The sequence below is a fragment of the Asparagus officinalis genome, chromosome 6 (assembly GCF_001876935.1).
Source record: "Asparagus officinalis chromosome 6, Aspof.V1, whole genome shotgun sequence".
In the NCBI taxonomy this organism is placed as follows: Eukaryota; Viridiplantae; Streptophyta; class Magnoliopsida; order Asparagales; family Asparagaceae; genus Asparagus; species Asparagus officinalis.
Genome location: NC_033799.1, coordinates 39,645,411 through 39,717,499, shown reverse-complemented (window position 1 = coordinate 39,717,499; position 72,089 = coordinate 39,645,411). Strand labels below are relative to the sequence as shown.

General features: G+C 36.9%; 1 protein-coding gene, 3 long non-coding RNA genes and 1 pseudogene across 4 annotated transcripts; 2 read left to right on the top strand and 3 right to left on the bottom strand.

The window, feature by feature from the left end:
* Positions 23,527-43,843, top strand: LOC109845180. Its single transcript, XM_020414398.1, has 6 exons — positions 23,527-23,738; positions 24,968-25,307; positions 34,871-34,955; positions 41,571-41,657; positions 41,731-41,973; positions 43,403-43,843. Exons 1-6 carry the CDS (start codon positions 23,584-23,586, stop codon positions 43,474-43,476), a joined length of 984 nt encoding a protein of 327 aa, XP_020269987.1. The 5' UTR covers positions 23,527-23,583; the 3' UTR covers positions 43,477-43,843.
* LOC109845181 lies at positions 44,517-45,779 on the bottom strand. Its single transcript, XR_002248242.1, has 2 exons — positions 45,717-45,779; positions 44,517-44,866 (listed from the first exon to the last, which is right to left on the bottom strand). It is a non-coding gene; the product is annotated as an uncharacterized LOC109845181 (long non-coding RNA).
* On the bottom strand, positions 45,952-46,438 carry LOC109846425. Its single transcript, XR_002248500.1, has 2 exons — positions 46,364-46,438; positions 45,952-46,284 (listed from the first exon to the last, which is right to left on the bottom strand). It is a non-coding gene; the product is annotated as an uncharacterized LOC109846425 (long non-coding RNA).
* Positions 46,474-47,202, top strand: LOC109846423 (annotated as a pseudogene).
* On the bottom strand, positions 47,052-48,076 carry LOC109846424. Its single transcript, XR_002248499.1, has 2 exons — positions 47,899-48,076; positions 47,052-47,780 (listed from the first exon to the last, which is right to left on the bottom strand). It is a non-coding gene; the product is annotated as an uncharacterized LOC109846424 (long non-coding RNA).

Sequence of the window (72,089 nt, the reverse complement as noted above, 5' to 3'; positions counted from 1 at the left end):
GAAAGCTGTTCTCCCCTGACGTAAGATGCGGGATGAAAGCTGTTCATACAGAGCTGAAGTCTAAAGCCATTGTTGACCGAATCAAAGCAGAAGGAGGATGTCGACAACAATTTGCGCTAAACTCTGATACTGCTCTATCTCAGTCTACGATGGAATACATTTTAATAGCAAAGTTTGGGATCCAAAGTATTCTGGCAAAACATTCGTCCCAGTCACCGCAACTTTCGAAAACTTTGAGAGGGGGTTCTGTAGGCTGTCTAAAAATCACAATAGATAGCTGAGCTATCGAACACTGGATGATGGAACGTTCAATCTGACGACTTCCAAAAGCTACATTCGGAAGATTTTACAACAATGTCCAAGAGTTAAAGCAAAGATTACAAAAAGACAGTCCTTTGCAACTACTCTGACAGAAAGGGATTACAAATCACGATCTCTTAAACCCAAGAACGTGAGAAGTCCTCCGCGTACCATCATCCAAGACACTAACCGATTCAATCACCTAACGGCCGCTTTCAACAGCTTACAAACATGCGAATGCAGCTTCTTATGTGAGATGATTGATCTTGATGGCTGGGCGACAACCAAATACTAAGTATTCAAGCCAGTAGAGATGCGCTGATGCGGCAGTGTAAGATGATATTTTGACACACTAAGTGGAGATCCTGACCTGCGAGTTATAGAGCGTTATTTGAGATGCTTCATTGTCACAATGGCCTGAATAAGACCTTCTTACTGGTCATTGTGTCTATCCATCATATATAAGACAGAGAAGATTAAATACTGCAAACAATCACAGCTCGAAACGCAGCTCCAATCGCTGGCAAGCCAGCTCATACCAGCTCCATCTGCCCAACGCAGCTACAACGCGCTGCCAACGCAGCTCGTCATCACGCCTCAACGCAGCTTACACCGCTCAACTAGTTCCATCGCTGCCCCAACGCAGCTTTCATCCGCCCAACGGCAGCCCGTAGTCCGCGCGAGGAACGCAGCTATCGACCGCCAGAACGCAGGTCAAGGGTTCTGACTCATTCCAACTGATCGTAACAAACTTCGAGCTGTTCTTCACGGCCAGCGATTTGAGCGAGTGGCTTAGTGGGTTGTTAACACCCGACTAATGGGGGTAACTACACCCCATTTAGGCCGGCGATTAATGGGGGGGCAGTTACATCCAGGATCGCAACCCTAATCCCCCTATAAATAGCAACAAACTACAGAGGTTAAGATCTGGATTTGGATAGATCAGATCAAGGGCGGATTTTTGGTTTGCGGGATCTTTCAAGGCGAGGTTGGATTTTGGAGAAGATTTTCGATCAGATCTTCCAGAATCAGAAAGAGGAGGATTGACTCCTCACAGTCTGGGAAATCAAGCAGACGGGAGAACTTAAACCGTCGATATGTGGCTATTAACCGAATTATTCGGTTCAAACAACTCTATCATTAAGTTTTTTACTTGGTGTGATCACTAAAACTCGTCAAGCAGTTATCAAAGCCAGACAAGGACAGTTTGTTGCCAGTTGAGGTATAGACCTTGTGGATCGTAACGAGAGCAAACTCGGCGCAAGCATTGCGAGGGGAGGCATCTCATTCGCTACAAGGAAGAACTCAGATTAAACTAAGGAGAGGATTCCCGATCATTCTCTCTCTTTTGGTAATCGGAAATCCAATTGTAATTGAGAGTTGAGAGAGTTGTAAACATTCTTTTTCTAAACAAGTTAGAAAGAATAAAAATCAAATATAGTTCTTTCATTATCTTTTTACTACAAATTTTCCCACAAACACAAAGTCATTCCATTAGTAAAAGTTTAGTGGAACCGGCAAGGAGCCGAAGAGATTTCTTGGGAGCGCGAGGAGGATGTTCGTCGCGACTACCCGCACCTGTTTGAACAGGTAAGGTCGATATTTAAATGTGCTTATATGCGTTGATAGATTTGATTATACGTGTTGTTTAGTCACATTTAAACTTAACGCTAGAATGGGTCATTCAACCCTTAGCTCTTAATTATTTGGAACATATGGTATGGGGAGTTCCTTGTTTGGATTTTTTACCCGACGTACTAGTTCCATCTAATTAGGGTTAAGTGAGAATGTACGCATTTTAGATTGTTAAGTTTAAATGTTGCTTATATTTCAAATCAGGAGATTAATGATACTAGATGTGTACGTGAGGGTTTTCTTGTTTGGATTATCCCCTTTTTGTTCTTTTTTCTTATTATTAATCTCTGCGATGCGAGTGCGGAATTTCGAGGATGAATTTCTTTTAAGGGGGGGGGGGGGTGAATGTAAAACCCCGAAAATTTATGTTAATATAATTAATATGAGATTAATTATGATTTATGGATATTTATTTTGATAAATATAGTTAAATGGTATATGAGTAGTATACCATGTGTTTTAAGTATAAACAAGTTCATTCATGAGAAAGAAAAGAGTCGAAACATGTACAATGGCCAAAGATGTGTAACTGGAAAATTTCAGTCCGGTCGACCACCACGGTCGACTGCGAAACCTGCAGAAGTCAGATTCCTGTTTTGAGTTTGTTTTGGTTTTCTAAAGCCTATATTCGTTTTTCCTGGTTTATATATCAAACTTTCACGAATTTTCTCAGTTTTCTAAGAACCCTAACAGCCATCAAACCCCCACAAACTCTAATTTGATTCTTGGAGAATATTAGAGGCTTTCAAGTAGATTTTTCGGGTGATTTTGGCTTTTAGATTGGAGATCTGCTTTGGCTTGGCATCCTAAAACATTTTTCTACAAGTTTTAGGCGAATTCATCTCTGCTAATCTCCCTCCAAGTTTTAAAAATATTTTTTTGAAGAATTTTTAGCATGTTTCATAGAGCCAAATTGACTAGTTTATGAATAAAAGTTAATTCTTTTGTATTATATGATAAAGACTAAGTCTTTCCATGTTAAAAAGTTTGAGAACGAATTTACAGAAGTATGTAAGATCTGAAAATGATTTAAAACGTGGTTTAATCTGAAGAAAGATGATTTGTTCTTCGTTTCGAGTTTTTATGCATGACTTAGGGTTTTGAATATAAATTTTATGCAAATAATCATGCTATATATGTTGAGTTTGTTTCCAGAAGTTTTTATCTACTATAGACATACTCTCATGCAAGTTTTATGTTGTTTTAATCATGTTTGAATCACCTAAACACAACGTGAATACGACACACACAACCAGATTGAGAATCTGGAATATCAACCCACGGTCGACCGCGTCATAGCGGCGGTCGACCGTGTGCTGGACAGAGGACTGAGTAGGCTCTGGAACCCGTCGCGGTCGACCGCCGTTCTTGTGCGGTCGACCGCCGTTCTTATGCGGTCGACCGCCACACAGTCTGTGGCCCTGTGCATGTTTTGTTCGACTGTTAAGTTTTCGAGCTAGTCTCTCGACCTTATACTATTATGATAAAATGTTTATGAGCTGTTTAACATCTGAAATGTTAGTAAATACCATATATGGACACGTACACCAAGATATGTACACGTATGTTTAAAATATGATGTGTTAACATGATAAAGTACACGTATGTTTAAAATATGATGTGTTAACATGATAAATAAGAAAAATACACAAATATTATGTTTCCAGAATAGGGAGATTTAAAATATGATGTGTTAACATGATAAATAAGAAAAATACACAAATATTATGTTTCCAGAATAGGGAGATGAAACCTATTTCCTCAGGGCGATTGAGTAAGAGTATTACAAAAGTATCGTCATATTATTGTTGGCCTTCCTATTTTGATGATGATTTAACAAACAATGTACGTCTAATATTGTTTGTCTAGTGGTTATATTTTGTTATTTATTATAGACAAACAATACGTTGGAGGATGGATGGAATTACGCATTCACGATCATATCCAATGGAAGTTAGCGAAATTGTGGAGTGAAGCCTACGCAATTTAAAGTTAAACATTCAAGTTCAAGCTTCATCCGTAAATATACCAAGATAGAGCTTCGTTGAAGATCACAAGCTTTGGTATATTTAGTTTTAGGTTTTATATTATGTGTGTTTGTACCTTAAGCTCAATCATACACACACATACACGTTTTGGTTTTGTATATATATAGTTATATATATACATATATGTTTTGGTATGATAGTTTTCTAGTTTTAATATGAAACAATTGAATATAATTAGAAAACATATTTTTTGTTTCATACTTACATGCATATATATGATTTCATCAATATCAATTTTATTTAGTTCAATGAAATCATATTTACTTTTGAAATGTTTGCAAAATATGCACTTTTATGAAAATATTGTTTTCTTAGTTTATGGACTTAATAACAATCATATACATCTTTCATTAAGTCTATAAAATCATTTTGTATTATTTCAAAACATGGTTAAGCTAAAATGTCAAAACTCATATGTTTACATTTTTATGTTTTGGATTATTTTGCAAAATAATGATATTTTTTATTTGGAAGGTCCTTTAAAAACCAGTTTTTGTAGCATGTTTATTATCATGTCTACAATCATTTCCCAAAGTTTCATAATTTTTGGAATTTGTTTGATATTTTTAAATAGGGTTTCAAAATCAGAAAACTGCTTTAAAACCTGTTTTTCTCATGTATCTGTTTGCGGTCGACCGCCACGGTCGACTGCCTTGAGTCCAGAGACTCAGTATGTTCTTTTGTGGCTCGCAGTCAACCGTGGCGGTCGACCGTATGCAGTCCAGAGAATTTCGCGGTCGACCGTCACGGTCGACCATATGTGTTTCCAAAGCCCAGTTTTGTTATTTTGTTGCTCGTGGTCGACCGCGAGTTTTCCACGGTCGACCGCCGATCGCCCAACGGTTATTTTTGGTACAGAATCATATTTCTGATTCTTTGGGGGTTTTTGGTCTTTTGTTTGGGGTTTTTGCTGTTGGTTTCTCTTCCTATATAAACCCCTCAAACCCCTTCTACCAGAGCAACTCAATGGAAAGTTTTAAAGAAGTTTAAAAGAGTTTTAACAAGGGTTTTAGTTTGGTTTAAAGTTTGTTTGGTTTGTGAAGATTGTTTTACAAGTGAAGAAGATCATCTATATTGATTGAGCCTCATGTTAATCCACCTCCCCATCTTGTTTTTCAGAGAAGAATTTCTAAACTCTATTTCTAGCTATTTATTGTTTTGTTCATAATTTCCAGAGAAGAATTTCTAAACTCTATTTCTAGCTATTTATTGTTTTGTTCATAATTTCTATATGCTAGAATTTAATTGAGTTTAGTCATAATTTCTATATGCTAGAATTTAATTGAGTTTAGTTGATTGTTTTTCTCATTGCTTACACACACAACTATTGAGCTTATTCTATTTTCATACTTAGTAATAAATTGGGTTGTGGGAAGTTGTAATAATTGAGAGCGAGCCTACATTGAGTTCTCATCTATAGTAGAGAACAACCATTATTGTATTTATTATATTGTGAGATTGTAAAGTTTTCAGTTAGCTAGAAAACCGAGTGTGAGTGATTGTGTACGTTGATCGGTGAGCATTGAAAACCGACATTGTGAGTGTTTGTGAACATTGATCGGTGAGCGTTGAAAACCGACATTATGAGGTGTAAACGTTATTCGGGTGAGCGTAGAAAACCCGGTTGTGATAGTGGTTTTCTCCCCGGGAGTTGGGAGCGGAGACGTAGGACGGAAGGTCCTTGTGATAGTGGTTTTCTCCCCGGGAGTTGGGAGCGGAGACGTAGGACGGAAGGTCCGAACTCCGTGATTATATTGTGTGTTTGCATTGTTTGTTTTGCCCTATCACAATTGTATCTTTAGTTTACATTATTTACCCTTGTGTTGTTTATATATCCTTGCTCATATATTTGTAATATCTCATTGTTAGGTTGTTTATATATCCTTGCTCATATATTTGTAATATCTCATTGTTAGGATATATTCATTAGTTCATATTGCCTATCCTAGCTCATGTATCTTGTTGTATTTTATACTTGCTAGGATAACTTGTTAATTAGTTTTATTTGGCATAAAATTGGATTAGATTAGCATAAGACCCTAATCAACCCCCCCCCTCTAGGGTTTAACAATTATGTTTCCAGAATAAGGAGATTAAACATATTTTCGCAGGGCGATTGAGTAAGAGTATTACAAAAGTATCGTCATATTATGTTTACGGGATAGGAAGATAAAACCTATTACCGCAGAGCGATTGAGTAAGAATATTACAAGAGTGTCGCTAATGTATAAGAGATGCACATTTGTAAGTAATATAAATTATAAATGGGTTTCCATTTTTTTAATACCTGCGAGTATGGTGCTTTCTCTGAGACCGTGACTTACACAACATGGTTTTTGGTTGGCTTTTGTTTGGATGAGTTCCTTTTATGTTAGATCCATCTACCCGAGTGTAGATCAGGATGATATATTTATTCTACATGTTTAAGGTTTGGAGTGTTTTCCTTTTTGTTTATTGTTGTTCATTCATAAAGTTTGGAATTAGTATTTAGGGAGTCACAATTTGAGACATGGTATATACATGAGGGTTTCCTTGTTTGGATTATTTCGCTCGACGTACTAACTCTCGTGTTGTGAATTCCTAAATACTAGTCTCCAGTTAGAATTTTATGAATGATTTCATATGTATATGTACTAACTCTATTTCCTATACACTCATACCCCTTCCCCTAGGGAGAGGTGGAAATGTTCTCGCTATAGCGCTTTGACGCTCGTTGTTTTTCCCCTTTCAGGCAGCGAGTCAGGCACACAGAGAGTCACAGGTTGATGAGATTTCCTCATAGATTCCATCTAGCTATTTACTATTTAGTAGTTATTTCAGAACTCCACAGTTAGTTGTTTGTTTATGTTCAGACTCTAGACTTGTATTTTATTTGTAGAGGCTGAGAGTCATAGTGATATTTTATTTGACTCATTATACTTGAGGTTTATTTCAGACTCAGAGGTATTTCTACTCTATTTTATTTGGGCTCACTGATGATTATTCTCATGCTTCCTCTGTGTATATCTAGTTTTACTCTATTTCTTTTATTTGCCTGTCTGTACCTTCACCTATTTATTGTTTCCACTAGAGAGATAGTAATTATGATGGTGAAACATGTCGTAGCATGGTATTTGGTACTTGGTAGGTTTGACATTATGGGTTTCGCCTTGGACTGTAGACTCGCGCAAAACCTGGGGCGCACAATAGCTACCTGTCATGAATCAGCCTCAGAACTCTGCTCGGCCTCTCTGAATGTAGTAGGCACTAACTCATCGATACTCTCCATCGAAAGTACATATGCAACTACTGTGTTGGTATATCATGCTGGCATCTGTATGTCTCTCTTCTATCTCCAAACTATAATAGAATCCTAAACTTGAGCCATCGATCCCTGATCCTGCACAACTGTACCCGTATCCTCCTAGTCGTCTCCGTGTTCTCCTGGCGTCACCTCAGTCGGTACTCTAATGGATACTGTACCATCTGGATAATATGGAGCTACATCGATCTCTACTACCTACGATATCTCCTCCGTCGGGTCGCTCTCCACCTGATGAGAGCTGGGAAGCTTCAAGATAGAAGCCTCATCAAACCTGACATCTCTACTCAGCACAATTTTCCTATCAACTGGATCTCATAGCTTGTAACCCTTGACACCACGCTTGAATCCTACAAATCTAGCCTTCCTAGCTCGAGGTTCCAACTTATCAGTCTTCACATGATAGTATGTAGGGCACCCAAATACCTTGAGGTGGTCATAGTCGTGTGCTGGCTCTCCCGACCACATCTCCATAGGGGTCTTCCCCTCAATCGCAGATGAAGGTAGCCTGTTAATGAGGTGGCTCGCATATGAAAGTGTCTCAGCCCAAAAGATCTTCTCCAAATCATTATGCGGTAACAAACATCGGATCTTCTCCAGTAAAGACCAATTTAACCTCTCTGTCACCCCATTCTGCTATGGTGTATGACTAACTGTGAAGTATCTCTCTATGCCCATGTCTCGATATAGCTGCAGAAAGGGGTCTGATGTGTACTCGTCGTCATTGTCAGATTGCAACGTCTTGATATTTCTTCCAGTCTGCAGTTCCAACCTCTTCTTCCACTCCACAAATATATCTAGAATTTCACTCTTCTTTGCCATGGTGTACACCCAACAACGCCTAGAATAGTCATTAATGAACGTGACGAACCAATATCGACCATAAGGTGATGCAGTCTTTGTAGGACCCCAAACATTTGTGTGCACATAATCCAAGATGCCCATCGGATTATGAATGACAGTCCCGAACTTCACCTTCGTCTTCTTGCCAAGAATACAGTGCTCACAGAACTCAACATTTACGCTCTTAGCTCCCTTCAATAGCTTCTGCTTGCACAAAGCCTGTAGTGACTTCTCTCCTATGTGCCCTAACCTGTAGTGCTAAAGTCTGCTAATATCTGTTTGTTGAAAAAATTACAAAATGAAAATGAAAGAATTGTATGTGATTTTATTCTCTCTAACTACTTAGAAAAAGAATGTTTACAACTCTCTCAATGTCAATTATAATTTGGATTTCCTGATTACAAAAGAGAAGAGAGTTGATCTAAATTCTCCCATTTGTTTAAGTCTGGGTTCTTCACGGTGGCGATAGAGTGTCTCCCTCGAATTGTTGTATCGAGTTTACTCTCAGTTGATGACCCGCATGTCTCAATTCACTGGAACGATTGAAGGAACTCTTAACGAGTTTTAAATACTCAGAACGAGTTCAAACTCTATGCCAAGAGTTGTTTGAACCGTAAATTGGTTAATAGCTAAGCAGCAAATCCCCCATAGATTTTCTATTACTGAAGAAAGCTTCAATATCTTTGTTGATCTCTAGATCCGAAAATGTTCAAAGATCCAAAGATCCCAACTAAGCTGATTTTTCAGCTATTTATAGGCGATTAGGGGATGTAACCACCCCTAAAATCGCTACTTTGTGGGGCTAATGGGATGTAACCGCCTCTTAAATCACTCTTGAGTGGAGTTGTGATCCTCTCAAATCGTGGGAACGGTTTTGAAACCGTTCATCTCGTGTTTGAACAAGTCAAACACAAGAATTGCGTTCTAGCATGAATTATGCATTCAAAGGCAGCGTCTAGAAGCTCGTTTACAGCGTTTAGAAGCTGCATTTGTAGCGTCTGGAAGCTGCGTTGGTAGCTTGTTAGAAGTTGCGTCGGCAGGACTTAAGAGCTGCGTTTGGCAACGGATGGAAGCTGCGTTGGCAGCTTTTGGAGGCTGCGTTTGTGGCCGAACATGAGCTACGTTGGCAACTGAGTTTGAGCTGCGTTTGGATCTGAATGTGAGCTGCCTTTTTGCACTGTGTCAGCGGCTGTGAACGCGGTGCGTCTTGATGCTGGTACACGGGGAGGACTTCCGCATCTTGGTTTGAAGAGACCGTCGATTTGTAGTCTCTTTCTGTCAGAGCGTTGCAAAGATCGTCATTTTATAATCTTTACTTTAGCTCTTTGATATGTGAGAGTCGTCAGATTGTAACTCCCGATGTTGACTGTGAAGGCTGTTGATTAGAGTTTTCATCAGTTGTTATGAAAATCGTCAGATTGTAACCTTCATCGATCTACGTGAAAGTCTTCAAATTTTAGTCTTCTGAAAGCCGTCAAATTGTAGCTTCCATCATTGGTGTTTGATATGGATCAGCTATCTACAGTAATTCTTAGACAGCCTACAATATCCGCCTCTGAAATAACTGAAGCAACCTGGCCAATCTCAGTGCTCCCCTTAAGATAATATAAGTTCCGACTACGGACTCCCTTCATCTCCACCAAAGATCCCTTAGTAACATTTGCTATAGCATCCTCAAAGGTCATCTTGAATCCTTTTGCCTCCAAAGCTCCAACTGAGATAAGATTCTTCTTCAGCTGAGGAACAAATCTCACCTCCTTCAATTCACGGACTACTCCATTGTACATCCAAATCCTCACGGTACCTATCCTATAAATTTTACAGGATTGATCATTTCCCATGACAATAACACCCCCATCGAGTCTCTTAAATGATAAAAATCAATCTCGCCTAGAAGTCACATAATAAGTAGCGCCAGAATCAAGCATCTAATCTGATGCATCCAAGTGGTTCACCTCCGAAGTAATCAATAGAGAAAAGCTCGATTCATCGAAATCATCGTCTTTCGAAATATTCACCTCATTGGCCTTCGGACCCTTCTTCTTGCTATTCTTCTTCTCCTTGATCTTTGGACAGTCTCTCTTTCAATGTTCCTGCTCCCTACAGAATACACATTGGTTCTTTCCTAGCTGGTGATGGCCTCTTGACTTTGACCTGCCTCTATTGCCACCTCTCGGATATGTGCTTCTACCTCTCGTCGATAAGGCATCTCCTGAAGTACTAGCACGGGAAGTCTTCTTATCCTTCCTCCTCAAATCATAATTCGTCAAAGCGTTAGTTACTTCACTATAAGTGATAGAAGATCTTCCGTTCAACAAAATAAGCACAAATGTATCATACTCCTCATCCGGTAAGGAGCCCAACAAAATAATAGCTTTGTACTCATCCGATATCTTTTCATCAACATTTGTCAAGTCCGACAATAACTTAGTGTAGTTGTTCACATGAACTGCTAGTGAGATGTCCCTAGACATCTGAAGTCTGAATAACATGCGCAGCAAGTACAATCTGTTCTCAACACTCTTCGTAAGATACTTATTATTGAGAATTTCTCATATCTTCATTGCAGACTTAACCCCAATCACATCATATTTCATATCTTGTTCCAAACAAGACCTGATCATCCCACAAACGTTCCTATTCATTTTTTTCTCATATCGTCTCTTCATATTTTAGTGGCCTCTCATAGACCATGATGGTCTCCTCCAAATTCTGAGCATTGAGCGCATCCTGAACATCGCTCATCCACAAACCAAAATTGATCTTGCCGTCGTACTTTACCACACTAATTTTAGTGTTCTGAAAACCAACTTGAACTGTACCCTCCATCTTGTTGCTTTCACCAACTTTTTCACCCATAATCACAAACTCCAAATTACAAAGAAAGATTCAAACTTTATGGAATTTAGAAGTTACCCAACTGAACCCTAGAACGGATTCCATGGATCTCCTTACCACACGAAGAAAGAGAAATCTTCAACGACAACCCCAAACACTATCTCCACCGAAGCCTAGAACTCCAAGAACCAAGCTTCCACGACGAATCTTCCTCCACCTAATGCCAAAATCCTAGATCTGAAATCTGAGCTCTGATACCAATTGTTGCACGCCTATGCGAAAGCGTGCTCGCACACCGAACGAATCTGTGATCACGGGAGACGAGAACCAACCATACACGAGCACAATTCAATCCAAATATGACAGATCAAACCAAACACAGAGATATACGTGGTTCGGGAATTTGCCTACGTCCACGAGGAGAGGATGTGGGAGATTCCACTAAATCAATGAGAGTACAAAGGGTTACAATCTCACAAAATCACTCACACAAACCCTAAACCAAATTTCTTAACTTGCTCATAAGTTATCCCTCTCAAAGTGCTCAGAATACTCACAAATCTCTGTTAGAACTCTCCTCTCATAACCCTAGAAATGAGTGTTTCAATATATATCAAAACACAAACCCAATGCGAACAGGAAACCAAATTCAGGCCCAGCCTGACTCGCGGTCGATCGCAGAGACACGTGCGGTTGACCGGACAGAACGACAGAAACCGAAAAAACATTACTGGGGTTTGGCCGGTCGACCGCCGTGCCAATCGCCAACCGCCGCGCCAATCGCAGAGACATGTACGGAAAATCTGCTCTCGCAGATCCTCTTGTGGCCATTGCTGGAATCATCGCGCAGGGAGTTGCTGGAGATGTTAAGATGACTGATGCTCGTGCTGATGAGGTTGAGTGTGGGCATTATGATGGAATTGACATGGATTTTGCTTTACTACGAGATGTCTAACGATTCTCTGAAAGGCTACGAATGGCATGGGCTTTTTCGTTTCAAAAAAAAAAATCTTAATCCCCCAATGTCATGTTTGGATTGGGTATTATTTTGACTTAATAACTCTTTATTCCTTAAATTAAAATAGTAAAATTTTGGTTCAAAAATTTACGGGAAGGGACTATTAATTTATTCCAGTAAAATGAAATAGTCTAGAGATTTTATAAGACTAAATAATGTGTGTTGTGGTCTTTTTTTTGGTTCAAAAATTTACGGGAAGGGACTATTAATTTATTCCAGTAAAATGAAATAGTCTAGAGATTTTATAAGACTAAATAATGTGTGTTGTGGTCTTTTTATCATCACTACCCATTAATTCATTCCCAATCATCTACCTCGTCCATTTAGCTTGCATATTAATCATTCCATTTGCGTATCCCCACTTTAATTGCTTATACTCATAAGTCATCCTCATTTGCAAATTAAACCCCTTAAATCTAAATGTTTGTTGATCCTCTGATATTTGGAAAGATCTTCTGTCAAAATGGAAATCTAAAAATTATAAAACATCCCCTAAAGAAATAAAAAATTACGAAGAGCCCCATAATTTGAAAATTACAAACAACCACTTTAAAAATCCACAAACTACAAACAAAGAAGTAAAATAAAAATTTACAAATATCCTCATGTAAAATCTGAATTGCAACAACTATTTAAAAAATCTGCAAATTTGAAACAACAAATTTGAAGATTAGAAACAACCCCCTGAATTTGAAAAGTTAGAAACAAGTCTTAAGAACTTCGGAAATTACAAACAACCCCTTTAAATTTTGAAAAATCGCAAATAAATAAATAATATGTAAATTATAAACCTCCTCTTAGGAAATATGAGTACCAACAAACCCCTGAAAAATCTAAAATTTACAAACAAACTCCTAAAATAGGGCATTGTGGACATTTGTTGTTATATTCTAATCTAATATCCTTTATAATGACAAGTTCTCAAACATGAAATTTAAACTAAACATATTATCAACAATTTAACTCACTATAGTACGTTAGACTATTGTATCTGAGGACTATAGTGACTAAATTAATTTCAGGATTGAAAAAGTTCCTAATCCAAACATAGCCCAAGTGATTAATTCATGGATGGTAAAGATGGAAGCGGAGTGGATTTAGTTTAGTCCTCTTGTTGGGTATGAAGTAATCCATACTTCAAAACAGTCCAATACGGATTAAAAAAACAAACTTGGACTAAATAGGTGGATCCGGACTATTTTAAAATAATACTTGGTTATGCTTACAAAAAACATGTGCTTCATGTTAAGGCAAAATACTCCCTATATGCGAATAGTGAAAGAGATTCCTAATATGTGACTTCAATCATCTAATCTTGAACCTGATTTGGAGCAAGAGAGAGATTTTGATGTTGCTTTTCGGCACTTTCCAATTATTCAGAACTCTTATTTACAAGATGGGACAGAGAGAGAAGTGGTGTGGGGGTCGGCATAGGGGAGAGATTGATTGTATTTACTCATCAATGATTAAGCACTAACAAAACCATAGTTAAGAGATTAGCAGAGTTTGCAACGTATGCACCAAATTCGAAAAACTTATATGATTTGAGGACTTCATAGAAAATTTAATTTTTGGGGAGTAATACTAAAATATGAAGGATGCCAGGGATTAACATGCAAATAGCCCTTTTAAGAACACCGAACAGGGATATGGGGTAAAGGCTAAATTACACCTAGATACCTTATGATATCCCACTGTTTGCACTAAAATACCTCCAACTATAATTTAGAGTAACTAGATATCCTATAGGCTATAGCTTTGAAAAGTTGCACATTTATACCTTTTGCTAGTTTTTATGGACGTGCAAGGCACGTGGTTAAATATCAAAATAATTTTTTTATTTTATTACTATAAATAAGTCAGATTCATTTTAATTATTAGATTGTTATAATTTTTATTTAAACATTATAAAAAAATTGATGTAATGGATTTTGTTCTAAACTGGGATCAATATACTTAACTGGGATATCGTAATTGATTTCTGCAGAAAAAGATATCAGTTGACATAATAGTATCTTCAAGTAGAATAGTAAAATAAAATAAGTTAAATTGATACTACATGTCATATTCTAAGCTCTACTAATTCCAAGCTATAGTATGGAGTCAAGGATGAATAGCAATATCATTATGAACTATAGTTCTAGCAATAAAAAAATAGCACTTCTTATTGCATCGAGTTTCCAATCACACTGCACTTTTCAATATTATAAGCTCATGTTTTATAATAAACAATCTCAAAAGCAAACATAAAAAAAGAATAAGTACATAATATATATATATATATATATTATATATATATTATATAATATATATATATATATATATATATATATATATCATATATATAATATATATATATATTATATATATAATATATATATATATATATATATATATATATATTATTATATATATATTTATCCTACATTATTTGATAGACTTAAAATAACAAAAAGACAAAACTAAAGATTAATGGTAACAATAGTATAATTTTATGTGATAAAAGCAATCATATAAACATACAAAAATACTAAAAATTTTGCATGAAAATTCATTCTAAAAATTTCTAATTTTACTCAAAAATTAAGTTATACTATAAAATGTTCAAAAAATATTATCATTTATTCTTTTTGTTTCATATTTTAATTTGAGCCGAAATTAATCTTTGTCCATCTTTATCTTTTTATTGGCCAATTATAAAGTAGAATCTTCATCATCTACATCAATTGTGATATCATGTTAGAGTTGATTTTCTTAAAAATAATCTTTTCAAATAATAAAGTCCAACACCAAAATCAACTCATTTGTCTTCTGCTCCCCCCTAAAAAACCATAACCCTAATCCATGAAATGAGTTTGTACATAATGAAGAACAAAAGACAATGTCAAGAGAAAATAAGAAAAAAGAAGGAATTGAATAAGAATCGCTAGGTTTGTACATGATAAAGAGCAAAAGACAAGATCGCTAGGTTTGTACATGATAAAGAGCAAAAGACAAGATAAGAGTCCAGAAATATATTAGGATATACTTGGATCAATTAAATTATATTATTACTCATAATTGATATGCAAAAGAGACAAAATATATTGACAATCTTAAATTATAAAACAGACTGTATGGGCCCTCTAACATATTTTTTTAATGTAAGTAACCCCCAAGATTAATTTTGAAAATCTCTTGGTTTTATGGAAGAGTTTGGGTGTAAATTTTTTTTAAAATTATCTAATCTAATTAAAGTAGGATCATATAAGTTAACCCCATACGTAAAATTTATTTTAACCAAAACCCATATATAAGTATAATAATTGGCATTGAGATCAAAGATACGTGTGGGATTCTCTTTGACTTTTATACAAACAATATCTATTTAAATAATAATAGTATTGATACGAGTTGCCGTGCGAGCACCTTTGATCGCGGAATTATCAAAGGTGGGTTGAGGAGAAAACAATAAGAACACAAGAATAACTCAGATTTGGGCGAAGGAAAATACCTTCTCTAGATTATGAGTATGCAATTTACAATCTCTCACAATCTCACTCTAGAATTGAAGAACAAGCTCTCCAAATCTCAATTACAAGTTAATCTCTTTTGATTCAACTCTCTGATTGTTTTAAACCCTAAAATAATCCCTTATATAGGTGTATAAACAAGGGTGACAAAGTGGTAAATAACCAAACCCAACCCAAACAGGAAAACACGTAAAAAGAGTCCTTAACGAATCTGAAAATCTCCGATGAGTCGACTCATGAACAGTTATGAGTCGACTCATGACCTCATATGAGTCGACTCATAACTGATGAGTCGACTGGTCAGAAACTTTTGCTATCAGGACTTGATTTCTTGAGTCGACTCAAAATTGTGTCGTGAGTCGACTCATGACAGTCATGAGTCGACTCACCCTGATGAGTCGACTCATGTACATGTATGAGTCGACTCACAGGCTGAAATCTGGATTCTTCGAATCTTCGATTCTCTGCCTCGTTCCTCGCTCCAACCTGCGTTCCCTTGTACTGTTTGACACCTCTATTCTCATGCTATCATAAGAATCATCTATCCTCAAGCTTTCATGAGGATCGCTAAGTTCCGAAGAGAAGATACACCCGTATCATGGGTCCCCCCTTTAGGAACTTGAAGTCCCGTTTAAGTTAGAACTTCAGCTGAGGAAACTCGCGAGCCCCTCCTTCCTTGTTGAACCACTTAGCCTTGCTAGGAACTTGACCTTGACGTCCAATGAGAAACGACTCCTTCATTCCCCGTCTTGTCGTGGTCGTCTTTCGCTCCAAAATGCAGTCTTCCTTCAGCGGCTCCCCTCTCTCAAACCATAAGTCATCAACATGTGGTAAGATCACCTTGTCATCACCTTCATCATCCAGCAATGGAGGATCAAACAACTTCAAGTACTCGGCATTGATCACCGAATACATGCCTAAGTAAGGTGGTAAATCGAGCTTGAAAGCGTTGTCGCCAATCTGATCGAGAATCCAAAATGGACCATAACATATCGGTTTCAACTTCTTCCCTTCTCCCTTTAGTCTCTCCTTACTCAATTTCAGCCACACCATATCGTCCACGCCAAAGTTACAAGGAACCCGATGTTGATCATGCTTCGCCTTGTACTTTGCTTGTGACTTCTTTAATTGTGCTTCAACCGTGGCATGAATATGCACAATCTTCTCCAGAATTCGTTGAGCACGTTGTCTTTCATTCCCTTCCTTGCCGTCCGTCGTAGCTTCACTCAAAAACACGAGATCAAACGAACTTGGCGGTAAGAATCCATAACAAGTCTCAAACAGTGACTTTCCCGAAGATCCGTGAATCGCCCGATTAAAAGCAAACTGCAAATATGGTAAGCTCTCATCCCAAGTCTTGGATGCCTGGAATTATACCCCCGCAATATGTGCACCATAGTCCGGTTGACTACCTCCGTTTGTCCATCTGTTTGTGGATGAAAGGTCGTGCTCTTCTTCAATTTAGTGTCCATCAAACTCCACAAAGAATCCCAAAAATGTCCGAGAAAACGGATATCCCGATCCGAAATAATCAAGCTCGGCAACCCAAAGTGCTTCCACACATGCTCAAAGAACAATTGTGCTGCACCCGCTCCCATCACGGAACACCATCTTACTGAACCGGTCCACCACAACGTACAAATAGTCATGCCCGCGCTTCGTAGTCGGCAACCCTCCTAGAAAATCCATAGAAATGCTCTCCCACGGCCTAGAAGGAACCGGTAATGGTAGGTACAATCCCCTCTTTCTGTTAGAAGGCTTCGAAATACAGCATAACTTACACCCTCTAACATACTTGGTCATATCATCAAGCATCCGTGGTCAAAAAACATGTCGTCGTAGATTGAGAAGCGTTTTCTGAATGCCAAAATGCCCTTGCACACGCGAGGTATGTGCTTCCTGAATCCATTGTAACCTATCACCATCTTCCGGAATGCATAGTGATGTCCCACGATACAACAAGCCATCTTCTCCAAGTGCATACTCCCCCTTTGACCAGCCTTCACCTGCTCAAACACACTACCTAAGTCTCTACCGGATGCGTACAGCTGTATATACTCCAAAGGAACTAAGGGCTGAATACGAGTCGCCACCAATAAAGCCCTTACCGGCGGGCGAGATAACATATCGACCAACTTGTTTATCGCCCCCTTCTTGTACCTAATAATGATGTTGAAAGCCATCAAATAGGACATCCACTTCATGGTCGCGCCTGCTGTAGCTTTGTTTGGGCATGTAAGAACTCCAACGGCTTGTGATCCGAGTGCACAACCACCTCCTTCCCCAACAAGTACACCCTCCAATGCTTAATCGCCTGATACAGTGTATAGAACTCCTTGTCATAGGTCGGGTAGTTCGCAATAGCACCCGAAAACAACTCAGAATGATATTCCACCATAGGTCGGGTAGTTCGCAATAGCACCCGAAAACAACTCAGAATGATATTCCACCGGCTTCCCATCCTTAATTAACACCGCGCCCATCGCATAACTAGATGCGTCGGTCTCCACCTCGAAAGTCCGCTACAAATTCGGTAACGTCAACATCAGTGCCTCCGAGATCTTCCTCTTTAGCAACTGAAAAGCCTCCTCATGCGTCCTTCCTCACTCGAACTGAACCTTAGCCTTTGTGAGGCCATGTAACGGTGCCGCATAAGTCAAAAAATGTCGAATGAACTTACGCAAATACTGACAAGCGCCCATGAAGCTTCTCACCTCAGTCACTGTCTTCGGCTTCGGCCACTTCGTGACCACCGCCACCTTACCCGGATCTATCCTCTTCTGGCCCTTCCCCACGATAAAGCCGAGATACACCAACTCGTCCTTCCCAAACTTACATTTCTTTCCGTTGAGCTTCAGCTATCCGTCCTGCAACACTCTAAACACTTTCTCCACATGAACAAGATGCTCCTCCTAGGTCCTGCTGTACACCAAAATATCATTAAGGTACACAATCACAAATCCCTCTATGAAAGGTCGCAACAAATCATTCATGAGCCGCATAAAAGTCGCCGGAGCATTGCATAACCCGAACGACATCACCAACCACTCGAAGAGGCCCTGTTTGGTCTTGAACGCCGTCTTCCAAGTGTCTTCCTCCCGAATCCTCACCTGATGATAGCCAGACTTCAGATCCAACTTCGTGAAGAACCTCGCTCCCTCCAACTGGTCCATAAGATCATCGATTCGTGGTAGTGGGTAAGGATTCTTGATCGTTATCTTGTTGAGTGCCCGGTAATCCACGCACATGCGCCAGCCTCCATCCTTTTTGAGCACCAATAACACCGGCGACCCGCAAGGTGAACAACTCGAAACTATCACTCCTGTCTCCAAGAGCTCCTGAACTTGTTTCTTGATCTCTTCAGACTCCTGTACTGATGTATGGTATAGACCTATGTTTGGTAAGGAAGTCTCGCCGGTCAACATAATCTCATGCTCTACACCTCGTCGTGGTGGTAGTCCCATGATTTCCGAAAACTAGTCCGCATACTTGGTCTTCAAACTGTCAAGATCTCCCTCCTGAAGCTTCTTCAAGGTGGACAAGCATATCCTACTCAGCTGCTCTTCATAAGGCCGAATGAACAATAAAACGAACTTCCTGCCCGCATTCACCAACCTCTTAGCCTGAGTCACCGTCACCAAACTCGTCTCCTGTGGAAGAGATGCCAAACGAAAAATAAATTGCGCGCCATCTTTGGTGAACGTATACTTTTGGGCCCGCCGATCATATACCGCGTGTCTACCCATAAGTAAGGATTGCCCAAAATAACTTGGCAAACATCCAATGGAACCACGTCGCATGTGACCTCATCAATATACGACTCATGGAGTGCAAATCTGAACATACACTGATTCACCACACTCAATCCTGCTTCCTTCTGAATCCACCCTAATGGATAGGGCTTCGGATGCCTCACCGTCTTCAATCTCAGCTTCTGTACCAACGCTTCAGATATCAGGTTCTTCTGACTCCCTGTATCTACAATGGCATCCACCAAGCTAGTCTTGACCTGCAACTTCAGAACAAAGAGTTGCTCTCTCGGGTCGTTGTCTTCTTTTGTGGCCTGTTTCCCTGCCATAAGGTTGAGGCTGTTGTTAGGCTCTGTCATCCCGGGAACCTCTTTCGGACCCTATGCTATCACATACGCCTTTTTCTCCTCCTTCTTCTTCAACCCTTTCGGCTTTAGATGAGGGTACTTATCCGAGGAACGATCAGCCATGTGTCCTGTCTGCTTGCAGTGATTGCATGTCAATCATGCCTTCCCCGAATCACCCTTCTTCTTCTCTTCCTTATGTTGAGAACCACCAGACTTGCCTCCCGATTGTTTTGAATCACCCTTCATTTCGTTGCCCTTCTTCTGTTTGCCCTCAATGGCAATTGCTTTCACGCTCGCTTCTACAATTGTCTCGACCGTGAACAACTTCATCTCCTTACAGATGTAATCATTCAGCCCCGTCATGTACTTCATGAAGATGGAATACTCGTCCGTTACGATGTTTAGAACCATCGCTTGCTGCTGGAACTCCGTCGTGTACTCTTGAACGGTCTGATTGAACCTTTGGCGCAAGCCGTACCACTTGTACCAACGCTCCTCAAGGAACCCCACCGGATAGAACTGCTTCCTAAGTAGCTCCTTAAATTTGTTCCACGACGCAACGCTCCTCAAGGAACCCCACCGGATAGAACTGCTTCCTAAGTAGCTCCTTAAATTTGTTCCACGACGCTGCCTTCTTCTCCTGTTTGCAATAGGATTTCCACCACGTCAACGCGTGCCCTGACAGCTTCAATGTTGCAAACACTATCTTCTCCTTGGATAAATATCCGTAGAGGGTGAAGTACATCTCCATACGCTCAATCCAGTCATCGAGCTTCTCCACATTGACACTCCCATCATAGACAGAAATCTCTACTTTGAAATCTATCTTCAAATTTTGGTAATTATTTTTACCCCCTTGATGTCCAGCAGTCCTAACAATCTCAGTTCCCCCATCTGAATCAGACTTCTCGCTCTCTTCATCGGACTCGACGAGTTTCTTCTTACCCTTCGAAGAAGATTCCTCCCTTTTGTCCCATTTGTTAATGAGACCTACGAGCTGACTGAGCGTCGAACTGATCGTCTCGATCTGCTTGTCCATAGCATCAAGTCTTGTTAAGTTATCTGCTTCAGACATATTCTCCTTCCTTAAATCTTGGGCTTCTTCCAAGGAAGTAAGGATCTCGCCAAGCTTCTTGTATTGCGATCGAGTCAGGACCATAAACAGGATGTCCCCTTCGTAGGATCTGATCGCTCTGATACCAACTTGATACGAGTTGCCGTACGAGCACCTTTGATTACGAAATTATCAAAGGTGGGTTGAGGAGAAAATAATAAGAACATAAGAATAACTCAGGTTTGGGCGAAGGAAAATACCTTCTCTAGATTATGAGTATGCAATTTACAATCTCTCACAATCTCACTCTAGAATTGAAGAACAAGCTCTCCAAATCTCAATTACAAGTTAATCTCTTTTGATTCAACTCTCTGATTGTTTTAAACCCTAAAACAATCCCTTACATAGGTGTACAAACGAGGGTGGCAAAGTGGTAAATAACCAAACCCAACCCAAACAGGAAAACGCGTAAAAAGAGTCCTTAACGAATCTGGAAATCTCCGATGAGTCGACTCATGAACAGTTATGAGTCGACTCATGACCTCATATGAGTCGACTCATAACTGATGAGTCGACTGGTCAGAAACTTTTGCTATCAGGACTTGATTTCTTGAGTCGACTCAAAACTGTATATGAGTCGACCGAGCAGAAACTTTTGACAAAACGGCTGAGTTTCGTGAGTCGACTCTTGACAGTCATGAGTCGACTCACCCTGATGAGTCGACTCATGTACATGTATGAGTCGACTCACAGGCTGAAATCTGGATTCTTCGAATCTTTGATTCTCTGCCTCGTTCCTCGCTCCAACCTGCGTTCCCTTGTACTGTTTGACACATCTATTCTCATGCTATCATAAGAATCATCTATCCTCAAGCTCTCATGAGGATCGCTAAGTTCTGAAGAGAAGATACACCCGTATCAAGTATAATTAAACTTTGTGATCTAAAAAAATCAAAATATAATATAATTAATTATTTTAAAATAATCTAATCTAATCTTATAATAAGAAAATAAATGAAAGTACTGTGAAAGTTGTTGTAATTTTATAATTCATAATTCTTAAACAATCTAATCTATTATTTTAAGAAGAAAATAACAAAGACACATACTTGTTGAAGGAGATAAAAGTACTGTAAAAATTATTATAATTTTTTGATCTAAAAAAAGATCAAATATACAATATAATTAATTACTTTAAAATAATCTAGTCTAATCTAATAACAAAGGCACATGCCTGTAGAAGGAGATAAAAGTGCTATAGAAATTATTGTAATTTCTTGGCTTATATATTGGTATATGATGTTACATGTGAGAGGATAACAATTATAAATATAATTCTATTTAAATAATAATAGTATAATTTAATTTGAAACTAACTATGCAGTACTTTGAACTATTTTAATTTTAGTCGGTGAGAGATCTCCACTTTATGTGTAATTATTAATCATATAGCATGTGATTAATTGTTTGTAGATTGGCATTATTAATCATGTAACACGTTAATAATTATTTACAATCTGATCATTGATCACATATAAGAGCAAGGGGGTAAATTTGATATTTAATAAATCGTCTAATTAACGTAAGCGTACCGTGAACTACTTGAATTTTAGTCGGTGAGAGATCGTCATGTTGTGTGTAATTATTAATCATATAGCATGTGAATAATTGTTCTCAGTTTGGCATAATTAATCATGTAGCACATGAATAATTGTTTACAGTTTGATCATTGATCACATATAAGAGCAAGGGAGCTCTTTCATTCAGGTTTACATTTCAATTTAAACTATATCATTATCTTCATACTATGTATATCCAATAAGAATTCATCAATTTATCAACTTACTCTTACTTAATGGATTAGTATTTGAATTTCAAGGTTATTTTTGTCTACTAAAATATTTTCTCGAACTCGTGCTTTCAAAGGGAGTATGATTACTTAAAACGAGAGACTAGTCTCTGAAAGATTCTCTTGTGGAGTGTTATGTAACCATTGCAAGACATGCTTACCATTTCAATTATTCTTAATTATAGCAGAATAAATAAACTTCTATTTATCTTTTTTTTCTCTTTATTTCACCCTAGATCTATTCACTTCTCGATTCTCCTCTTGACATCAATATGGTGCCATAGAAAAATACAAGGGGAAAAAAAAAGAGAATCAACAAGGTCCATGAAAATCGATTATCATATGTTCTTATTTCTTCAAGTTTCTGAAATTTTAGAATCGAAAAGAAAGAGACTAGAATTTGTCGAAGTGATTATCAAATAGAAGATCCAAATTCAAGGTTAATTCTGTAGATTTAGCATAGATCAAACTTGAAAATTCAAAATTGAGCTTAATTGGGGACAAAATCTAATTTGGGATTCTAGGGCTTAGCAACTTTTAGGGGACAGTTAAAAGAATTTAACCATTGAGTGTTTAATTTAAGAGGGGTATTTTAGTCTTTTATTTCAAAAGTTAAAGGTATTAATGGTTTTAAACCGTGGAAACTGTAGGGTATTTTAGTGAAAAAAAATAAAATTGAAGGTATTGAAGTGCAATAAGTGAGAAAGTAAGGGGGTTTATTGACAAGCTAAATACCAGGAAACCCCGCGAACTTTGGATGATTATCAGTTAACCAGCTTAACTTTCAAAACTAGGAAACCTCTCCTAAGTTTAGGGGTCATTAGAAAACCATCTAAGTACCGTTAACCACAATTTTTAGATGAGTTGATAAGATTATGCAATAAATATTTTTGTCAGTGTTCGCACTTCACACTCATAGGGATGTTTTATGCAGACGAGGAGGGGCTTTCACTGATAACCCCTAAACTTAACGGGGGTTTGCTGATATTTAAGCCTTGTTGAAACTAGTCTCAAATAAGCCCGGAAAGAAATAGATCCAACCATAATAAACGAATAGAGGAAGCTCAGGGCCCTTCGGCCTTCTCTCTAATGGCGGGCATCGCTCTAATTCTCGATCTGTTGAAGGCAAAGCAATCCCAATCAATCCAATCTCTTCACTCCTACACTCTCTTCTCCGCCACCGTCGCCGCCTCCGCCGCCTCCGTCGCCGCAGGAAAACCTTTTCTCTCGCGAGCTCTCTTCGGGTTCGATCTCTTTCCTTTTTCCTTTCATTCTCTTGTTTTTATGTTGAAATTCGATGTTTACGGCAAAAAGATCAGATCTTTATGTATAATATCTTTTGATAGGGACAAAGGAAGTGGGAGCGGCTTTATAGAGTAACTATTTGTAATTTTTTTTTTGTTTAATGATATTTTATTTGGTTATTTGTAAAAATTCGTTATTGAATTGAGGGGGGAATCATCATGAATTCTGTTATTAGATGTTTCTGCTGATATTGTAGGTTTATCTTTGCTGATCTCTTTTTTCTGGATATTTAGTTGAATTTTCCTCGAATGTTAACAAGTTGTACATTGCCCCAGTTTCCTTTTATTTTCAACGTTTGCTAACATCATGAGTAAAAAGATGAGTGTAGCAAAACTGAGAATGTTGCAATGAACGTGTGGGTTTACACTAGGATATAAAAGATTGAAAATGAGCGCATTCGTAGGAAGTTAGAGGTTGAGCCTATTAAGGGTAAAATGAGAGGTAGCTTCAGATGGTTTGGTCATGTACAACAAAGACCGTTAAATGCGTCAATTAGGAGGAGTGATAATGTTATAACTAATGAAGAAAGATGGAGTACAGGTGGGTCTAGAAGAACTTGGTTGAAGCAGTCAAGGAGGATATGATAATGATTAAGTTAGTGGAGGAGAGAGCCCTCAGCAGAACTGAGTGGAAGAGAAGGACTTATGTTGCAAACCGTAAATATTAGGGATAAAGGCTTCGTAGTAGTAGTAATGGTATTTCTAACTCATAACTTATCCTCGAGTGTTACTGGCATGCTACAACAGTACAACCTAGACAATGAAGAACAAGTGCCTTCTTGAAAATGGAAGATAATTAAGAATTGCGTCATGAATGCTAAACATGAATGCAATGGTCAGGAAGTTTTGATAACTTGATTTTGAAAGTCAGATACCAGATGCAATATATTCATCTGTCTATAACTGTTCCTTACAAATCTCAGTTTTTTTGGGTGTTGTTCTCATATGGTTGTGAAGTTTAAAGTGTGACTAACTTCAATTTTAGTTGTATAGCTCATATAGCCACCCCCTTTTGGTGATACTTCAATTTGTTTAACGTGGGGTCCCTTGCATATGGTATATACTAGTAAAGTGTATAGCTTAAGTTCATGCATTATTGAATCATGTTGATTTACAGTTTTACACATTCATGGCCTTCCACTCTTGATGATTTTTATATGTTATTTCAGTGATGGAGGAATTCCGATTTTTTATTGTGATGCTGGCATAGCATTGGACGAGGGATATATTCCTAGTCTTCGAATAGCATCTGAAAATATACTCAACCGCGAGTCTATTAATTACAGAACGAAAGAATACCCTGTAGAGCTAAAACCTGTCTTCTCAGCCTTTGAGTTGAAGTCCCTAGCTATTACATCCCTGAGGTCCTTCTTATTGTTTTATTTACCTCTTCTGGAACCTCGTCCACCTAGGGATGACGATGATGATTTCCTGGAAGAAACTCCCAAAGATAAGCCAGTAGATTTGGCTGTTCCATTCAGAAATTCAGTCAAGCAGATCTTCCGTGAGGTGATTTTCTTTTTCTGTGCCTTGTTCTTCTATAATGCATTTTGGTCTCTGTAAAGTGCCATTGTCATTCTTGATAGAAAAGTTAGTTCATTTGGTTCTTTTACAAGTTTGAACTGCAGGTTGTAACTACAGCCTTTTGTGCTTATGGTATAGATTATAGAACTTTTTAATAGTTTGCTTATATCTCTTGCTATCAATCCTATCTTATGTCATACAATTAATTCCTTTTGTGTAGTACTGTTATCTGGAAATTGATATGTTGGTCTTTGCGTGCCTTCTTGCTTCTATCTCTATTTGTATGTGATCGCTGCCAAAGGAGTTGTTAACAGTTACTTTTAATTTTTGATCCGACCCATTAACTATAAACAATTCAGAGTACTTTCCCCTAAAAGTCACCCAACTAGAGCCTATTTTCGGAAAAATTAGTTAATTGAAATTTTATGTGTCTACCTTCTTGATATGTATACATTTTTTGATTGCATATAGGTCCCTTGAATTATAGGACTTAGGCACTTATAGTGCATCTTTGTTTATTGGCACATATCACTCATGGGCTAGGTAGACCCTAATCAGAGGCTAACAATGTAAACCGTTCATCAAAGAAATAAGATCACGTGCTAGAGAATTATTCTCTGGTAGATAATTTAAAATGGTCAAGGAGAGGGAGCAGAGAAGCAGGATCTAACACTTCGATGCTCATGGTTGGCCTAAGGAGATCATAGTCTATGTACTACCTCAAGAGATAATTAATCTTTGACATCACGGAACTCATATCAACCATCCATCCCTCCACTTTAGACCCATAATCAACAAATTGTGGGTGTAGTAGTCATGAGATACGAGGGTGTAGATGATTTTAGCAGTATATTAACTCTTGGTGGTGGCAAGACATGGAGGGGAGAGTTGTTGAACAATTAAGAATGGAGGTGAGAGAAGCCGTAATTTAAGACGGATGACATTGTTTTAGATATCGGATATTGCATAAATATCGGATGACTAAAATCCATATCGGATAAAATCGAGGATACGTCGGGGATATATTTTAAATATCAGGTCATATCGAATGATGTTAATTCATAGTATAACATTCTAATATGTTTTTTTTTTTTTGAGAATAAGGATGGAATACCCCAAAGGTATTTCAGCCAGCTAAATTAAAAAAATAAAGAGGTTGTTACAAAAAAAGCTTATACTCCCAACCAAGAGTATGCACTAAAGTTCAAAAGAAAATACTACAAGTAGCAGTACCCCATCCCCTGTATACAACTGAAAAAACGAACATAACCTCCCCCAAATACCTGATATAACAAGTTTGTACCCCATCCCCTGTATACAACTGAAAAAACGAACATAACCTCCCCCAAATACCTGATATAACAAGTTTGTCAGAAGAAACCAAAAAACAAAAGAAAAAACGAACATAACCTCCCCCAAATACCTGATATAACAAGTTTGTCAGAAGAAACCAAAAAACAAAATAGAAGAACAAAGCTTCTATCAAACAAAACCAAGAGCAAATCCAGTGAATATAAACGGATCATTCCAAATGAATCACTGAAGCCGCACCATCCTTGCTCCCAAAATCAGCAGCCTTGGCAGTATTGAATCCATCAACTCTTTTTCTTCTTCTTTCTTGTAATCTGGCAGCTCGAGCAGAGATCCCCTCAGATCCTAGCCAAAATGTTGAGAAAGTCACAATTTTGTTCAAGAGGGCAAGAGAACTCTTCTTCTTATTAGAAAACAATCTGTCATTGCGCTCTTGCCAAAGACACCATATAAGAGAGCAAATGAATACTCTTCTCTTCAAATTAGAATCTCCCTTGTATCCACTAGTCCACTGTATCCAAACTTCTTTTAAAGAAGACAATCTAAAATCTTTGTCAGTATTTAACTTGAATTGAAATGATCTCCAAATAGAGTACACAAACTCACACTTCAGGAACAAATGAGAATGATCTTCATCTGATTTGGTACACAAACAACAAGTCTTCTGAAAGGAGATTCCCTTTTTAGCTAAAATATCTGTAGTATTCAAACCATTCCTTAGAGCCAGCCAAACTACAAATTTGACCTTTAAAGGAATAGGAAGATCCCATAAGTTTGTACAATCAAATCTTAGGCCACCATCAATAAGGAAATGATAAAAAGACTTCACTGAAAATACGTTATTAGCTTCCCATAACCATTCTCTTTTGTCTTCATGATCATTAAAAGAAACAGAATTGATGATGTTCAACATATTGAAATACTGAAACACCAAATCTCCAGTTAACTGAATTCTAAACTGTATCTCCCATCTCCAAATATTGTTATCATTAATTCTCATACTACTAATGAAAGCACAAGGTGATGAAGAGAGGGAAAATAAGGATGGAAACATAGAAGCAAGGGTAAAAGATCCTACCCATTTATCTAGCCAAAATAAAGTTTGGTTTCCATTCCCAACCACAACATGTGAACTGCACAAAAAACAGTCAGTAATATTAAAAAGACCTCTCCAGAAATGAGACAAATTCAATCTATCAGCTTTTAAAAACCATGCCCAAGATCTTTTTTCAAAATGAAAATGACCACTAATTTGTTTCCAAAGACTGTATTTTCCATCCAACCATTTCCAGAGCCATTTACCCAAAAGGGCTTTATTCATAATTTTTAAGTTCTTAATTCCCAAGCCTCCACAGAATTTTGGTTTACAAATTTCTTCCCATTTAACCAAATTTGAACAACTCTTAAAATCAGGAGATACAGTCCACAAAAATCTCCTTCTCATTTTATCAATTTTTTCAATCACCCAAGATGAAAATAAAAAGAAAGATAGCCAAAAAATTGGCATAGATGAAAGGACAGAATTAACCAGCACCAACCTGCCTCCTCTTGATAAAGATTTTCCTTTCCATAAAGATAGTCTTTTCTCTATTTTATTGGTTAAAAACCTGCCTCCTCTTGATAAAGATTTTCCTTTCCATAAAGATAGTCTTTTCTCTATTTTATTGGTTAAAAAAAACCAATCTTCTTTTTTTAACCTTCCAGGTCGTAAAGGAATCCCTAGGTAAGTAATAGGAAATTTACCACTTTTGCAATTCATCATAGTAGCTAAATCATGTAGTAAAGACTCATTATTTTCCAGAGCAATTAAAGTACTCTTATTAAAACTGATTTGTAAACCAGAAGCAAGCTCAAAACAATAAAGGATCAGTTTCAAAACTGTCAGATGCATTCTATCATTTTTATAAAAAATCAACGTATCATCTGCATATTGTAAACAATGGACTTTATGAACCAAATTAGGGGGACCTAATCCCTCTATAAGGTGTGCATCTACAGCAAGATTTAACATTTTTGTAAAGGAATCTGCTGCTAGGACCTAATCCCTCTATAAGGTGTGCATCTACAGCAAGATTTAACATTTTTGTAAAGGAATCTGCTGCTAAAACAAAGAGAAGGGGTGATATTTTTGTAAAGGAATCTGCTGCTAAAACAAAGAGAAGGGGTGATAAAGGATCTCCTTGACGGACTCCTCGTTTAGACATAATCCAACTCCTTGTTTTACCATTTATGTTTAAGGCAGACATGCCATTATTCAAACATAATTTTATCCAATTGATCCATCTAATACCAAAACCTTTGGCTTTCAAGACTTCCAGAATAAAATTCCAGTCAAGCATATCATAGGCTTTCATAAAATCTAGCTTTAATAAAATCCCTCCCTTTCTTTTATTATGAAAACAATCATTAATGATTTCCTGGGCTACCACCACTCCATCCAGGAGAAATCTGTTTTTAATAAAGCCAGATTGCACAGGATCAATAAGCATCTCAAGCTTTGAATTCAGTCTGAGAAATCTGTTTTTAATAAAGCCAGATTGCACAGGATCAATAAGCATCTCAAGCTTTGAATTCAGTCTGTTAGTAAGGACTTTGGTGATCACTTTATAAATCACATTACGCAGACTGATGGGTCTGAAATATGAAATCATTGACTGTATAAGACTCATTTTTTTAGGAATAAGAACAATATGAGCATAGTTAATTCTGTTAATTTCAAGTCTACCTTCATAAAATTCCTCAAACAACATAATATCATTTTTCACAGTGTCCCAAAACACTTGATAAAATAAAGCAGGGAAGCCATCAGGATCAGGAGATTTATCCCCATTCATGTCAAAAATAGCTTTATGAACTTCTTCCACTGAAAAAGGATGTTCAAGATCATTGGAACCCCAGTCTGAAAAAGGGAAAAGTTTATGCCAATCAAGTTGACATCTATTAGAGACATTTTGACCATAAATCTGACTATAATGGTTAAAGAAAACCTGAGCAATACCTTCCTCAGAACTAACTTCAACATCATTAAAAGTAATAGCTGGGATCAAATTACTTCTTTTTCTTCCATTGGCAATTTTATGAAAATATGCAGTATTCTGATCACCCTCCTTAAGCCAATGAGCTTTAGCCCTTTGCTTCCACATTTGCTCTTCTTGAAATAAAATTTCATTCAGCTGAGAAGAGACATCATCTTTTTTTAATAATTCATCATCTGTTAAATCTCCGTCTTCCTCTAACACCTCCCATTTCATAAGCTCTTCTAACAAATCTTTTTTTTTCAATCTAACACAATAGAAATTTAAATGAACCCACTGTTTAATGCACTTCCTCATAAATCTTAATTTGCCTACTAAATTTTTAGCAGCAGATATAGATGAAGGAGCACATCTCCACCATATAGGAACACTCTTAATAAAATCATCAGATTGTAACCAAATCTTCTCAAATCTGAATTTATAAGCAAAGTGTTGATTATCCCCACAGTCAAAACTGATGAGAGCATGATCAGATAATTGACTACATAAGCCTTGTTGTTTTGAAAAGGGGAAAGCATCCTCCCACTCAGAGTTGAAAAAAACTCTGTCAAGCCTAGCCATAGAGGGGAATCTTCTTTTATTTGACCAGGTAAATTTTCTACCATGTAAAGGGCTATCAATCAACTCTAATTCATTGAGAACATCATTAAAATCTTCCATTTCTTTTCTATAAATGCTTTTACCTTTTCTATCATTAGGATTGGAAGTAACATTAAAATCCCCAACCACAACCCAAGGACCAGAGAAATTATCTTTAACAGATTTAAGCTCCTGCCAAAAAAAATGTCTCTCACTGTTACAATGTGGCCCATAAACTGAAGAAACAGTCCAAATAAACTCATTTTTTTTTGTTTTGTAAAACCACTGTTAAAACATAATTGCCAGATTTCTCTTGTAAACTCCTCCATTTAAGAGTATTCCATCCAACCAAAATTCCACCAGAAGTTCCTTCAGCAGGCACACAAGCCCAGTCAAACATGTTCCCCCCTAAACTTTTAAGAACATTATCAGAAATACAATTCAACTTAGTTTCCTGTAAACAAATAATCTCAAATTTGTTTAATTGACAAAAATCCTTAACCCCAAATCTTTTAGTATTCAAACCTAATCCTCTCACATTCCATATAATCAACATATCAAACAAGTAATCTCTCCCACAGGAAATAAATCCAGAGCCTACACATTGGTAGCTCTTTCTACCTCCATTTGCCTTACTTTTTTAAAGGATCAAAATCCTCTTGAGACTCAAGAACAATGGCACATTTAGAGGCAAACTTCTGCAATTGATTATTAGAGCAATTATCAAACAAAATAGGCACAAAAGAAGAACCCAATGAAGTAGAATTATCACCTGAACCACTGGTAGAAACTCCATGAGATTCATAATTCTTAGCAATCCTGGATGTAGCTCTGGCCAATACCGTCATAGGTTCAAGATCAACAAATCTGGAACATCTTCTAACAAAAGATACTTTTGGAAGTGAATCCTCAGGAGGCAAAGAATTCAAAGGTTGAATCATGGGGATTTCTTCTTCCTTCTCTGCATTATCTTCAATAGAATCTGGAAGTAGGGAAATAGGCCAATTGATTATATCATGATCTTCATTTAAAATGAGGGCTTTGCCTTTATCTTCATCAATTTCTTCCTCCCCATCAACCCCTGTAAATTCCTCATGTTTAAAATCACCATCCAAATCCTCATATTTGTGTGTAAAATCCTCAGAACTATTCTCTTGTTCACAAAAATCTGCAGCTAAAACCATCACTTCTTCCTTTTCTGGGAATTGCTCTTCACCACCTAAATCATCATGCTTATGTGTAAAAACTTCAAATCTGTTCTCTTGTTGATAAGAATCTACATCTACAGCCATCACATCTACCCTTTCTGGAATTTGCTCTTCATCACCCAATTGAGTCTTATTAACTACCCAAGGTTCCCAAACAGTTTTTTGTTTTTTGATAAAAATTCTTAGCATCTGTCCAAAGCCTGACAGCAGGAGAACCCCATGGAGAATCTCTCAAATCTTGTCTAACATTCTAGGAGGTATTTGCAGACTCAATATGAGAAGAAGAACCAGATCCACTATTATTTCTTCCTTTAAACCATTTGTCATTATATGAACTTTGAAAAGTATCTTCCACTTGGTCCACCTTTTGTTTTTTCTTATCTCCTTCACTAATATCACCAATGACAGACATAATAGCTATGTCTACATTGTATTGATTTTTTCCCACAAATATTTTTAACATTTTAGGAATGTCTATATACTCCAATCATTTCACCAAGATAACTGCATCAACAAACTCTGTACATGCACTTGTAAGAGAGTCAAGTTCCACTAGATCTGCAAATGGTTTGACCATTAACTCAAAAGATTCCTTATTCCGCAAATGTGGAGGAACATTCTTCAATTTAATCCAGACACAGGAATTTCTTTTTTCCACAATATTTCCTTCCCAAGCACTCCATCTCCTGAATTTAATCTTGCACGATCTTAAAGTAATAACTCCCATCTTAATTAGATCTTCCATTTGCTTCCATGGTTGAATTTTCACTAGAACTTCACCATTAGTAAACAATCTAACATCCCAATGTTTATTCATAGGAAAGAAAGCTCTGAGATCCAGTTCTAGTCTTTCTAAAGAAACATTACCACCCTCAACAAATGAAACTATAGCAAAGTTTCTAAACTTTTGAAAGCCAGAGTTTACCTCCCCCTCGAAATTAAGGACAGCTGCAGAAAAACGAGGGCGCTCACCAGAGATTTTGAGCTCTGCTTTCAAATCTCCAAAGTCCCTAGGACCTTGATCTTGAAAGATTAAACAAGATTCTTGTAATTTTTCCTCATCAACAGCAGAGAGAGGCCTTTTCCCTTTATTATGAGGGGGATTATCCGAAGATCTCTCAACATTTCTTGAAGAAGAAAAGGAGGATGTCGCTCTCTTCCATTGCCAAGGGTTCGAGCGATCAGATCTCCCAGTATGACCACCAAAGCGTCCACCACTACCTCTCCCACCAAAAGAATTCCGACCTCCAAAATTACGACCACGACCTTCAAAATTCTGACCACTACCACCATTAAATTGACCACGACCACCATTACCACGCCCTCTATTCTCAGATCCATGATTCATGATTCTAGATCTACAATTTCTCGCCTCATGCCCCAATTCTTGGCATCTGAAGCAAATCACAGGATCTCTGCAGTCCTTCGCCATGTGATTTGAACCTCCACAGCGAAAACACAATCTATTTCGACGAATAAAATCTGCAGAGATAAAGCGAGGACGAGGAACAACGGGGAATTTGGGAGGAGGCTGAGATCTAGGGTTTTTTTTCACCACTTTAACCCACTCACCCTCATCTTCCGTCGTTGGTTTGTTTTGATTGTCAACCTCAAAGATCTCAGCCGCTGGATTAAACTCAACCTGAGTATTCTTGTTAACCCTAGTTTCTTTAACCCTAGTTTCCAAATAACTGGGCTTGGGCTTGAACAAAGAATCAGAAATAAGAGATGGATTGGACTCACCCCAAATCATTTTTGCCACAAAATTAGTAGTCTCAACTGGGCCAATCAAAAAATCTGAAGAAACTCTAGATATATCCATACTATTATTCTTTCTTTTTTCTTTTTTCTTTTTTTTTTGAAAAAGAAAGAAAGCAAACACCTCGAAGCTGAGATCAAGAAATCAAAGATCGGAGAGGATGAGATTCAAATCTTAGATCAAACAACCCTAGATTTTTGATGGAGGATGGAAACCCTAGCTCCGATCGAGGCCCCCTCAGCGGTTGATTCGGTGAGAAAAAGACGATTCATTAGGAGTTGACATTTCATAAAACGTTTTATGAGCATGACTTTTTGTTTAGTTATTAAGATAATCTTCCAATTATCATTGCGTTATAACATTCTAATATGTGATCTAAACATATTTAATGATTTCTAAACATAAGAAATTGCATTATGATATATCTTTTGGGTGCCTAGCAGATTGTAGAAACTTTCTTCTTGATTACAAGATGAACCTCTTAAAGTGCATAACGTTAAAAGAGATTAGAGAGAGGTAGAGAGGGATAGAGGAAGGGGAGGAAGAGAGAGGGGAGAGGGACAAAGAAGAGAGAGAGAAGAGAGGGCAGGAGAGAGAGGGCAAAGAGAGAGAGAGAGGATGGAGAGAGGGGGCTAAGAGAGAAAGTGGGGAGGGGGTCAGAGATGAGAGATAGAGAGGACGGAAACAGAGAGGGAGCTTATTGGTAGAGAGTGAGTGAGAGGATCAAAAAATAAGTGAGAGCAAGACGAGCGCCGAAATTGTAAGACTTTGGATTTTCGTTAGATCGATTAATTTCTATAGTAAAAGGAGGGTTTTATTTGGTGTCTGGGTCGGGTTAGAAACCTAAATCCCAAATCAAACCCAAAAAACCTTAAAAAAACATAAGCCGATATTGTATATCGGGAAAAATTCTAAAAATAAAAAAACACTATACAGATATAAATATCTTTGAAGTTGCTATAAAATTTGATTTGTCGACCGATATTTTGTACATCGGTAGAGGAAGATGATGGGTTGGTGGTGTGTGCTTAGTTATGATGATGTTAAGGTGGGTGGTTTTGCGTCACAAGCAGCAAGAGGGAGGAGACGGAGCAGTTTGAATGAATGAGAAGGAAAGCAAGGGATAGGTTGGGATTGTTGTCTTCCTGGCTAAATAGAGGGTAGGAGATTGGGTCTTAAGTTCTATGTAAAAAAGGGATGAAGGAATAGAAAGAGATAGGTCTACATGCCGAGCACGTGAGACAATTCAAAGAAGTGTTATTGTTTTTAGCTGTGATCAAACATGTGTGACCAAGAGTTACTAAGCTCCTAAACACGGGATTAGTTCTAATTTCATGCAATTGAAAGGTGATATGGAATATACCTTTCCTTTAACCTTATAATTGTAGTAAGAGATAGGTCCACTTGCCGAGCACGTGAGACAATTTTAAGAAGTATTATTGTTTTTAGTTGTGATCAAACCTGTGTGACTAAGAAGTACTAAGCTCCTAAACACGGGATTAGGTCTAATTTGATGTAGTTGAAGGGTGATATAGCATATAACTTTCCTTTAACCGTATAATTTATGTTTCATTTTATCATCATAAGAACGTATAAGAATTATTTAGTACATATTATTATTGGTTAAAACATACTAATTGCATTTCAATTATCCAGACTGCTGTCGTGACCACTAGAAGGATATTAGAAAGACTTGTTGTTCATCATGTTTCACAAAGGATGGCATGGAAACTCCTCAAAGGTACTTGTCCTTTACGTCGCAATGCTATGATGTTTTAATGCATGTATGTGTGTGTATAGATGTGTATGAAATCTAAGTTACTCTTTTGATTCTACTATTCCGTAGCATAATATTTGATTTATGATTTCTTTGACTTGGCACTGTTACAAATTTCATGAGGCTATGAGTCTAAACCTGAACAGACCTTTATCAGATGCATATTCTAGTGGGAATCCTATGCAATATATATGAAAACAAATAGAAAAGGAAACACTATTGTGGATGTTTATCATTGTATGATAGTTCAGTTACACGTGCATAATGCACATGATTAGATTTAAATAAGTTATTCCAGTAGGCTCTATTACTCGTTTTTGACGTGTTCAACTTCGACACTCCTTGAATGTACATACATCTATTCAGATGCGCACTCAATTATATAATAATTTTTAATTTTAAAACACTTATTATACACTTTTTGAACATATACCTTATACTTCACGTCCACTTCCTACAACTTGTGCAGCAGGGACACAGGTCGGATTTGTTGATCATACTTAGTACAGAAGTATGATTATAAAGCATTGTGTAGGTATCTAGTTAAAAAAATGAGCGGTTTTCCAATTTATAATCTACTTTATATATGAAACATAAAATTATTATAGGAATTTCAGTTTTCCTAACATGTGAAAAAATTGATCTCATGTAAATTAAAATATTAATATGTATATACATAGTTGTGTCCTAGCTTTTACAAATCTTTCGTGTCCTGCACCTGCACATGGCTGCATCTTGATCGTACCCGTGCAACTTTGGATTTAATAATGCAAAACATAAAGTGACTAGCTTAAAAGATTTTAAATTAATAAAGCTATATTTATTACTCATAAAAAGTTTAATTTAAAGCCTACTTAACATATTTAAAATAAATTATAATTAAATAGCATATTCGCAAGATATCAATTCTTAGTATTTTTATGTTTAAAGTTTAAGATAAAAAAGTATTTTGAAGCATGTGAGTATTATTGTGCTTTTTCTATTTTAAAGGGCTTGTGAAAATTTAGGGCTAAATTTCACGCGTAAGTTTTAATTTTGTGTAAAATTTGCTCAACAATAAAATTCTTTTTTATTTTTTTTAGAATGTATGAGAGAAAGAGAGGAAGAAGAGATCGGACTACAATTTTTGAGGTGTTTTTATGGATATTTTAACATTTATATTATTAGATGTTATTAATAGTTAGCTATTTGGGTATTTTGATACTTTGATACTTAAGGTCAGTATTCATATCTGCTTAGGTAACTCTCTTAATCTCTATTGAAAAGAGGTCAGGATTTTTGGGAAAATGATTTTGTCTTCTCTCTTTCTCTACGTGGTATCAGAGCTAAGTTATCAAATCTATAGACTTTTCTAGTCGTTCTTAGTTTTGGGGTTGTCGAGGCATTTTTCTACTATGTCTTGTTTACACTTCCCTTTGGTGGTTTTGACATCACATAAGATTTTTTTATTCTTTTTTTAAATCCATTTGCATCATTGATTCCCAAATGTTCGCTGAATCTTCAATCACAAACCCTAACCAACAAAAAACAAAAAAAAGAAAAGAAAAACTAATCCCATGTTTTACTGTTCATTATGAATAGTGAGTGTCATTGTCCATTGTGAATAGTATTATCTTTTTATTTCATTGTGAACAGAATAGTAGTTAATAGTACCGCAGGGGTTGTTCGTTGTGAACAATACCTGTCGTCGTGAACAAAACCCTTCGGTATCTTCTGGTGATTGTCTTCAGCCTTAGGCCTTCCCCCAATGGGATATTTTCAAACTTCGCTTAATAATTGATTTATCACATCTTATTAGGGGAAAAAATATATTATGGCAAATGCAAGTGTAGAGCTTATGTATTCATTTTAAACAAAATATCATAAAATTATGGCTAATAACGATTTTATTACATCTTTCTTAAAATAAATGAAGGCTTTCTTTTTCTAAAGACACACATTTTACTAATCCAAGCTGATCCTTCATCAACTCTTGCATAATTGAACCTAGAACCTATCTCTTGGAAGTTGAAAGCAAGGAATGATAATAGGGTAACCTGCTTTCATAAATAAATTGTAACTGATATATTGTTCGAACATAATAAATTACAATAAGTACATAATAAAATAATCATCTATATATTAAACAATGGTTATATTTATGTAATCCTTATTTAATACTTGGTTAACTATTGTTCAGTTCCAATATTAGGGTGATTTTATTTGTATTTCCCTATACAAGGATCCCTTCCATTTTGCCCTCTACATTTGAGGGGGTAAAGCTTTTCATCTAAATTGGATTGCGTAGAAAGCATGTAATCTCCTTGAAATAGTTCCATTTAAATTAAACCACTCATACTTCAAATTCCAATCCTACATTTTAGATAGAGTTAATAAAACATATTACTTTAAATTGAATTTTTATTAAGACAACCTTTCCTCCACTTTTGCCTCTAGTACGTTGCCATCCCCATCCTCTTACTTATAAGCTACATCGCCATATTGTCTCCATCACAACCTAAAGATTTAATACAATCTAAACCTTAGTACATCTTCTTTCATCCCATTTTAACTTCTTCCTACCCATCACCAGTAAATAGTCACTTTGCTAACCAGAACTTTTTTTAAAACCAAATTTACTTCTCAATCAATAATGGAACAATGTGGTAGTGATAATATGTAAGAGAGAGGCCTGGGTGGAGATGGAAAGAGTAGGGAATGATGATTGGAATATAGCTAGGATGACAATGAGTTGAGGCAGTGAAGGAGAGTGATGGTGGTGCTAGTTCCAGTGGTGTAGTTTGATTAGTTTTCGAGTTATTACTAGGATTAGTTTAGTTAAAACTAGATTAAATACTTAAGTTTTAAATAAGAGAATTAAATTTGAAGAAAATTAGGTTTAAGGAAGTCGTATGCTTTGGTGGTAACAATTTTGATGAAAAACTTTTAACATGTCAATCACATAATATAAATGACCGATTATAGTACGAAGCACTAGCTGTAGGATTTGCCATAGTTCAGATAAGTAATATGTGCTTAACTCTTTAACATTCTTTAAAGAAAATATTAGTAAGAGACAAAAATATTAAATGTAAGACTTAACTTTAGATTAAACATTCTTGACTTTAAATTATCTCAACAAATAGGTTACTTCCCTTATATGCATTTGCCTAATTAATCAACATTCTCTTTATGTTTTATTTTTCCCATGCATTGCAAATTTGTTACTTATCAAGTCAATTATTTTGTAAATACTAAATACTTATTCCTATGTTTGAATCGTTGTCTACATATTTAACATCCCAATAGCACAATTATTTTTTTCTTGTTTTAGAAAACTGAAAAGTCGTATTCGCTTCTCGAACTCGAGACATCCCATAACACAATTCCTCAATTTTCTATAGAGCTAGCCGTGAGTGCAAAATTCACATTTTTTTATTTAAGTATCCCTTATAATCTTGTTTTTTGCTTTTACTTTTATGTCATACATTGTGCAAAATTTTCACTTGTTCTTCTAAGTAATTAAATTAGGGTTGCAGTCTATTTCGTTCTTATACGGAGATCCTCTACGTCCTTGATTGTGGAGAAATTCTACAATTTGATTAGGAAAAATGACCAAATTCCCCTTAAAGTGTTGATGAATACTCAATTTCTCCCCTCAAGTATCAATTTGCCTATTTTCCCGTTAAACTCTGTGTATGTGTCCAATGTGGTCATTTTCTTAGCCCATGGTTAAATATTTGGCAGATCAATGACAATATGTGTTTTTATACATTTCTTGTACTTTTTGCAATTCAAAAAATGAATTTTCAATTTGAAAAGGGATAAGGATAAAATTTTGGAGGAAAGTAGCTGGAAAATTTTTGGGTTTGGGGAAAAAAGGGGACAAACTAAAAAACTCATGAAGAAATGCTAAAAAACGATGTCAGCATAGATTTGTTAAACATTTAATTACGGACTCACAAATTGAACACTTTGGGCACTTACACAAAGTTTAAGGTGGAAAATAGGCAAATTGATATTGTAGGGAAGAAGTTGAGCGTTCACTGACACTTTAAGGTTGAATTGGTTATTTTGTCCATTTGATTATGGTGCACTAACATCTTTTCAATATGTGGACGCCGTGAATGATATTGTTTACATAATTTATATAAAATATCTTTTAATTGTGGGACCCGCTGAATGAACCGATATTACTTATCTAGATAGCTAATTGTAGGACTTTCTCTACAATCAAAGTTGTCAGAATCTGAATCCTAGAATGAAACCACCGTCCATAGAGCATTGTCACTTTATTCACCCCAGCTAGGCACCTCGCTGTCACATTCAGTATCTCTATTCCTCCTGAACCCTTACTGTATATCCTCCCCTTCTCCACCATAATTGTTCTTCTCACCATCTTCTACAGCAACATGGTTGTCAATCAGTGATTTTAAAGGCGCAATGAGGCGCTCGCCTCGGGCGCGAGGCGCTTCGGCGCAATGGAATAGCGCCCCGCAGCAGGTGCGGGGTGCTACAGTTGCCCCCCCCGCCCCCCCCCCCCCCCCCCCCCCCCCCCCCCCCCCCCTCGCGGGCGCGGGCCTGAGGACCGCCCCGCAGCGCCCGACGGAAGCGCCAAAGCGAGCGCCTCAGGCATCAGATAGGCCCAAGCAATGGGTTATTGGGTACATACCCGATTTCCATTTAAACCCGAAAGCTAAAGAAGCAATAGCTAGGTTTGTCGCTCCTTCTCCAACTCTTTCTCCGAAAGCAAAAAGAAGCAGCGGTCCCGGTCAGCAGCAGACGGCGATGGGCGACGCTGATGACGACTGGCAACGGCGATCGCAGACGGGGAGAACCGCAGCGACGGCAAGCGGCAACAGGTTTTTCTTCTCTTTTTTTCTAGTTTTCTTTTGTTTTCCGATTTCTTTTTGCTTTCTTTTTGTTTTCCAGTTTTATTTTGTTTTATTTTTGTCCTTCTCCTCTTCTCCTTGCTATTTGTTTTCTTTTTGTTTTCCAGCTGCCAAAAAGAAGCAGTAGCTCTCATTTTTTATCTTCACCGAGCAGATTTTATAAGTTTTTCCACTCACGAAAAACAAGCAGTGGTTTTCTTTTTGTTTTCCACTCACGAAAAAGGAGCGGTTTTTCGTTTTGTATTTTAACAGTAAAAATGTTGTTACTGTTGCTATTGTGGCACACTGGCAGCTGCTCTCACGGAAATTTGATTGTTGTTTTATCCACTTAGTTCTATAAATTTACATGATAGTGTATTTGGGTAACTGGGTTGTAACTTATTGACTGTTAATTGTTAAGAGAGAATGAAAATTAATGAATTAGTTATAAATTTGTAGTATCTTCACTCTTTAAAGCTTCACTGCTTCAGTTCTTAATTAAGTTCACTCATCTAAAGATTCTAAACGTGATTTCATATTAGTTCTTAATTTAATTTTTTATTATTATCGCTCTTGACTGTTAAGTGTTAACTGTTTTTTCCTTTGGCTTAATATCAATACACAGAGTCAAGATATTGTGAACTAATTGTTTGCTTCTTATTAATACATATCAGTCATAATTGTTGAAAATTTTCAAGCTTATTGATGTAGTGCTAGTGCTACTATTTGATTTCCCGTGCGATACTGCGAGTATTGATTCTTGCTATTTGAGCTAGGTGCAGTGCGGTTGCTAGTATTTGAAACTTGAAACTTGATTCGCCGTTTGTAACCTGTAAAGAAGGAAAATAAAATTTAGCAATATAGTTGTTAGTGATGCAATATACTAGTATAAAAGTTTTAATAATTTGCATGATTAAATGAAAATTAACGTACAAGTTTAATACTTCAATTTACTAAATCTATATATTATATTATTTGTAAATATATCAATTTTGTTGCATAATGCATATATGTGTTTTGGTACAAGGGGCTGATATACTTCAATTCACCAAGTGCGCCTCGCTTCGCTCGGGCGCGCGCATCGCATTGCGCCTTGCGCATGTGCGCGTAAACTGACTTTGCGCCCCGCATTGCGCCTCGCGCATTGAAAACACTGTTGTCAATGCCCCCTCTTTTTCTTCCACCACTTCTGTCCGTCTCTGATTCCACCATCTTGGTGTATTCTTGCTCCCCTTCTACTTATTTGTTACTATATTTAAGCCAATTTCAAGTGCATATTAAATGTTTTATTTTAATGGAAGAAGCGGTTGCTACCAATAAGAAACTTTAAAGAGACCCATCTTCTCCGCAACTGCAAATATTTCTAAAATTTGAGAAAGGACATTCTATTTGTATTGAATTTCTAAATTTACTAATTACTATAGATTAAACTGTGCTTGTCTATCTTCGTTTCAAGCTTTTACTACGCTTGCAACGCCAACGAACTTTTCCTCCTTCACCGTCATAATGATCTTGTAACGAGAGTGTAATTAATGCCCCCCCCCCCTTCCTTCTCTCATGAACTTAGAGCCTAATTCATCAGATATGATGCCATTTTTAGTAGCATCAGCAGCAGCATTATCTGATACTTAAGCAAATTTTTCTAGAGAAAATGTTTATATGTTGCAATATTCAAATTTACTTTTTGGAAAATCATATTATCTTCACCAACTGACATCATTATTTTCAGATGTTCCTAAGTCGGCAAAGCGCAAGGCTGCACGTGGAATGCCAACTACATTATTTGTTTACGGCGTCAGCAAAACTACTTTCAGAGGTTGTATTCTGTCATGGTAACTTGCTCCCCTCTGCCATTTATATTTTCACTGATTATTCTTTGGTCTCCATAGGACATCTGTTAGGTGTTGCTGCATCATGGGTTGTCCAAATCATAATTGAGGCCTACAGATGCTTCGTACGCAACCCTGCAAATGAGGATGTTGATGATGATGACAGTGATAGAAAAGAAAAAATCAGACTTCTAGGGAAAAAGGTCTGCAGTGCAACTATCAAGTGTGGATCATCGTTAGTCTTTGCGTCCATTGGAGCAGGAATTGGTGCTCTGTTTCATCCTTCAACTGGCCAATGGATTGGTAAGCAACTTAAGTCCTGTTTAAAATTCCTTTCTTTTCATAGGTCACCTTATCATCCTTCAACATCACTTTCTATAAACAAAGCTTTTTGGGTTAAAATCACTGAGATATATGTGATCTGCTGGTGCAGATTTTTCTTAATCTTCAGACGGAAGTTATTCCTTTAGAATTACACCATATACTCTTTCTTTTATCTATTGTTGGTTTATGTTGATTCAAACGAGATAAATCAAGTTCTTATGTTTCTTCATAAGGTTGACAACAAATGTTTGGCAGAGTTCTTATATAGTTCATAGCTAACTACAATCTTACTCATGGTTATTTTTCGTAGCTAACAAGTTAAAGATATTTTGAAATAATTCCTTTAGAATCTACTGCAATGTTGTAAAAATATTATGTCTAGATTTGCTTGAACGCAATTTCAAGCCGGAACATCAAAGATGGATATAATCATACATACCAGTAGAACTCAATCAATCTGATAATCAAAAATAAAAATGCTTAACTAATTCTGGCCAGGAAAAGGGAAACAATAGATTTGCTTAAGTACCTTACAAATAGGAAGAACTTTCTCCTAATGAGAAGACCTCTCTAATGCACTGATACATACCCCTTCAAGCTTATTGCAATTCAGACCCTCGATCCAAGGATCATCAGTGACTGGTACTCTTAAGTAAATAAACCAACTATCGTTAGCACAAAGCATATTTGTTCTGTTTGATGCAAACATGATAACATCAAGATCGTATTCAGCTTTTAGCGCTTCTTTGAGTGTAGGTTTTGCAAGGCCAACTAGCTCTAATAAGGTGTTGCAAGGCCAACTAGCTCTCATAATCTCCAGGGATAGGCAATATTTAAGAGGTAGCACCCATAGGTGGATGGCTTAACAAGTACCTATGAGTCTGAGAAGCAAAATTATGATTACTTCAAATCTCCTCTTACTTACCTTGCAATAAGAACCTGAAGGTCTTCAGAATTAAATCAACCAAGTCATTTCTTTTAAGTTCCTACTCTCATCTATGCTCATTCATGCTACTTCGTATTAGGCATTGGATTGTTGGAGCTAATGTAGCTTTCCGTGTTGATCATTTTGATCTCTCTGATGTGGTCAACAATTTAATCTGTCTTGACACTTGCTCAAACATGGAAGGATAATGATCGTTTAATATGTTGGAAAAGTCTCAAATGGAGTTCTGCTGTTATATTTATTAAAATAGTTAATATATGAAAAGTATCGCGCGAGAAAGAATTAAGGACTACTAAATTCTTGTTCTTTGCAACAAATGTCTTTCTCGAGTGAAAAGAATCGCTGGGATCAATTTCCATAGAATCTTGAAGCGGTACCTCTATAATTTTTAATAACTTCTTTTTGCACCATCTTTTATTATGATCCAGCAAATAACTATCTTCTAACTATGTACTTCAACAGGTTGTGCTCTTGGAGACTTCGCAGGGCCTGTAATCGCTATTATCTGCTTTGAGAAACTTCATCTTGAACTCTGATACTTGAATTACTTGAGCTACTTCATTAACGAGATAGTATTATAAGGTTCTCAACACGATCAGACATAGCTTCAGTTCACAACAAGAGCCGTAGACTGACTGGAATAATTGTCACCTGATTAGTAAGTATCGACATATAGCACGGTTTCAGTTCATTTCTATATTGTAATTTCATATTAGATATACTTCTGAGGTTGTCCGGCTTAATGAAATTTTGTTCGTAAAATGAGCAAACCATTACATGAGAATCCCAGTGCTCTTCATTTTTATGCTGGGGTTTCACGAACTTGTCTGTAATATTTACCCTAAGCTGCTTATTCTCTGTTCCACTTTGCTTTCAATTTGTTCACATTTCCATGGCATGAAATCGTATTGTATTTTTCTTTATAATACTAATAAGGAGGGTACGTGCGTTGCACGTGCAATTGAGGGGTACTTTGGTCATTGAAGAACCAAATTGCAAGGCCTCTTAGGATTTGAGGGACCTTGTTTCTCCTTGAAGGGATTCTTCAGCCAGTCATCTTGCCCAACGGCGTCTTTTTTCCATCCCTGTTTGCAATGCAGTAGTAGACGACAATGGGATTTGTCTCGTGTAATGAAAGCGTCATTGTCATCGCGCTATTTAAAGACTACTCTAGAATTATTTATGGCTGCGTTTGGGAACTTGGATTTGGATTTGGGAAGTTGATTTAAAATCAAGGGATTTTAAATTTAGGATTTGAAATCCATGATTTAAGAAATCTTTTGTTTGGATATCTTTATTAAATGAAAGGATTTGAAATCTTTGATTTCAAAATCTAGTGTTTGGGTACTTTATTATACATGAATTTGAATTTAAAATTGATAAAAATTTATTCTCTTAACCCATCTTGTTTACATCAAATGCAGATCTCTGCTACCATATATTACCAGATGCTTATGGCCATTATTAGTCTGTTACCATATATTATCACAAAATAGTAGAGTAACACGTACATGTATTAATTACATCGTGATTATTCCATGCTCATTGAAGAACACAAACCAGTATCAAATGAATATCAACAAAACAGAATCAGACACCGCAATGAAAGGCTAGCTGGCAAAAATACATATATTAATTACATCGTGAATATTAAAGGGCAAGCACAGTACAACCCAGCAAACAGAATCAGACAAAACAGAATAATGGCAATAACAGACTTCAGAGTATCAACAAAACAGAATGAAGGCTAGCTAGCAAAAATAAGATCTTAATTATTACACATAGCGTTCTGATACCAATTCTGTTTCATTCCCCAAACTGACATCCCGGTTCACCTGATATCGGATTCATTACCTTAAAGCTTCAGCAAACCTGGCAACACAGCAAGTAACAAGGATAATTTCCCAAATGTGACTTGACTGCTACCTATTCAAGCGTTCTAACTATCCTCTTGTCCAATTAAAATACTAAGCACAATGTTAGATAAGCAACAACAACATTAACCAAGGATCAGTTAATTAAAAATGATCAAGATGGTTCAGCCTTTTCCTTGTAAATAGAAGAAATAGTAAGTTCACAAAAACAACCAACCCAACCAACCCACCCTCTATTTCAATTTGACAGTTGTTGTCACTTTTTCTTCAAATAGAGATATTGTTCGGTTGCCGAACCTAACCCCTAGCTCCTCATGTGAAAATTAAAAGGGCTTGATCATTCATACCACAGCTCTTCACCTAATGTTCTGACTAACATTATAAAAAAACATCAAACAATATACAAGGAGAATCATTAGAAATTCTGAAGGGAGAGACCAATTACTGGATTAATTAGGTTCACTGTTAGACCATCAGATATGATAATTAGCAATAATGCAAATAGTCCTGAAGTAAATAAAATGCTTGCTGTCCTGCACTCGCAAATAACATGGAGTTAAAAGATTGTGATTCATCCAGTATATACATATAGTTACAAAGTGTTTTACTTGAAATTGTAACATCAAACAATAGTTCAGTTTTATAGTTACAAAGTGTTTTACTTGAAATTGTAACATCAAACAATAGTTCAGTTTTTGAAACACCTAAAACAAGGAAGAGCCTGTAATAGGAAAAGACCATTCCCCCTTCATAATAAACAAGAAATCATCAATATTTACACTAGAAATTAAAGAATCTAAAATGGGGTTTTACTAAACAATGATGGTTATTTCAAGTAAAGAAACAACCCCTAGAAAGCATAAGACTGGACCATTTGTTCCCAAATGTGACTTGACTGCTACCAAGTCGAATGCATCATACAACAATTGGCAGTGTATCAGTGAATCAACAGTGTGTCAGTGACGAGAACATGCAAGCAGATTACACATATATCCTGAATATATATTTAGCAGGATGCAAATTTAATGAAGTCCTAAGAAAAAACAACTCAAGACATAGAAATCTTAACAACAACAGATAACTTAATAAATAATGAACAAGACTAACTTAAAATTCAATTTACCTTCTGAAACTAATTGACACCACACCTAAACTCCTACTGAGAACCAAGGATACAAAGTTGAGAACATAACATGATGCAAATATGAGGACATGACTATTCCCCCAAGTAAGACGCTGAAACATGACAACGTCACAACAACTTTTTTTATTTGAACATGTGTATGCATAAAGAAAATAGTACATTAACTTAGTTTCTTAATTTGATCTTGTAACGTGTCTGTGTGAAGAGAGGGGGATTTAATCATTAGATGGAGAAATGATGTCATGGGCATGCATGTGGGAAACAGCATCAGAAAAAGTCATATGCACCCTTTTGTTATTATCAGAGATTTAGATTCAAACCGAGACCTGCGTGTTCGTGCTGCTGCCAGACTGGCAAGTGAATGGAATGTAGCACTAGCTAGTATATATTAACTAGATGGTCGACAGGTAATTAATTAAATTGAGTTACAGGTTTTATTGTTTGAGTGAATAAAACGTGCAAACTGTGGCAGAGCACATGCTTGCATGGAATATGAAACCCAAAAGCATCAACTCTGCAAATTATGTTGTCATGGCTGGCTCAGGTAACTAAACAAACCAGAACTTCATTACACAACAGCTGATCAAAGATGAAGAAGCTCTCTCCTGCACTGCCACTCCTCTTCCTCCTCCTGACATGTTCCTGCCTCCAAGCTGCCATGGCTGGCTCAGGTAACTAAACTAAAAACAGCTACTCCCTTACGTTTTCCGTGTTTAGTGCCCATGGCTAATCTACTTGAATCCAGATTGACTCAAACATACTTGAGTCATGAGTTCAAGCATATTTAGTCATATATCTGTCTCATAACCCACACATCAACTGAATAGATCAAATACACTCCTAACAATTATGTTGTCATGCGTACAGCTTTCTGTGATGGCAAGTGCAAGGTGAGGTGCTCAAAGGCAAGCGTTCAAGACAAGTGCCTCCAGTACTGCGGGCTTTGTTGTGAGGAATGCCACTGTGTCCCCCCCCGGAACATATGGAAACAAGGACAAATGCCCATGCTACAGGGATAAGACTACCGGTACTGGCAAGAGAAAGAGGTCCAAATGTCCATAGTTCAATGTTGAGAGAGAGGTTATCGGTTATCTGAGGTTTTGATGCTTCTATGAGTATGTATGAGCCATAATCTACCAGTGTGTGCAGTGAATTATGAAGAATGTTTGGTATGCTATTTTGTTTGTGTAACTGTATTGTTTATGAGAAGATGGAATGCTATTGAGAACACTAAATAAAAGTAACATTCATAAAATCTAGTGAGTGTCTTGAAATTTTTCAGGTACGGATTCATCAAATCAGGACAAAGAAATACAGTTACAAATGAAGAAAAGAAAAAAAAATCAGGAAAACATGGATACTCTCCAATTTGTTGCTTCAACTGGAATAAGAGAGAGTACAAGACCAGCATAAATGCAACCTGAATTAAACTAAAGAATCAGTGAGAAGTGAGTTGTTGCCAACTCAAACAGTCGTGGCATCCACCATACCATCAAGTTCTTATTCCACAAGCATCACTCACCTATGACTAGAATCACCCGCATCAAGAAAATAGAGCTATGGATATTATTTTGTCATTTGAGTACTGATTTTCTCAACAATCCATAAACTGTTGCACACAATCTACCAACAGAACTCTACAAACAGTATGATAACACACTCAGATACCCCAAACAAAGGAATCTCACATCCTCAGATCCCCAAAAACCAACCAAAAAAAAAATAAAAATTAAAAAACAGCAAAAATTGAAGTCATACCTTGAATCCCAATCAGAAACTGCAGAAGTTTGAGGAGAGCAACCGAAAGAGAGGAGAAAACAAGCTACAAAAGAGAAAATCCAAGTCAGATCAGATTTAGGGTTTCGATGGAAGGGAGAGAGAGAGAGGAGTAAAGGGCGAGATCGAAACCGAGAGAGGAGAAGGGGAGAGAGGAGAGGTACCTACGATGGATCGAGACCGAGATCGAGATCGAGATCGAGCTTTGAGATGGAGATGGAGATCGAGTTCGCAGTCGGGACTTTGACACGAGCGGCGTGAGAGAGGAGAAAAAGAGGAGTCGGGGTTTTTTTTGGGTTGGATTTCGTGGGTGAGGATTTGACAAATTCCTAGTATGGTGCCCAAATTTGAAATCCATCTTTTTAGGCTTTTCAAATCCATTGTATAAAATGACTTGATTTAAAATCATGGCCCAAAATTGAGCCCAAACATGAAATTTGGATTTGAAATACCCAGAATTTCAAATCCAAGCCCAAATCAACATTCCCAAACACACCCTATGAGAATTGAGGAACTTGATGCCAAGTTCAATAATTTGAGGAATATTTTTGAACTAACGTAACAAAATTGTGGGACTAACAGCAATTTCAATTAGTTGAGCGACTAATCTCAAAATATTAAATATGCGAAAGAACTAATATTTTTGTAAAAAAGGGGGTCGCAGCTGCCTCATATGCACGGCGTTATTCGTGACGAGGTTGGTTGACCACAGCTTTATCTTGAGATTGAGATTGAGATTGAGGAAGCTTGAAGACTTGAAGAGCACGTGAGACACTCTTGTCCGAGTGTTTGGTGGATTGCTAGCACGTGCGTCTATTGGGGGGTTGTGAATAGAGATTTTCTGCCGAACTGGCTGTGTTCGTGATTGTTGTAACTTAGTAGGGGTAAAATTGTCTAAGTTTTTTACGCAAAACTCTTGAGACCTTGGGGCTTTTTTTTTAATATAGACTAGTGAGGAGGGCAAGTGCAATGCGCATGCTCTCTCTCTGTTGATGTAGTGTAGATTTAGATGAACCATGTAGAACTAATTTTGATAATTTAGAGGATATTTTAAACTTGTTAGCGTAGTATATATTTCGTTTTTTCAGGAACATTAAGATACGAGAGATAATGTAACATTCACAAATTTTATTAATCTTTTGTAAGTATATGTTGTCATAATTTTTTATACTTTACTTTCCTTAATAAGTAGATATGTTTCCTTTCGGTCTAAATATTGCTCTATTATACAATTGATGGATTCTTGCATTTTTTAATATTTTTTATTTATTTTAATCGTCGACTTTGTGGTTTGCACTGTAAAAGTTCAACTAAATATGAGTGTAATTGTTAAGGAAAATAAATTTCACCAGAAGTTTTAATAAATTGATTATAAGTGCTTTTGTTTCTTTCTATAATCAAATATATGCTCAATATATGATTTTAAATTCTTTTAATTATTATTTTGACTGTAAATTGATTTTGACATTGAGGGCCAAATTGCGAGGCCCATTGGAATTAGAGGGGATCATGAACAAATTAAAAGATTTGATGGACTAATATAAAATTCTACTTTGTCGTATATTTGATGAATTCTTGCATTTTTATCTTTTTTCATTTGAATCATCAAGTTTATGGTTTGCACTGTAAAAGTTCAACTAAAGATGAGTGTAATTGTTAAGGAAAAAAATTTCTCAGAAGAAATTCTAGTAGTCATTCTATAATCAAATATTTACTCATTGATTTGGTCATTGAGAGACCATATTGTGAGGGAGTAATTTGAAATTATTAAAGAGGTTATCAATCCCTTGTCTGTCCCATAGGGCCAAATTAATGATACCAAGGATCAAACACCCAACCATCCGCACTCTGCCAATATCTACTCAGCTTACTTTGGATTTTACTTTTGACTACTATTAAGAAAGTGTTACATGACACACGAAAAAGCCTCTTTTTATATAAAGAGTGATAGAAATCAAATAGTAAGGTGTTTGTGCCAATATATTTTGAGTTGTTCTTGTTTCCTATCTCACACATGGAATTGATGAATGCAATTTTATGTATTTTGAATATAACATCTTGTGACCTACGTATTTTATTGCTGTTGTGAATTTTCACCATTGTAGTTGCTGATGAAGTGAAATAGTTCAAGAGCTTCAGGGAAAGCAATTCTACGAAAATAAGTAATTCAAAATTCTGAATACAGAAAACCCCCAAAGATATCATTCATTGAGAAACATTATTTAATCTATGAGCCATTTCTTTGGGCCTTTGGATGATTTCTGTAAGAAATAATTGTATCTAGGTCCTAAATTAAGAATCATTATGTGATCAAGCCTATTGATTTTTTGGCCATGTGTTCCCTTTGACCCAATTTCTCATTTGAAGAGGCCCTCCTCAACCTCTTTTTTTCTTACATCCTTAGAATACACCCTATCTTCCTCCTCCTCTTCTATTAGCCCTCTTTCTCCACTCCACCTCCTCTTTTCTCTCCTGTCTCTACCCTCCTCCCTTCTCCTCCATTCCATCCCTTCTCTTCTCTTTTATGCTCACCCTCCTCTCTCTTCACTCCTTCATCTAACTTTATTCTCATCGCTTCTCTTTTTTCCGTTCTTCCTCCGTCCTCGTCCCTCTTTTTTTTTTCCCCCCATCCTTCCTCCTTTGTTCATCCACCTCTATCATATCTCCTCTAACCCATCTCAAGTCATCTTTCTTTCCATCCATCCTCTTCCATTCTACTTTCATTCCTCTTTCTTTCTCCGTTTCCATTTTTCTGTACTTTCATAATCATTGTCTCATCTATTAAAACCATATTCTTTGGCTAAAATAACGTTTTCCTAAAGACACACTGAAGTCATTTAATAGATAAAGTTAACATCTAAACTTTATAATTAATATAGTCACTCTAACCATTACACCAAAACTCTAAAGTTATGGTGATGATCAATGATTATAGTTTTATATTAATTCTAACATGCTCCCGCAGGTTGAGCGTTCTTCTTTTATGGGTCGAAACCTGGACTCACACAACGGTGTCAATTTTTAGAAAACCCGCTCTTAATTTGTGACAGGTGGGATTTGAACCTGAGTTGCTCTGATACCATCTTAAATATAGTTCCTCTAACAATTACACCAAAACTCCGAAGCTGATCAATGATTATAGTTTTATATTAATTCTAACAATAGTTAACGTTTAATAATTAAAATTGACAAGGTATCTAAAGTTAACATGTGAGGTCTAATGTTAACATAAGAGGTATAAACTTAACGTCTAATTTTTTATATTAATATAAAAGTTTTAAAATTGTTAGATGTTAACTTTAGACTTCACGTGCTAACTTCATTGTTAGAGCGTAGCTGTAAGCCTTAGATGTTAACATCCTATTAAGTAATAACTTCGGCGTGCCTTTACAGGATAACAAATTTAGTCAAAGGAGACGATCTTTGAGTGATGCGGTGGTGGTTATGGGAGGAGTAGGAGAGATGGTTGAGAAAAGATGAAAATGCAAAGAAGTTGTCGTGATGGCGAAAAAGTAATTATTGTCAATTGACGAGAAGAAAGAGAAGGATGATGCAATGGTGAAGATGGCAGTGAAAGAGATAATGGTTGACAGTGGCGGACCCACCCTTGTTCAAAGTGGTTCACTTGAACCACCTCATACAAAAGTTCCCTATAGCCTAGTGGTATTGCAGTTGGTAACATTTTGTAAGAGGTCTGGAGTTCAAACCATCCAGCCTTCGAAAATTTCTCTTTTAGGCTTCTTTCCTTTTACCTCTCCTCTATTCTTCTTCTTCTTCTTCTTCTTCTTCTTTTCCTTTCATTTTATCCATTTGTTCTGTCTATCTCTTTAAGGCCTTCTATAAATATTTTTGTTTCTTATATATATAAGTCAAATCATTGTTTAAAAATGATTGTTTTTCTCTTTAATAACCCTTCCTTCATTTTTTTCCCACCTGCTATTATTTGAGAAAAAAATTTAGTGTATATTTTGAACCACTACCAAAAATGTTGTAGATCTGCCACTGATGGTTGAGGAGGAGGAGGAGTAAAATAGTTCCTAGGTTTATGAAAAAAAAGGAGATGAGAGGTTGAGAGTGAGAGTAGTTTGGTGATAAAAGCTAAAAAATGCTTTTTCATATGAGAACTTGGATCAATGGTCCAAAACATGTCGCCAAAGGTCAATGGTCTTGGTCACATGTGTTATCTTAATTTGGAGCTTTGGTACAATTATACTCTTTTCTGCAATTCAAAACTCTATACAATCAGTATAGTTACTACTTTACTAAGGATTTATTGTTGACCATTTCAATGTGAGTGTAAATGCTGTAATTATTTTTAATACATTCAACATAAATCTTTCGTCCTAGACAGAAAAAGATGGAATTTAGTTTTAAAACCTTTTTTTGTTAACCGACATCTTCTCCTTAATTCTACTAATAAATTGTTATTATATATGATTTACTCTCCAAATTGACAACTTAAGCTGGCGTTATTCACGGACATAGAGTTGTTATCATATCATGCGTATCATTTTGTTCTGTCTTGTTTTCTTTAGCTAAGCAATTTGTTCATGATAAGTAGCCACAATACTGTTTTGATTCTAATCATTTCCTTACAAGATTATGTTGGAGATTGTTGTTAAATCTGGAATAAAACAGCGAAAGTTGATGTGCTGTAATTTTAAACTTTTTTAAAATTAACTCCTGTGCGTTTGAAAAACACTGCGCTTAAAGCAATATTTGGCCTACCCCGGTGCAAGGATCCCAAGACCAAACTACTTTCAGGAACAACAATACAGCACTTTGGTGTGCACCAATCCAGTACTATCAAGATCTCCTCGATCTAAAGAGCTTTTGGTCAAGGTAAAGATCTCCTTGATCTCAGAAACTTTTGGTTCAAAACCTTTCGGTTTCAGGAAAAGTTCCTTCGAGCACAGTTTCTGCAACAACAACACAATAGCTCAATATATTTCGTGTGTACAAGAGATCTCACGTTCATGTATCCAAGAGCTGCCCCAAGAGGCGTTATTTATAAGCCTCTAATGCCAGCTCAAGAGTTACCGACAATCAATGTGACTATTACAAATCATAATGATAATTATGATTGTAACATAAATTGATTTAAATGCTGTTGTAACTGCTGCATGTAGTAATGCTTGAAGGAGAGACAATCAATGGACACATTACTTCGCAACGCGAGTGTCGCAACTCAGCAAATCAGATGAACATCGTCAATAGGACGAACCTTGTCGAACGGGTAAACGTCAATAAGATGAACCTCGTCGAATGGGTGAACCTCGTCGAACGGGCGAACCTCATCAAACGAGCGAACGTTAATAGGACGAACCTCATTGAACGGGCGAACCTCGTCAAATGGGCGAACGTCAATAGGATGAACCTCGTCGAACGGGTGAACCTTATCAACCAATTGACGAAGCTCGTCAAACGGGCGAACCTCGTCAACCAATTGACGAACCTCATATGGTCTCAAGAACGCTGGGGTCACACCCTCATGTGAATGCGTAGATCGTTCGCATGCTGCGAAGCAGCCTACGAGGTAACCTTCGTGGCGACCTTCATGGCAACCAAAATGCCACTTAGCGCCTCGGCCCGATTAGCCCCGATCCCCGTCCATTGGCCCACGACCCACGACCCACGACCCACTAGAACTTATGAGGGATTAATTAAAACAAAATACTTCTCGGCTTGCTGTTGGCAAGCCTCGAACAGAGGACCTTTCGAAACATCAAAACTTTAACTTTCTACTAGGCTATTAAGCATTTATGAAATATACTAGTAGTTAATATATATATAGTTTGAAAACTCATGTTGAAAAGCGGTTTTGACTAAAAAAATCCAACAATCCCCCACAAGTTTTTAAACTAGTGTCGTGTTATGGTGCCATTGTTTCAATCGTTGTGCATAAGATAGATATCGCAAGGACTTGAATCTCCCTTAGACCAACTAAATAAAAGATAGGTGCATGGTGTCGCAGAGACTTGAACCAACACATATCTAAAAATCCAGCGATCACACCAGATTAAACTCTTCTGTGGTAGTTTTCACTTTGAACCACACTAGCTTTTACCTTTGCTTTGCATATTTATGATCCTGTGCGTATCCTGGTTTCTGCTATGGCTCTAAGTATCTTTTCACAAGATATCATAGGAGATGACCAAATCTCCACCCAGGCGTAGGTGAGTTCTTTAGGTATGTTTCCTACCAAATATCCCATATTCGAGATGCTTTAAACTTATTAAGGCTTAAGAGCCATCCTCTCTTATGATAAGATTCTAGGTGAGTCCTTTAGGCGTGTTTTCTATCTAATACCCTACATCCGAAATGCTTTGTACTCATTAAGGCTTAACAACCAATTCCTTTACATGATAGGATCATCGGCGAGTCCTTTAGGCATGTTACCTATCCAACAGCCCGTATCCAAAATGCTTTGGATTCATTAAGGCTTAACAACCATCCTCTTTACCATGATAGGATTTTAGTTGTAAATCTTACTTGACTTTTGAATCAATCATCTTGTCATTAGTAGCATAAGCTTTGAACTAATAACTTGATGTAAATGGTAAGTATTTGTAAGACTTACCAAACTTTTGCAAATCTTACTCGACTTTTGAACCAATCATCTTATTATTAGTAGCGTAAGCTTTGAATTAATAACTTGATGTAAATGATAAGTACTTGTAAGACTCACAAAACTTTAAGACCCATTCCAGCAGACGTCCTTTTGACTATGTTCTTTTTTAGACATTTAGTCAAAGGATCAGCCACATTCTCTGAAGACTGGACGTCAATCACAGAGACGACTCCTTGGAAAATGAGTTCTCTCAAATAGCTATGCTTCAGATGAATGGTCTGCTTCTTTCCATTGAACATCGAGTTTGCTGCCACAACACTCGTCGCCTGATTATCACAATAGATAGTAATTACGCTTTGCAATTCTGTCAATGGAAGGTCTCGAAAATAACAACTGAGCCACTTAGCTTCATCTCCCATAGCATAGAGTGCGAAGAACTCAGATTCCATCGATGATTATATATTCATAGTTTGCTTCTTAGACTTTCACGAGATGGCAGCTCCACCCATTGTGAAGACAAAACCTCCAGTAGATCTGTACTCATCTGGTTCTGAGCACCAGCTCGTATATGAATAACTTTCGATTATAGCCAGATATCCAGTGTAGAATAAGCCTAGATCTATAGTTTCTTTTAACTATCTCATCAATCTCTGGACAACATTCGAATAAAGTTTTCTAGGATTACTTATGAACCTACTAAGCATTCCTACAGCGAATGCTACATCTGGTATCGTGTAGCTCATCGCCTACATAAGACTCCCAATGATCTTTGAGTACCTTAGCTTTTCTACTGGTTTTCTAGTGTTCGGTCAAAGTTTCTTATTGTAATAATACGACACTGATAGTTCTGATAGGTCGTAGTAGCCATACTTTTTTAGCATGCTCTCGACATAATAAGATTGAGACAATCCAACACCCTATTTAGAGTATATGATTTTAATTCCAAGAATCACGTTCACAGTTCCAAGGTCCTTCATGCTGAACTGTGTTGAGAGAAATTTCTAGATAGATATTACTATCTCCAAATTACTCCCGATGATGAGCATATCATCCACATAGAGGCAGATAACCACCATATTTTCTTCAGCGGCCTTGGTGCATATGTATTTGTCAGACTCACTGACTTGCTATCTATTATTGCGAACAACCCCATCGAACTTCTCATGCCAGAGTTTTTGTGCCTGCTTAAGTCGATATAAAGATTTAACAAGTTTACAAGCTTTATCAGCTAGAGCATCAAGTCTTTCTGGTTTTTCCATATAGATCTTTTCTGTGAGATCTCCATTGAGAAAGGCAGTCTTCACATCCATCTAATGTATGACAAACTTTTTAATCGCCGCCCATGCGATAAGCACTCTGATGGTAATGATCCTACAAACTGGTGCATAGATATCAAAGAAATCTATTCCTTCTTTCTGAGAGAATCCTTTTGCCACCAGTCTTGCTTTGTATTTGTCAATAGTACCATTAGGATGAAGCTTCTTCTTGAAGATCCACTTACAACTGATAGGTCTTGCACCTTCAGGTACATCCACCAACTTCTAAGTATGATTTTTGATCAATAAATCCATCTCATCATCTATAGCTTCTTTCCACAGAAGAACATCTGTTGATTGCATTACTTCTTAAAAAATATGTGAGTCTCCTTCCACATTATAGGTGATGAAGTCATCTCCAAAATCTTTTTGCCTCCTGATACGCTTGGAATATGGTTCAATAACTCCTTCATCATTGACACTTTTAGTTTCTCGCAAAACTGGCTCCTCTGGTGCATTTGACGTACAAATATTCTCTGGTATATCTTTGAGCAACAAACTTTTATCCTTGATAAACTTATCTTCAAAGAATTGTGCATCCCGAGATTCAATGATGGAGTTGGTTCCAAGGTCTAGGAACCTGCAAGCATCACTATATTCAGCAAAACCAAGAAACACATATCTGTTTGCCTTTGGTCTGAGCTTAAGCCTTCTGATATCTGGAACTTGAACATATGTGAGACATCCCCACACTTTGAGACTATCCAAAGAATCTGGATATCCCAACCATAACTGATGAAGGGTACTATCAGTTTTGGAATAGGGTACTCTGTTCAGAATTGTGATGCCCCAGGGTTCACACAAGACTACAGTCTAAGGTGAAACCCGGATTGTCAAACCTGCCAAGCACTAATACCATGCTACGACATGTTTTATAATTACAATTACTATCTCTCTAGTAGAATCAACAAATAGGTGAAGGTACAAAACAGACAAATAATGGAAATATTATAAGAACAGAATATACACAGAAGAAATATAAGAGAAATAATCAACAAATGAGCCCAACTGAAATGGAATAAGAATATCTCTAAACTGTAACAAATATATCATGTCTTAAAATAAAGAGTCAAAAGGAATCTCTCTAAGGTACTCAGCCTCTACAAAATAAAATACAAGTCTAGCGTCAGATAATAAACAATTATAAGTGGAGTCCTGAAATAGCTACAAATATAAGTAACAAGATGGAATCTAAGATGTAATCCTATCAACCTACGACTCTCCGTGCGTCGGACTCACTGTCTGATAGGGAGAAAAACAACTAGCGACAAAGCGCTAGCGAGAACATCTCCACTGCCCCCAAGGGAAGGGGTAGGAGTATATAAGAAAATAAAGTCAGTACATGTAAGTATAAAATCATTCATATAACTCTATATGGAGATTGGTATTTAGAAATCCACAATACGAGAATTAGTACATCGAGCGATATAATCCAAACAAGGAAACCCTCATGTATATATCATGTCTCAAAATGTAAATATCTAAATACCAATTCCAATCCTATGAATGGAATACGACACATAAAAGAAAAATACTCCAAACCTCAACCATAATGAACCAATGTCACCTCTCGAACTACCCTCGGGTAGTTAACATAATCATAAGAAAGTATTATCCAACTCAAAACCACAATAGACAATATCATGTATACCACTTATCAAAGGTATACCCTACTCTTGGATAATCTATAGTGGAATCATACTGCAACTGTATATATGTTTGCATCTCTATTTGTAATAGCGATACTCTTATAAGGTTCTTACTCAATTGCTTTGCAGCAATATGTTTTATCTCCCTATTCTGGCTACATGAAATAATGATACTCTTGTAAGGTTCGCACAATGACATGTGGGTTCAACTTTCTTACTCAATCATTCTACGACAATAGGTTTTATCTCTCTATTCCGGATATGCTTCCAGATGATCGTACAATGGTGAATAGGCACATCAGAATAACCCGGAAAATACATCAATCATCTTCGAGTATTTGGTACAACCGAGGTCTCATTACGAGAAAAACAACCAAATACTCCTAGTGTGGTACAACCGAGGTCTCATTATAGGATAAACAACCACATTGAGCATTCATAACTAATGAGCAATGCTTTATCATATATTATTTCACTTTCATCAACTTAACGTGTATCAAAAATCTCAACAATACATATCAAATCAATACATACTAAGTGTACGTGCATAAATCTCGGTATGCGTGTCAATATCTAATGTTCACAAACTCCACCGATGTCAAACAACTTCATAAGTATCATAGTATAACTTGAAAAGATCGAGAAAATCCCTTGAAAACAGAAACAAGAGTCAAAAACATGCACATGCTGTTTGCCTGACTAGTGGTCGATCGCGGTTAAAGCGGCGGTCGATTGCATCGCGATTCAAAAGTTGCCCAGGTCTCAGCCTAGCACGCGGTCGGCCACACATATGCGGCGGTTGACCGGACCGCAAACAATAGCCTGCTCTGTAGGTTTTGTGATATCTGTATTCGTGCGTGTTTTTCATGATCTAACTTGTTTAATTAATCATAAAACTTGTGTAGAACCTTGTAAACATCAGATTAACATCTCAAAAAATTATCAAACATGTGAAACATGATTAATCGCATAATAAATCATATTTAAACTCTTAAACATGCACAGAACGTCGATACAAAGAATAAATCATAAAAACTCAGTTAAACAATGTTGTTAAATACTCTCAGGTCTTAAAACTTCTCTGTAAAATCATTCTTTATCTTTTAAACACAGAAAGATCTAATTTTTATTCATATAATACAAAAGGAATGGTTTTATACTCAAATTAGTCGATTAGGCTCAATAAAATCATATTAAAACTCATTAAAACGTTTAAAAACTTGGGAGTAGGGTTAGCAAAGATGAAACTCGCCTGAGACTTGTTGAAAACGTGCAAGATGAAATCCAAAACAAATAGAAATCCTGCTCCTTAGATCACTACTCTCCTCCTCTGTCGCTCCTAAGTCTTTTCACCTGAAGTCCAAGTTGCTTCTCCACATGAGTCTGAAACTCGATAAACTTGCTGATGGCTTTATCTTTAGATTTCAGCAGGTAGACGTGGTAAAAGCGAGAATGATCATCAATGAAGGTGATGAAGTACTTCATGTCACCTCGAGTGACGAAGCTCTTGAAATCATAAGTATTTGAGTGAATCATATCTAATAGATTGGTGCTCATTGTGACACTTGGAAAGGGCTTCCTTGTCAGCTTCGCTTACGCACAAACTTCACACTTCTCAGGTTTGTTACCCTGATATTTTGGAAGTAATCCTAATTTCTCCATGCTAGACAGCTTTTTATAATTTACATGTCACAACCTATTGTGCCATACTACAGAGGAGTAAGCAGAAGAGGATACTTTATTTACAACTGAGTTGAGTATAATAGTACTAATCTTATACATGCCATCAGTATGATATTCATTGCTAAAATATATTTTCTTAAAAGATAACACAACATTTCCTTTTTGGAAATCCAGTCTCATACATGTGTCACATAACAGGCTTCTAGAGACTAAGTTTTTGGCAATTAAGGGAACATGTTTCACATCCTTCAATGTAAGAGTCTTTCTTAAAGAAAGAGTTAGCACCACAGTCTTAGTTCTAAGAACATGAACCACAGAACGATCAGCCATTGATACTTTCTCTTTGGCAGCAACATAAGAAGAGAACAAATCTCTGTTGGAGCAGACATGATAGGTAGTACCTGTATCTAACCACCAACCAGAGACATTGTTAGGAGTTGTCACTTGGAAGAGCATAACCACACAATTGTCAACTTGACTAACATTGTGTGTTGTTTCCTTCTTTGGTGCTTTACAGTCCTTGGCAAAATATCCTTGCTTTCCATAGTTGAAGCATTTGCCGCTCTTCTTGAAATCTTTTTTTGAACATTTAGATTCTTTGGGTTGTTCTTATTTTTGTTAAATGACTTCTTATTTTTCTTGGAAGAAGAACTAGTACCCTTCTCAGAGTTAGCAGCCACTATGTTAGCAAACGCTATGTGCTTAACAAGGAGCTCATCCTTCGTGCGAGTCCGAATATCATCCTCGATCCGAATGGACCTCTTCAAATTAGACAAAGTCACATGTCTTTTTCTTCTTCGAATGTCCGTAGAGAATGAAATCCAAGATGGAGGAAGCTTGTTGACAATTGCACCAGAAATAAAGATTTGACAAAGATTAATCTTTTCATCCTTCAACTTCATAACAAGCTTTTTAAGCTCTTTGACTTGAGGCAAAACCTCAGTGTCATCTTTGAATTTAAAGTCCAGAAGCTTGTCAATGAGGTGAGACTTTGACAATTTCTCCTCATCCTTGTATTGTCCTTTAGAGCATTCGAGATTTCCATTACAGAGGGCTTGTTAGTGTAAGCATTTGCCAGATGATCGACCAGGTAGTTAAGGAGATAACTCCTGCAGAAATAATCAACTTTAGCTCAAGAGGCTTCAGACTCAGAATTTTCTTCAAAGTCAGGTTTCTCCTTAGAAACCACATAGTAGATTTTTAGGAGTTGTATCCTGAAGATCACTTTCCGACACCATGCATTATAGTTGGACCGGTCAAAATTCTCTAACTTGAGACAACACACTCCAAGAGTCCTCGCGGGATCCATGATAGATCAGAAATATTACTTTAAGATTATTAGAGGTTATGGTTAAATATGGAATGAAATAGTAAAAGTTGATGTGCTGTAATTTTACACTTTTTTAAAATTAATTGCTGTGCGTTTGAAAAATACTGTGCTTAAAGCAATATTTGTTCTATTCCGGTGCAAGGATCCTAAGGCCAAACTGCTTTCAGGAACATCAGTATAGTACTTTAGTGTACACCAACCCAGTACTGTCAAGATCTTCTCGATCTATAAGACCTTTTGGTCAAGGCAAATTTCTCCTCGATCTCAGAACCTTTTGGCTCAAAATCTTTCGGTTTTAGGAAAAATTCCTTCGAGCACAGTTTCTACAGCAGTAGCACAACAACTCAATATATTTCGTGTGTATAAGAGCTCTCATGTTCGTGTATCCAAGAGCTACCCCAAGAGGCGCTATTTATAGGCCTCTAAGGCCAGCTCAAGAGTCACATACAATCAATATGATTGTTACAAATCATAATTATAATTATGATTGTAACATCAATTGATTTAAATGTTATTGTAACTACTGCAGGCAGTAACACCTGAAGGCGAGGCAATCAATAGGCGTGTTACTTCGCAACACGAGGGTTGCGACTCGGCAAATCAGATGAACATTGTCAATAGGACGAACCTCGTCGAACGGGCAAACGTCAATAGGATGAACCTCATCGAACGGGTGAACCTCGTCAAATGGGAGAACCTCGTCAAACGGGCGAACGTCAATAGGACGAACCTTGTTGAACGAGCGAACCTCGTCGAACGGGCGAACCTCGTCAAATAGGCAAACCTCGTTAACTAATTGACAAACCTCATGAAACGGGTGAACCTCGTCGAACAGGTGAACCTCATCAACCAATTGACGAACCTCGTCAAACGGGTGATCCTCATCAACCAATTGATGCTGATCTCGAGAATGCTAGGGTCACACCCTCGTGCGAATGCGTAGATCGTCCGCATGCTCCAAAGTAGCTTGCGAGGCGACCTTCATGGCGACCTTCATTACGATCTTCGTGGTAGTCAATGTGGTGCCAAAGGACGCCACCTAGCTCCGATGCCTCCGTGCGAAGTGCAAAGTGTGCCTAAAAAGCACCTCAGTCCGATTAGACCCGATCCTTGGCCCATTAGCCCATGATCCATTGGCCTATGACCCATTGGCCCACGGCCCATGGCCCACGAGCTCACAGCTCACGGCCCACTAGAACTTATGAGGAATTAATTAAAACAAAGTATTTCTCGGCTTGCTGTTGACAAGCCTCAAACAGAAGACCTTTTGAAACACGAAAACTTAACTTTCCACTAGGCTATAAATATTTATGAAAAATCCAGTAGTTAATATATATATAGTTTGAAAACTTATTTTGGAAAGTGGTTTTGACTAAAAAAAATCCAACAGATTAGTTTTACTTATTAATAAGAAAGCATATGCACATGCGCATCTGACTAAGAAAGAGAAATGTTGTATATTTTCTTGGACGGATGGTAGATTTTACAGCATGTATGCCCTTCCTCTGTCCGTTGATAGGTACTCATTTCTAGTGACTTTCAGTGAAGACTCAGTGAAGCTTCATCGCCTGTAAGTATGGCTTTTCTCATCTTCGATGCATATTTTTTAAAATTTTAAGGAATTGACAGAATTTGTTGTAATGTACTTTTGATGTTCACCTAGTGAAATTTAAGTATCAGAACTTGTATAGATTGATCAAGAAAAAAGTTTTGGTGTTGGAAAAGAAATGCTTCCTTGAGAAGATCTAACTAATAGGGACTACAAGTGTTTTAATGGTCAGCCGAGCTGTGCTCACAAAAAAGATGTCAGGCGATCAAGACTGGATTCCTGGCAAAGTTCGTTCGACGCTCAAGTCAGTCATGTGCTTTAGGTTTCTATGCCAGATTCTTGGTAATCAAACTGTAACTTGAAGACATGGAACAAAGGAGGTTCGGGTTCTCGAAGATCAAATGATTTTGTTGAGACTTACTTTGAAGAGAGCCTTCTCGGATGAAAAGGAAGATGAACTGCATCTCATGCTTCACATCACATGGTAAGGACTAGGAAGACAACTATTTGCACGTGCTGGATAACTATTTGCACATACTGATCTCCAACTGTAGGATGCAGCCACACACTGGTGTCAGATTACGTACACTGATAGTAAGATATGATAGGTGATCTACTTTGGACTGTGATGTCTTTGTCTATCAATATATACATTGGGGCCCTTGGAATGAATATATTTATAATTATAAAATTATTTTTAATTTATTTTTAGTTATGTAAACTTGTATTAAACTATTTTAAACTTGTATTAAACTTTTTAATCTTTCCAAGTAGACAGTAACGAGCTTAAAGATCACTGTTTTATTTCTCACTAGGCCAAAAGGCTCACGAGGCAAATACTTTTGCATTTGTTAGTAGCTAGCTGTGGACTCAAAGGGCTAAGGGAATAACTAGCTTAATCAAAAAATATCATGAGCTAGGTCGGATCAGGCGTGGGCCGAGCCAACATAGGCCACACCTACTTCTTTATTGATAGGTCTGGGGCTAAACCTAGCCTAGCTCATGACCCACGTATATCATGGGTCGGGTCAGGTTGTGACCTATGGTGGGCTGGGTTAGAACAGCTTGCGAATCGACCCAGCCCACGCAATCCTATCTCTATCATATCATAAGATGACATGTTGACACATAATATTATATGAACCAAAAAATCATCATCAAGTTAAAATTATTCATAAATAAAAATTCAAATAATTAAAAAGTTGTAATCCTTATCAGATTATAACTATTTAAAATAAATTGATAACCATATATTTATATATAGAAATAAAAAACTCACGTACAAAGCCTCTCTACATAAAATTACGTGTTAATTACAGAAAACTGCCCTCAACTATGAGGGTGTCTTACAAAATCCATGTAACCTATTTTAATTTGAGAAAATCCTTTCAAATTTAAGCATATTGTAGATAATCCCCTTCAACTGTGAAAATTTGAGATATCCGCTGAGCATTTCTCACTTAGTTATTCTCAAAGATGGGATGTGTCTAATAAATTTCCCCTAAATTATTTTAATTTAGTCAACCACCTCTCAAGTTTAAGCCTATTGTAGATAACCCCATCAAATTTAAAAATAAAAAATCATAATCATATATTTAAATATAGAAAAAAGGGGGAGAAAAACGCATCTGAGCCTCTCTACATAAAATCACCCATTAATTTTAGAAAACACTCTTCTACTATGGGGTTGTCTCAGAAACGCCCCTTAACTACTTTAATTTGAGAAAACACCCTCAAGCTTGAGCATATTATTGATAACCCCTTCAACTATGAAAATTTAGGATTAACCCCACGAGCTTTTCTCAATTAATCCTCCTCACATGTGGGGTACTTTTAGACACCTCCTCAATTATTTTAATTTGAGTAATCCCCACGACTTTGAGCCTATTATCAATAATGTCCCTCAAGTTTGAAAATAAAAATCTCATAATCATATAATTCAAATATAGAAATTGAAGAAAAAACTCATGTAGAGAGTCTTTCTACATAAAATCACAGGGTAAATTTAGAAAAAAAACCCTCGAGTTTATCTTAGAAAATCCCCCTCAACTATTTTAACTTGAGTAAACCCCCTCAAGTTTGAGCATATTATAGATAACCCCCTTCAAGAATGAAAATTTAAGATAACCCCTTGAGTTTTTCTCACTTAATCCTCCTCAAATATGGGGTGTGTATTGGAACGCCCACCCCCCCGCCAAAAAAAATATTTTTTTAATTTGAGTAACCCCCATTAAGTTTGAGTCTATTGTAGATAATCCTCCCTAAGTTTGAAAATTTTAGAAACCTCAATGAGCTCTTCTCACTTTACACCCTCGAAAGTTAACACCATTAGGTCTAGCATGTCATATAACAAGTAGGTGACCAAGAAAAGACCAAGATACTCTTAATCAAAAAAAGTTACTCTAGTTTTTTTTAATATAAGAGAAAGAGAGGAGAAAGAGGGAGGAAATGCATTATAAATTGATCAATATCTTTTGTTATTGGTTAGGAGTTTCTTTGTAACCGAATGTGTTGATTTTCAAAAGGTGTTTCAGTTATTTTACAATTTAAAATGATGTTATGAAAGTTTGGTGAGAAAAGTGTGAAAAATTAGGGTTATTTAATGAGACACCCCATAGTTCAGGGAGATTTCTCTAATTTTTAAAGTTGAATGGGAACATCTATTTATAATATGCTCAAACTTAAAGGGGAGTTTTTATCAAATTAAATCTAGGGGTGGGTGTGACGCCCCTGGGTTCACACAAGGCTGCAGTCCAAGGTGAATCCAAGAATGTCAAACCTTCTATGCACCAACACCATGTAATAACATATTTCACCATCACAGTTACTAACTCTCTAGTGGAATCAACAACCAGGTGTAGGTATAAAACATGCAAAGAATAGTGAAGTAGTACAATGAGCAAGATAAACACAAAAGGAGTGTATAAATAACCATCATCAGTGCCCAACTGAAATAGAATAAAATAACTCTGAATCTGGAACAAATGTAATATGTCTCAACACAAGAGTCAAATAAAATCTTACTAAGACACTTAGCCTCTACAAAATAAAAACACACTTCTAATGTCTGAAAATAAACATCTACTGTGGAGCTCTAAAAATATCTAAAAATATAATAAAATGGATGGAAGCTACTATGCATCTTCATCAACCTGCGACTCTCCGTACGCCTAACTCGCTGCCTGAAAAAGAAGAGAAAACAACGAGCGTCAAAGCGATAGCGAGATCATCTCCACTGCCCCGAGAGGAAAGGGGTAGGAGTGTATAAGAAAAAACAATTAGTACATATAGATATAAAATCATTCACAATACACTAAGTAGAGATTAGTAATTAGAAATCCACAACACGAGAATAGTACGTCGAGAAAAATAATCCAAACAAGAAAACCCTCATGTATATACCATGTCTCAAATTGTGAATCGCTAAATACCAATTCTAATTCTATGAATAAAAAACAACACATACCAGAAATACTACAACTCCAAACCTCAACCATGATGAACCAATGTCACAATCTCGGACTATCCTCGGGTAGTTGGCTCATTCATAAGAAATATGTCATCCAATGTAATCATCTCCATAGAACATGCCATGCATCCGAAATGTACCATATTCTCGGGTAATTTAGCATGAGAGCAATAATACAAAATGTGTACATATACATGCCTCTACTTGAAATAATGATACTTTTGTAAGGTACATCAGAATATCATGTGGAATCAACATCCTTACTCAATTGTTCTGTGGAGATAGGTAAATCACCCTATTTCGAATGATGCATCTAGATGATCGTACAATGGAGTGTAGGCGTATCAACCCAATTCAGAAACGCCGATCATCTTCGAGTATGGTATAACCGTGGTCTCATTGCGGAAAAAACTACCAACTCTAAGTGAGGTATAGCTGCAGTCTCATTGCAGGAAAAATACTCATCACTAAGCATCCACAACTGATGAATTATGCATTCTCATGTGTTATTCCTACACTATCAACTTAAACATGTGTCGTGCATCTCAATTATTCATGTATACTCAATTAAGAACATGTATCCAAGTGTTCGTGCACGTGTCTCGATGTGCGGATCTATATCTCATATTCACAAACATCTCAGGTGTTAAACAGATAACAAACATCATAATGCAATGTGGGTTGATCGAGAAAATCGCTCGATCAAACAACAACTACACAAAACATGCACCATGCACAAAAACACTGGTTGGTCGACCGACCATGTACCTCCGCTAGACCGGCTAGAGGCCATAAGCCTGCTTGCTGCAGGTTGTGTTCGTGTGTGTGTTTTGTGACTCTAACTCAAATAGCTTACCGTAAAACATGTATAAAACGTTTTAAAAGCTTGTTTAACACTACTGATGTTTATCTAACACATGGAACAAGAATTGTTACATTAAAATTTATATGTAACCCTAAACATGTACAAAAGCATTAAAACATCGTGTAAACCATCAAAACTCAGTTAAAACCTTTGCTTAATTATTTTTAGATCTTAATCTACCTCTGGATATTCGCTCATAATCTTTTAAATATGAAAAGATTAGATCTTTATTTCATATTATTACAAAAGAACTATTTTTTTTGTATGAAAATAGGGTTTAGGCTCAATAACACCAAATCAAATCTCATTAAAACAATTTAAAATATGGGTGTAGGATTTGCAAAGATGAAACTCACCTGAAAATCTTGTTGAAAGCCTAAAAGTACAAATCTAAAACAGATCCCTTAGCCACAAGCCAAACAATCTTGCCTTCACGTCAAAATTTGCTTCACAAAGCTCTTGGAATTAATTAGATTGGATCTAGGGTTTATGAGGAGGAGGTGGTGACTGCTAGGGTTTGAAAGTACTGATAAAATATGTGAAAATTCGTGAACAAGAGGTATATATAGGGGTATAAACAACTAGGTTCAAAAAATAAAAGAAAACCACCCGAAACCTGATAGAATTTTGGAAACAGCCTGATTAGTCAACTAATGCCTTCATTAGTCAACTAACGACCTTACTAGTCGACTACTCTGAGTAGTAGTCGACTACTAACAAATCAGTTTCAGGTTTGTGCATGATTTCGTGCATATTTCTCATCTATACTCATATATATACATTGGATTGATCTCAAATCAATCCCTAGCATAGTCAAATATCAAAATATGTTATTTATAATCATATAACATATTTATTACTATTTATCACAATTTATTTAAACTTTTAGGGTTTTACATTCTTCCCTCAAAACAATTTCATCCCCGAAATTCCGCAATCGTATCTTAGGGATTAATAATATGAGAAAAGCACCAAGAGAGGATAATCTAGATAAGGAAACCCTCTTGTACACATCTCATACCATTAATCCCCAGGTATAAAAATAACAATATCTACACTTAACCATCTCGAATGCGAATACTCCTACATAACTCCTAACTAAGTGGAACTAGTACGTCAGGTGAAAAATCCAAACAAGGAACCCTATATATATATATATATATATATATANCATATCTCTGAGTCTGACTGAATCTCAAATACAATGAGTCACATAAACAAAGTCTCACAATAGCTCTCAACTCTATAAAACAAAATACCAATCTAGATTCTGAAATTTATCAACTACATATGGAGTTCTACAATAACTACAAAATATGATAGGTAACTAAATGGACAACTAAGAAGACCCATCAACCTGTGACTCTCCGTGCGCCAAACTCGCTGCCTGAAAGGGGGAAAACAACGAGCGTCAAAGCGCTAGCGAGATCATCACTACCTCTCCCCAGGGAAATGGTTAGGACTATATAAGAAAATAGAGTCAGTACATATATATATCAAATCATTCATATAACTCTCTATGAATGAAAAACAAATAATCAATGATAAATACTCCAATCTTCAACATAAAGAATAATCATCTCATCTCGAATTACGTCTGAGTGACCTGCTCTAATATAAGAGGATACCAACTAAGCTAAACAAATATATCTGCCGTCCATAACGGGTGTATCAAATTCTTAAAGGAAATACCCTACTCGCGGGCAATCTATCTGGGAAGTAAAACTTACAACTGATCAATTATCTATGTGTGCATCATCTTGTACTATATCTCAAAGGAAATACCCTACTCGCGGGCAATCTATCATGGAAGTAAAGCCTACAACTGATCAAATATCTATGTGTGCATCATCTTGTACTATAGTGATACTTTTGTAATGCTCGTTACTCAATCGCTCTGCGATAATAGGGTTTATTATTTTCCTATTCCGGATACATATAATAATGATACTGTTGTAATACTCTTACTCAATCATTCTGCGGCAATAGGGTTTATTATTTTCCTATTCTGGATATATATAATAACGATACTATTATAATACTCTTACTCAATCGTTCTGCGGTAATAGGGTTTATTTTTTTCCTATTCCGGATACATGTAATAACGATACTATTGTAATACTCTTACTCAATCGTTCTGCAGCAAATATGTTTCATCTTCCTATTTCCGGATACGTATTGAACATCATTATTCATATGTGTTTATCAATTTAACTCGTGTCAAAAGTGTGTCAATCTAACACAATATAGCATACATGCACAAATCTTGGTGTGCGTGTCCACATCTGAAGTTCACCATCATCCCAGGTACTAAACTACTCTTAATCATTATAATATAACAGTACAAGATCGAGAAACTCTTTTGGCCTTTATTCCCAGATTCTAACTACATCGGTGTGCAAAGAATAAAAATTCATAACTGGTTATTATTCTCAGATTTTCACTCTTTTGGCCTTTGTGCATGATTTGTGCATTTGCACTCATATTTTCACAAATATACATTGAATTGATCTCAAATCAATTCTTATCATATTCAAACATCAATGTATATTAGTTTTCACTATATAATATATTTATTATTATTTATCATAAAATATTCAAATTTACGGGGTTTTACATTCTTTCCCCCTTAAAAGAATTTCGTCCCCAAAATTGCACAATCGCATCTTAAATCTTAAAAACTGGGAAAACATAATAAGAATGTGTAATTCATATTAAGAATTCCTTCTGCACCCATCTCATAGTATTAGCATAATGATATATAAAGTTAACAACCTAGAATGCAAACATTCTCTCATAAATTCCTAATTAAACAAAATTGGTACGTTGAGCGAAATAATCCAAACAAGGAAACCCTCATGTATATACCATATATTTTAAATGATTAAGGATCAGGTGACAATATCTCCATTCTAGTGTTAAAGATAAATATAAATGTGACTAAACAACATAGATAAAGACTACTATCAAAGCACATAAGCATAAGAATTTATCAACATCATACCTGTCCAAACAGGTGCGGGTAGTCGCGACGAACATCCTCCTCGCGCTCCCAAGAAATCTCTTCGGCTCCTTGCCGATTCCACTGAACTTTCACCAATGGAATGACTTTATTCCTAAGCTTTATATTCTCTCTAGCAAGTATGCATACCGAAATCTCTACGATAATCAAGTCGAAATCTCTACGATAATCAAGTCATCCTGAATCTCAATCTATGGTGAATCAATCACTCTCTGTTGCTCATCATCCCGCAGATGCTTCTCAAGCATTGAAACATGAAAGCCATCGTGTACACTCGACATCGATGCTGGAAGATCTAACCTGTAAGAAACAGCTCCAATGCGCTCGATGATCCTGAAAGAACTAACATATCTCGGGGCAAGCTTCCCCCGTCTACTGAATCGCTGAACGCCCTTCATCGGTGATACTTTCAACATAACTGAGTCTCCGACCTGGAACTCTAAAGGTCATCTCCTCTGATCTGCATAGCTCTTTTGCCGACTTTGCGTCGTAAGAATGCGCTCTCGAATCAATGCCACCTGCTTTGTGGTCTGTCTAACTAACTCTGGACCAATCAATAAACTATCCTCTGGCTCTGCCCAACATATAGGCGATCTGCAAGGTCTCCCGTACAAAGCTTCATACGGTGCCATCCCGATGGTAGCTTAATAACTATTATTATATGCAAATTCAATCAGTGAGATGTGATCCTTCCAGCTACCCTGAAAATCTATAATGTATGCTCTCAGCATGTCCTCTAAGATCTGATTCACCCTCTCGGTCTGACCATCTGTCTGGGGTGAAAAACGCTGCTAAATGATAACTGACTGTCAAAAGCATCATGGAAACTCCTCCAAAAATAAGATGTGAAGCCTGAGCCCCGATCTGATGCAATCGTCTCCGAAACTCCATGCAATCTAACAATCTCCCGAATGAAGATCCTCGCAAACATATTTGCCATATAAGTCATCCTCATTAGTAAAAAATGTGCAGACATAGTCAATCTGTCCATTATAACCCAAATAGAATCATTTCCTTCCTTTGACTTAGGCAACCCCACTATAAAATCCATGGAAATATCTGCCCACTTCCACTCAGGAATGGGTAAAGGCTGTAGGTTTCCTGCATGTCTCTGATGTTCTGCCTTAATTTTGTTGACAAGTATAACACTTAGCCACATAATCTGCAATCCCTCTGCGTATACCACTCCACCAAAAATGCCTCTTCAGATCCTTGTACATTTTCCTTATGCATGGATGTACTGTATATCCTCTTCAGATCCTTGTACATTTTCCTTATGCATGGATGTACTGTATATCTGTTACGATGCGCCTAAACTGTCGCGAAATAAGCCATACCCTTTCCTTATGCATGGATGTACTGTATATCTGTTACGATGCGCCTAAACTGTCGCGAAATAAGCCATACCCTTTTGGTCTACATCAAAACACCTCGTAGTCCTGCTAATGATGTGTCCACGTAAATGACAAATATCGTATCACTGTTTAGAACATTCAAAATTATTATTGTAGTCTATCTAGCCTTAATAGTCTTAAAGGCTTCCTAGCACCCCATGCCCAAAGCAAAATATACACCCTTCTTTGTAAGGTGTGTAAGTAGTATCACAATCTTCAAAAAGTTCTGAATGAACTTTCTCTCATACCATTCTAAAACTACGAACCCCTGTAATAGTTCTTATTGGCTCCTAATTAAGTACAGCTTCAACAATGGCTGGATCCACTGTTATGCCCCACCTGCTGATGACGTGGCCTAAAAATCTAATCTCTTATAGCCAAAACTCGTATTTGCTGAACTCGATGTATCACTGATGCCTCTAATCTTGATTGTCCGCTATCCCCACAATGCCAACAGAGGATGTTGCTCACGCTCTATTTTCGATCTCGAAAAGATAATGATGTCGTTAATAAAATGACTACGAACTGGTCCTAACATGGACGAAAAACCCGGTTCATCAAATCTATGAATACCACGGGTGCATTGATCAGCCCAAATGGCATGACAAGAACTCAAAAGACTCATATCGAGTCAGAAAAGGCGGTTTTAGGAATATCCATTTACCGCAATCGCAACTGGAAATAACTAGAATGAAGATCAATCTTCGAGAAATGCTGCGCTCCCTGTAGCTAGTCAAACAAGTCATAAATCCTCGATAGTGGATTCGTGATCCGGAAAATGACCTTGTTTAACACACGATAATCGATACACAATCACATGCTATAGTCCTTCTTCCCCACGAAGAAGACCAGTGCTCCTATGAAAATGACTCCGACAAATAAATCCATGAGTTAACAACTCATCTACCTGAGTCTGTAGCTCCCTCCTCTCAGCGGGTGCCATAAGATATGATAGGGTGCTCGAAAAATCGGTATGGTGCCTACTGCAACTCGATGCAGGGAAACAACCTCTCTCACTGGAGAAAACATAGGTATGTCCTGCAAGACATCCTGATATACTGAGACAACTCCGGTCTCGCTCAAAACTGCACCCCGATCCCGTATCATCACCTCTTCGACGTATGCCAGAAATGACTCAGCATTCTGGTTACCCTATGAGGTTGCTACTATCTATACAATCCCAACGAATGCTCACAAGCGTACTATTTTAGCAAAATAGTCGATAATGATATTGTAGGATGATAACCATTTCATACTAAAAATGACGTCGAAGTTCGACATCCACAACACGACCATGACAAAGATGAACTCAAACTCATCTATACTGATGACACATCTCCTACATATACTCTCTAATAGGGACACCTCCCCTAAAAGAGTAGAAACTGATAATGGAACACCGAAACGCTGCGCTACAAGCTGATGTCTAATTATGACATCATAATAGATAAAAAAAAGCGAAGCTTCTGAATAAACAAGATTCGAGCTGGATAAGAATTTACTATGA

Excerpts from the sequence above, each read along its gene's own strand:
- LOC109845180 (XM_020414398.1), top strand. The coding sequence starts at position 23,584 with ATGGCGGGCATCGCTCTAATTCTCGATCTGTTGAAGGCAAAGCAATCC. Across the intron at positions 34,956-41,570 it reads GGCATGGAAACTCCTCAAAG|ATGTTCCTAAGTCGGCAAAG; the intron begins GTACTTGTCCTT and ends CATTATTTTCAG. Across the intron at positions 41,974-43,402 it reads TTCAACTGGCCAATGGATTG|GTTGTGCTCTTGGAGACTTC; the intron begins GTAAGCAACTTA and ends GTACTTCAACAG.